The following is a 71069-nucleotide window of genomic DNA, read 5'->3' as shown; positions in this document are numbered from 1 at the left end:
GTCAGTTGAGGACGCCCTGTATTAGGACTAAGAGATACAAGGCTTCCTTTGTCCCCACTGCCATTCAATTGTTAAATGGTAGATAGTACTCATCTGTTGTCTGCAGATCGCTTGTTTCCTTGGTCTGTATATTTGAACTACTTTGGTTCTCCTTGCCCGCTATGTCTTGTTGTCAATTCTGCCTTGGTATGTTTTGTTTTTGTGTGAGAGTTTTACTATTCTGGCTGCAAACTCATTTTCCTGTAGGGACAATAAAGACACTTTGACAACTTAAAGGGAAATTTCTCTGATGGTTTTATGTGTATGCAATCAGTACTGATGGGTGATGTAGTCAACTGAAGCAATATAATGCTCAGTGTACAATGCTGACGGAGATATCGGTGTTTTCCTGCTCACTGACTCTTTCCCTTTGCACCTTCATGTACCAGAAAACATTACGTGCAAGTTTCGGTATCGTCATCCCTAGTGTTGTGGGATGTCATTTCCACCACTGGAAACGTAGCATAGCCGAGAGAATGAGTGTGTGTTTTTTGAACAGCGTGTTTAGAGCAGATTAGGAACCCTACAAGCCTGTATGTTTTTCCAGGGAGGGGGAAGGGAAACAGAAAAAAAAACTCAGTTTCACTGCCACTCCAAAGACACAGAAACAATCGGGAACAATTGCAGGTGTTATTCATGTGCTGTCCCTGACGCAGACAGACAGTGGTGAGGCTAAGAACTGGTGAATTTTCCGTTCAATACTGCTTAACACCTTTGAATGTCTTAATCACCCTTGGAGGTCCAGCCCCTGTACATTCACTCACCTGCTCCTCAGTGGGCACCTGTCCTGTAACCAGCAGCCAGAAGAGACCTTCAGGCAGTGGCTCCTGACCTCCTGGGGCCTTGGGAAGCAACTGCTGACACTCGGGAATGCTGTAGCCCCGGAAACGGATACCCTGTACACCACATCAGAGGGAAAGATGCAAAACGGTGTTAGGGTTAGGCAAACACAACCTATATAGTCAGGTTAAAAAGAGTTTTGTCTTAATATGGTGGGGTGACAAGTGCATTAGCAGTGATGTAAATAGATACGCGTCCTGCGTCTGACACGTTAAAATCCGAAAGGATGAAGTAAACTCGCTATCACGCCCTATTTTTTGCCTGATAATGCTACATTGTGAACAACAAATATGTGTTGAAATCATAGAAAAATGAAAGAAACCTCGCCACAGGTCACCATTTTCTAACAGTCTGCACAAATGCGCATCGAACTTGCACAGGGGAGATCCCATGTTCAATCATAATGACATATTATTTTAGCTGCAACAAGCTCGCCGCAGATTATATTTCAACAATCAAGGCTGCAAACTTGGTATTGGTAAATAAACTCACGTGGCCACTGTCACTCATGTCGATGATGACTGATGATCTAAGGCTTAATGCAGTGCATTATAATTCATTTTGGTGAGGCAGACACCATCTTTTTTTTTAGTTGAACAGTGTTTTGTTCATACGTGTTATACTCAACTCTTATTTGATAATTGATTTTGGTGCTATTATGTTTCCACAGACACCATTTTGTTTCTTTGAATTTTGTAGTATATCCCTGATGATGTAACATTGTTTTGTTAATATTTTCAGATTTGGGATTTTAATTGTTTAATTTTCAGATACATTTTCAAAACATACATGAATATAACATCAAACACGAGTTTAACACTACAATTTGTCAGATTTTAAAAAAAAAATTTTTTTTTAATTTTTTACTGCAGACAGAAATGGAAGAAATGGAAACGGATGATCCGCTGTGGCGACCCCTAACGGGAGCAGCCGAAAGTAGTAGTAGTTTTTACAGCAGACCCACTCAAATGACCACCTGTGTGTCCCCAGGGACTCACTACATTGAAAACCTATTTACATACCTGCATTAGGACAATGTAGACGGGCTGTCACAGAGCATCCTAACTCTACCAATAAATTTGCCTGGCAGGATGGCTCGTTCTGGCCAAGTGTCATCAATATTCAAAGCTATTGCTCTTTATCTTGAGTAAGGAAACAGAAATTCATGTGAATGCAATCTAGCTAAGGGCCTTTATTCTTAATCTAGATAAGGGCTTATCTAAAATTGGCACAGAAGAGTTAGGAATATAAATCATTATGCAATAAAGTCCTCATCAGTCTTATGTTTGACCTTTAGAATACACACCTCATCAGGATCCAACACAGATGTCTCGTACACCAGACCCTTCATTCCCCTCATACCGCCATAAACCTGGATACGAAAATGAGCGAAAACACATGCACAAATTACATTCCCAATAAAAATAATTTTCATTCACAAAGTTGTATTTTTATATATTATAATAAAAGTGGCATATTGTAGTCTATTTAAGTGTTATTGCATAAGTGAGTAATTACCCTTGGTTACAAAATATTATTGAAATTTAACAGTTGCCAGGCTTGGCTATCAATAGCCATTTACTTTTCCAATGACAGAAAATACACTCATTTGTGATAACTTAAGAGCACCTGTATGATTACACTCAAGAATAACTGCTGAAAAGAGTTACAGCTGTTCATTGCGGAATCACTGTTTCAAAGTAAATCATGAAGTAGACCTACTGACCCACATGACTCATCTAAAATCGCCATTTTAACTAAAATGAGGTCGGGGTGAAGTGAATGATAAACAGATCAGGATGACAATGCAGCTGCAGTGGTGTGTATGTGTGTGTGTGTGTGTGTGTGTGTATATAAGAGTTGTGTTAGGTTGAAAGGGCACTGTAAGGTAAATGTTTCAGTAACTCAGCTAATAATGTCTGTCCTGGTAAAACATGGAGCAGCGTCATCTGTGACCACTATCTGAGAGGAGAAGTACCTGACACAATAAATACAGCTAGAAAGGTCCAGATGGATTAAGTGAAAGAACGGCTTTGTCTAATCTTCATCTTGGCTGTCATGGATTAGACCAATGGTTTCACTGAACAGGACTTCTCAGAATTCAGCATAAAGCAAGACTTTCCAACTTAAAACTCGACAACTCACTTAATTCATATCCTTTATTGCTGGACCACTAATTCCCAACATCCATAAATCCATCCATATTTAGTGATTACAACAGACAGGGCTAAAGAGTAACTCACCATATCAACAGTAATCTGGCCGATGTTAGTTTTGCCATACTGCTGTTTGAAGTTCTTGATCCTGTTCTGTTCTTTGGGAATAAGATCTGCCAGAACATCCCTCAGATTCTGCAAAAATAAATAAATAAATAGACCAGTGATACTTATGTTCAGGCCGCTATTGTTAAAACACAGAATCATCCATCTCATCTGATGTAGGGTCAATTTAACAGGCCTTATATTCATTACACATCTATCTTAACAGTAATTTATTTGAAGAAAAGCTAAAAAAAAAAAACCTCAGCATGTTGCATTTCTACCCAATAGCAGTATTGTCTGGATTGTTCAGATTATTAATAGTTACACAATTAAAGTCAAAACAGAAGTGCATTGAAACAACCTTGAAACAGACTGAGAACTCACTGTTGATGTGCTGGCATGTCTGGCAGCCACAAGGACATAGGTGGCGTTCTGAGTGGGGAATGAAAAAACAAAAAAACAAACATAAGGAAGAGAAAAAAAAAATCCAAAATCAAGCAGAACTGCAACTCTCTTAACTATTGCAGCTGACAAGAAAGCCCCTCAAAACTGTACTTGAGACAACCTTTCAGGGCTCACGACTCATGTTATCATTTTCTAAAAATGGCCTTCATCTAGATAAGCGGCACTGTTAGCCTTCGGCAAACTTGATTACGCAACAGTTGGGCTAGTGAGCGCCATAAGAATTCAGACAAGACACTTGTGAAGTAACACACTGATGTTTCTATGCACATCATTGCATCAACTTCAATAAATTTTGGACGACAACGGACCGCACTCCAATACCTCATTAAAAAAAAAAAAAAAAAAAAACACAGATTAAAGGGTAAGTAAACACTCATTTTAATCCTGTCTTGATCCACTCACATTTTGCCAAAATTGGAAAAAGGGGTGGAAATAAGAGTGAAGTGAGGGTGGGGGAGCTGAAGGTGACTGTATTTTAACTGTCGTTTAAGTAGGCTTCACATACAAACAGGTGTGGCAGTTCAAACTGCTATGGCAACTCCTTTATATTGTTAACTGGCTTATGAGTCAAACAGTGGCCCCCCCCTTCTACAAATTACCCAAAAAAATTCAAACTTTTTTACAAAAAGACCTATCCTGTAGTCATTTCACATTAAAATGCCAGAAATCCATTCATTATCCAAACCGCTTATCCTGCTGTCAGGGTCATGGGGATGCTGGAGCCTATTCCAGCAGTCATTGGGCGGCAGGCAGGGAGACGCCCTAAAATGCCAGAAAGATTTATGTAATTGTGTCGGTAAAAGATATAAACAACTGACTAAGTGGTGATCTGTAAAACCAACTGGAAATATGTTGCTCCCGACTAACGTGATGTTAGGGTGTCTGGTGATGTACACCCTGTCTAGCCTGACAGCACGGACCCTATGCACTGACACCTTTGCTCACATGTACCGTCTATGTGTACTGTCTGGTGTTTGAATTTTTTTGTTCTCCAAGCACCAATTAAATCAAGTTGTGACAATAACCTGGACAAGTTACTATATCATCTACGACCGTTATCTTTCTCCGAATTACTATTTCAGGAGACTCCAGGTTTACATTTTGTGGTGTTTCACTTGTTTCCCCGTGGCCATCACCTCGTTACTCCCCACGCCTCCTCACTACTCCCCCTTGCTTCAGCCCCAATTGGCGGTGTCCGCATCCTGCTCCCTATGCGGGCAAGCGTAGCGCTTGTGTCCCACATCCCCGCACTCAAAAAAATTCATACCACCTGAACTTATATATAGGCCATTTTGGCTATGGGCTCAAAATTGCATTATTACATATTTATGATTCACTAGACTTTGGAATCTGGATCGGTCGTGCATCTTTAATGTCAGTCCGATCCAATGATTGAATTATGTCAGTATCGGCACCCGATGCCAATACTGGATTAGACCCAACTCTAGTGTCATGCAGTCTTGTATTTTGTTAGCAAACAATTTTAACCACCCTAGGGAAAAACCAATACGTTTTCAGCTCAAAAATGTAAATATCAATTTATCTTTAACAGACAAGTGAAATCTATGTTGCAAGGACTTAGGACATACTGGATTTTTATTCAATAATAATTTTTACTGCTTGCAGGCTTGTGCCAATTGGCAATCGGGTCGTATATCGGCGACTGGTTTTTCCCACGCCAATATTAAGGCAACTTTAACCAACTTACTATTAGAACTAAGATGTTATAACAATAATCTCTGGAATCTGCACCCTACTGTGCATTAAGAGATGTTTCTGGTGGAGCAGCACGTCCGCCCGCTGAGCCCCATTAATCAGCACGAGTGACAAGTCAAGTCCAAGGATCTGACACCCTACATCTCTGTACTCAATACCCCCGCTCAGCAAAACTTTGCTCTGCGCTCCATAAGAGTAGTTAACATCATGGATATGATTTGGATTCTGATATCAAAGATAAGAATGATGTTAAATGGAACATGAAGCTGTGACATTGTTGCACCAAGCACATATACACAGACTTTTAAAAGTGAGCTGCTGTTTGAGCAGGAGACATTGCTATCAAATAGATTTTTTAATGTTTCTTCTTCTTCTGTCAGCTTATTCCCTGTTTCTCAGGGGTCAGCAGGTTTTAGTTTCCAACAGTACCCTGTGAGCAATGGCACACAATGCAAAATGGCTGAATTACCAATTTCAATTGCCAATAGCAATGCAATGGTAATGGATTTTTTTAATGTTTAAATATTTTAAATAAAATGTTCACACTCTTATTTATAAGAGTTTATTCACGTAACTTTAACTGTATTGCTTGCAGAGAGCTTAAAGGTTCAATTATTTCAAAGCGCCATCGGAGCTGAGCCGTGCTCAAGACGATTATTCAAAATCATTCAAATCTAACATCAATAATAATTTGAAAAATGCTAAACAAGAACAAATTTAATAAAAACTAAGAAATATACTACTACTACTACAAACCAGGTAAAACCCACAATATTCTCAAATACGAGATGTTACGTTTTTCTTTGACACTATGCCCAAGTTGTTCATGTTGCCATTTCACCGGGAACTGAATCGCCTATCGGCGATCCTGAGTAGCCACGATTGGACAATATGAAAACAGAAACGATCGCCCAACCCTACAGTGCAAACACTTCAAATGAAAGCCGCTAAAAAACAAAGAACATCTACAGATTCTGGGGCAGAGTGGCTTGTTTGATCATTTGAACTCCTCTACTGAATACATAGAGTTTAAAGATGGCCATCACAGTACTCACTTATTTTCCTCAACAACTGTCTCTTTAGACTTAGGTCAGAAACTAACATTTAATGTTTAATCTAAAAAAAAAACAACAAAAAAAAACACTAACATTTGATTAAAAAAATGCATTTTATACCTCTAAGTCATCTGGTGGTGATCCTGCCCAATATCTGCGTTTATTCCTGTGTTTTCAAAGTTTGCTAACAGTATGTTTCTGCTGCCGCTAGCTTGTTCCACTTCATACCCCAAAAATGTTGACTGGACTGAGGTGTTGATTTGGGCACGTCACTACTGTAAATTAAACAAACCCTTCTTTGAGTCAATTGCTACACAATTTCAGCCTTACGGAATGAGGCCAAGATCTACCTGAAAAACCTATTCACAGGTGGATGCTGGCATTAAAGATTGCACTTTATATCCTTCTGACATCAGCCCACTCATCTCAGTGTATGCCAAAAGGGCAAATTTAAGAGTATGGAATATGCAGTATGGGGGCATAAATGTACTCGAACAGCAATTCATTAGCAAAATTGACCATTTACGTTAAATAAAGAGAAAACCACGATTCACTAGATCTCAAGAGAGAAGATCAAAATTTTCCCGTTCCAGTACTAAACAGTGTGTTAGCCTGCTTAGGCCTCTCATCTTTTATCAGGTTTTGACCACAGGCAGGATGGTGGCTCACTAGTGCTCAGAGGAAAAACGTATACAGATATGAACTATAAAGTTGTGTAAAAAACAAACTCCAGTACAGTTACCTGATGACTGGTGGAGGCAATCAGACCCACTTACAAAAGAACAAAATGCAAAAATCCTTCCTACCCATTTTACTTTCTGAATGGCATATATACATGCGCTATTACTCAAACTTTAAGGTTTGTCTTAGTCTTAGTGTCATGAATTCTTGCTGAGATGGATTCTAATGGCAAAACTGCTTCAATATAGGCTGCACTGCCTTCACCTGGATTTGCCTAGCCTATCCTCTGTTCTCGCCTGGCAGTCAGACTTTTGATAATTGGCATAATGTCTGATCCAGACTGTTCTTTAACGAGTTCAAGAGCCACCTACTTTGACCAGAAATTACCTTTTGAGTAACAATCAAAACGACCAACCACAGGCTGTTGCCTTGGCGTAACATTTAGAAACGGTCATTTCCAAAATGGTGCTACCAGGACAACAGAGCCACATACAATGGGAGTCTGATGTCAAAATCCCTCAAATCTAGCGCAAGTTCTTCGTTTTGGTTGCTGCTCTGGTTTTGTTGCAAGAAGTTTGTTCACCAGCAGACTGAACAAAACCAATGCACCCATGTAATCCATAAGTGCACAGACACTCTTGACTGAGTGCGCGTGTCACTGACCACACCTCAAGTTGCGGAACTGAGGTCTGGTCTTGCGAGACTAAGCCTTTCTGTTGCACGAAAAAAGGCATGTTTAGAAGTGCGCAGCTTTTTTTTTTTTATACATAAAAAAGCAGTGTTTTGAAATAAATAACTGTAGTTGCAGTACATTCATAGGAGTTGTTGTTATTCCAATAATTATTTCTATCTCGTGGACAAACTGGAATTAGTTCAACCACATCATAGTGGCAAAAGGCATGGACGGGCAATTTTGACAAATAAGCGAACAAGCGGTTTTGATCTTTCAATACAGGGTCTTGCTGTATATCAAATACATTAATCAAGTAGTAACATGTTTATTTCACGCTACACAGAAAATCCACTAATAGATGTAACATACCAATGTACTAGGGGGTTCTTTAGTTTCCGTTGCATTGGGATTTTACTTAAAATGTTATGCTAATTTTGCAATTGTACAATATTGACAAGACCCCCAAGCGCTAACCACCATAACCTTGAGCATACTGCAGATCCTACCTCAACCTTTAAGTGTGCAAACATCATAATCACAAATTGTATGACTCTGCATTTAATTAGAGAACAAACAACATGTCTGTATGCAGGTCCATTACAGGTATAAATGCTGTAATGCCTTAAATAGATATTAGATATTGATACAAAATAGAAACCATTCACATTATTAATGAGGGAGTATTAGATTCATGTTTCACATAAGGCATTGAATGTTGTTTGTCTTTCAATGATATTTTAATTCTTATGAATTTAAAATATTGTCATATGACCACACTTTTGCAGTCTAAATGAATGAAAACAAGAACCTCACCTAAAATGTCTTACAAAACGAGGTTTGAAATATTTGAAGGAGTATTATTTACAAAGTTTGGGTTGTTATTATACTTTACGTTACCAAACAATCCAGTGTGATGAAGCTCAGTTTGATTCTTAAAGTGATACTGACATCAAAATCTGAAAATTCCTATTGATAGGCTATGTTCCAAGTTGGAATGTGACCACGGAGAAATTCAGTGGCCAAAACAGCACGTCTGCGGCCACTCGAGAGAGATCTGTGATTGACTGTAGATGGTGCCCAATGACAAATTGTGCCGGTGGATACGTAGACACCAGTCAATTTGCATATAGGGTGTATCTGTAGCGAGATGCTATAAAACCCACGGAGAAGCCGTTCTTTCACCCCCTCCTGCTAGCTACTTGGCTCAAGTTTGTGCTATTTTGCTGAGACTTTATTATCGATCTTGCCATGATGTATTGCTATCTATCTATATATCTATATAGCTATCTATCTGTCTATTTATCTAAATATCTATCATCTATCTGTCTAACAGTTATTTGAATCACCAAATCCTCCTCCTCGAAACTCTAATCCTCGCAGAGGATCTCCCCTCTCGCTATCCAACATTTTTTGTAAATAACAAGTGACAGCAGTACCGAGCCCCACCCACCCAGGAAGACAGTAGCCAATAGCTTTGAATTCTTAAAACCACACCTATTTTCGGTTATGATTCAAACTCCCAATGTTAAGAAATGTGTTAAGAAAGGGTATGCCAGTCTCCCTTTCAATGATATTTTTGTATATGTAAACATATATTGTGATATATATTTATATTGTGTAAAATTCCCTGTGATTATCATGATAAAAGTATTTTCCATGTTGCCCAGCAATAGTTTCACAAAATAATTTCTCAAGAACATTGACTGTTACATTTGTGTCCAACTTCTAATCCTAAATTCCCTTTTTAACCAAAGCAATAATAAACATAGAAAATTAGGGATGACTCTCAAAACAATTCCTTTTTAGTGCAATAATGCACAACTTGCAATTATGGTAATCAGATCTTTGTAAATTGATGTAAAAGTTCATAATAAAAGCTGCCCTCACCGAGAATAATTTCAAACAGTACTTATCTGGAAATATACATGTTGCTTTTTGTATTCATGACACGCTGTGGGTTTTCCTCCCTGGTAAAAACTGTAGCTACAATGATCAGCTATATTTGAGGATACACCGGCCACTAAGCCTTAGAATTCTCACCTCATCCGGGACAACACGAGGACACCTACATCAAATAAAATAGCTACAGATGAGGTAACTAGGGTTAAGAAAGTGTCTGAATTTGCTGCCAGTAATCTTGGTTGCAAGCAGAGTTGGAGCAGTAAGCAGATGAGACTGCTACTGCCAGTTTTGATATGGATACCCCTATTAGAGTTTAAGCATTGTTAGTAGGAGAGAGAGGAGCTTTAGGGGCACAGAGACAGCTGGCCCCACTCCGACTTCGGGCAACCCATGCTGCACAACTGAGGGGAGTGCACTATGGTCTTAGTGGTTCACGACAGAAACAAAGGCATGATCTCACTTCCTCGTAGTTACACATTGCCTACACTCAGCTGAGAAGGATTATGTAACAGACCAAGGCCTTTAATGTAGAGCAGCAGTAACCAGTCCTTCCATGTGTCCACCTGTCTCAGGGCAAGATTACTCCATGGAGAAACTTAGGTCCTCTTTTTGACATAAAACACAGTGTGCAAATTGAAAAAAAAAAACAAGCTTAAGAAACAACTCAGATGGAGGCTGAAATAGTGTTGAAAATATGAGTAGGACCGTGACATGCCTCAAGAGCTATATCAGAAGTGGCATTATGGAAACCAAATATTATTTAATCAAACCTAAGAAAAGGAGGAGCCTTTTCAATAGTTCTTGGTGTAACATTTTTACACCAGTTTTTTCTAGTGCTAAAGAAGACATGTTTGACTGTCTAAACAAACCACATTCAACATAAACATATGGAAAGGAATGTCAGCTAGGCATTACTCTATGAAAGTTAAATGAACCTCAATCAGATGATGATTTTTTTTACGAAGTTTCACCTTTACAAAAATCCCTCATCATAAAAACCTTGTAACAAAGACAAATGATTGTCAGACCCTGCCGTGTTATGTAATAACTACTAAAGCCATCTCACTTATAAAGCTTCTGAACAAACAGATTACAGCTGATAACAGGGACTATGTTAGCAAGACTGTGAGCATGCTTCACTCCCTTAATTACAAACCTGATAACAAGAGAAGATACGACTTGGGTTCAAGAAAGCAGTGTCAACCATTGAGTTTAATATGTTGTCAGTCATTCACCCAAAAATCCACCATAGTGGGTGGCAAAGGTTGAGTCAATAAGTTTAAGAAGTCTAGACTGGGGGGGGGTCACTGGAGTAAGACAGTAGGTTACAATATACAGTCAGAGGGGACTGGCATCTTAGTAAATCACTAATTTGTACTATTTAAACAGGGTGTTTAGAGCATAATAAGTAAACCTAAGTACCACTTACTGGGCAATTAAAATACTGGTAGTACTATGGTAATGTAAGATGACAATGAGTTGTGTTGTTCCTTATATGGTATGGATTGGGTTTTTTTTTACACGTATATACAAACCAGCTTGTTTTTAAATAACATAATGAAAATGGTACTATTCCATTTGGGAGTTATGTGATGAAACGTTAGATAACATAACGAAATGTTCACGTGAAGGTCAAACGAGTTATAGAGAAAGACAGGCAAAAAAGTTGTTTTGCCTGGAGAATAATAGTTAAAAAATGAGATATAATGGTCCTCTAATAGTCAGTCATACCTAATGACATATGTTCAAGCTATAAGAAGCAGTAACGTCCAAGTAAGATTAACACTACTGAGAGGGACACGACTAGGCTCTCGTAGTGTCAGGCCAACACAAAGAGGCGAGGTTTCCCAAATGCTAATCTTAGCTAACTCGGGCACACTCGCAAGTGATTCAACTCAGGCGTTTTAAGTACAGGTATACAGTCACGAAGAAGGGGAAAGACAAGTTACTGTGAGATCATATCGATTCACGTAGGGTTTTTTTTCCTCCTCCATAAGAGCCCTTAATCAGCGAAGTCCGACAATGTGCTTGGCAGGGCTAAAGTTGGCTAGCTACCGAAAGTGAATCGGTTCGCCGATAGGATAACGTCGCTAGCCAGTCCAAGTTAGCTTAGACGCTAACGTCCCCCCCGCTTCTACTGTAAGAGTGGTAGCGGGTACATCTGGTGTCCTCTTACCTTTGAATTGAGGAGTTTAGGCGCTAGCCGGCTGACCGTCAGAAAGGACATGGTGGCTCTGCTGACAGGGTTTTCACTAATTCTCTAAAACTGAGGTACCCAGTGTACTGCGGAGCAGGTTGAAGGTGCCCCTCCGGTAGGCAGAAGGTTGAAGAGGGAGTCGGGCCCGCAAGTAGCCAGTTAGTGGATTGGACGGTGGGTGGGCGGGTCATAGTATCGTGAAGACATGTGATTAGCTTGGAGATAAAAGAGGTGTACGCTGATTGGACAGCACTCCTTTTTTTGGCCTCTGACGACAGCTTGAGATCAGGGTATGTTCAAGAAAACTTATCTGATTTCCAGCGTGACCTTAAACACCGACGGGAATCCTCAGATGGGAGCCGGACACCTCTTGACAATAATAATAATAATAATAATAATAATAATAATAATCGACAATAATAACCGACAAGAACGCTGTTCTACAACAGTGTTTAGTTGTCTGTACCGACGCAGAGCAGACGGATATGGCAACTGCGTTGTCAATCTATTCATTGTTCAGGTAGCAGGTAAAGGACACACTTTATCTATCAGGCTACTTAAAAGTTTAGAATGGCCTCTGCAAACGTTTTTGTTTTGTTGCGCCCGTGCCTACGCAACCATTTAATCCACTTGTCCACCAGTCACTTTTGAGTCTGCCTGACCCTTCCGCTCCATGGGCCTGGACATATTGTAGCGAATTCGGGGGGGGGGGGACAACGCAACCACAGGAACTGCCGCGGCCGGGAAGCGAACCCGTATCGCCCGCACCGCAGGAGACATCGCTAACCGCTAGACTAAAGGGTCAAACCCGCCAGCCAGCGGCCAGCGTGTCTACTTATCCATGCGCGTTACACTATATACGCCTACCTTTGAATGTGATGTACCAGGCTACCATATTACTCCCGACCACATTTTATATTGAGATGAATATACTGTATTATCCACTCCAAGTCGTATTTTCGGTTTGGATTTACGGGATATTTGTAGCACTATTTATTCACACATCTCACGTAAAATCTCTTGGGGTACCCGATCCAAATACACAAAATACCACGAATAACTTGAACTTACTGCTGATGCGCTGACATTTTGGGGTTTGTTTTGGTTTGTGTAACCGGTTATTTTCTTGCTCGGTGCGGGATTCGAGACGAGGTGTACTGCACCACAAGGCGACATCACTAACCGCTCGGCTAAAGGGTCAACGGGTCTTATTAGTAGTTTACATTTGTTTTTTCCCGCTTGTTAAGAATGCTGCAGAGATTTTATTGTTCATTTGCAGTTGTTTAAGTGAAATGTTACCTGACAGAACTGATTCATATTGTAACGTGCATGGATAAGTAGACACGCTGGCCGCTGGCCAGCGGATCTTACCCTTTAGTCGAGCGGTTAGCGATGTCCCCTGCGGTGCGGGCGACACGGGTTCGCGTCCCGGCCGCGGCGGTTCCTGTGGTTGCGTTGTCCCCCCGAATTCGCTACAATATCAAACTTCCTTTGTTCTACAGCAATGATATAGATGCATTAATATCCATAATGGTACTGGTTATCGGGGTGATGCCAGGATTAGATGTTAGACCCACGTACAGTAGCTACTATGAAAAAGTATTAGCCCCCTTCCTGAGTTCCTCTATTTTTGCACACTTGTTTCAGATCTTTATACAAAAGGTAATAAATAAGATGAAGAGATCCTGACTAAACACAAAATGCAGTTGTTCAATAATTTAATTTACTTAAGGAAAAAAGTTATCCAACACCAACTGACCCTGTGTGGAAAAAGTAAGTCTCCCCCCAGTTACTCAATCAACCAATTAATCCAATTTAATTGATCATTGGATTCAATTAGAGCAGAAACGCCCAGGCTTGATTACTGCCAGTCCTGTTGAATCAAAACATGACCTACCTGGCCTTACCATCAATGTGAAGTGTACTGCAAGGTCTCAACAAGCAGCACACGATGCTGCCATCAAAATAAATTCCAGAAGAGATGAGAAAAAAAAGTTGTTGAGATATATCAGTCTGGAAAGGGTTACAAAGTCATTTCGAAGACTCTAGGACTCCAGCGAACCACAGTGAGAGCCGGGCTCCAGCGAACCACAGCGAGAGCCGTTGTCTTCACATAGAGAAAACTTGGAACAGTGGTGAATCTTCCTAGTGGCCGGCCTACCAAAATTCAATCCAAGGGCGCAGCGACAACTCATCCAGGAAGTCACAAAAAAACCCAGGACAACATCTAAAGAACTGCAGGCCTCTATATTCTCAGCTCATCGTTCATGATTCGACGATAAGAAAGAGACGAGGCAAAAATTGAATTCACGGGAGAGTTGCAAGGTGCAAACCACTGCTAACTAAGAGATACATTACTGCTCGTCTCACATTTACAAAAAAGCACATTGATGACTGCCAAACCTTTTTGGATAATGTTCTGTGGACAGACCAGTCAAAAGGGAAACTTTTTGGAAGACGTGGCTCCTGTTATGTCTGGTGTAAAGCAAATGCAGCATTTCACAATAACAGCAAGGCTGTTGCAAGGCTGTGTGGACTGCACGGTGTGTGATGAGCTCATCGACTCATTGTGGGACATTAATGAACTCACAGAAGTTGTCAGCTCATGGGTATCATACTGCGAGGACATTGTTATCCCTGAGAAGGTAGTCAAGATTGTCCCTAATAGTAAACCCATCCATCCATTATCTTAACCGCTTATCCTGCTCTCAGGGTCATAGGGATGCTGGGGCCTATTCCAGCAGTCATTGAGCGGCAGGCAGGGAGACACTCTGGACAGACTGCCAGGCTGTCACAGGGCTCGCGCTCTCTCTCTCTCTCTCTCTCTCTCTCTCTCTCTCTCTCTCTCTCTCTCTCTCTCTCTCTCTCTCTCTCTCTCTCTCTCTCTCTCACACACACACACACACACACACATTGCTAGGGACAATTTAGTACGGCCAATTCACCTGACTTACATGTCTTTGGACTGTGGGAGGAAACAGGAGCCCCCGGAGGAAACCCACGCAGACATGGGGAGAATATGCAAACTCCACACAGAGGACGACCTGTGATGACCCACCAAGGTTGGACTACCCTGGAGCTCGAACCCTGGACCTTCTTGCTGTGAGGCGACCGCGCTAACCACTGTGCTGCCGTGCCACCATAGTAAACCCTGGGTGACCAAAAACTTTAAAGTGCCATTTAACCAGAAGAAACGATGCATTCAAGCAAGGTAACCTTTCTGAGTTGACTGTTCTACAAAAGGAAATTAAACAGGAAATTAAGAGGGCTAAATTGGGATACAAACAAAAGGTTGGGTACAAACTGAGCAAAAACAATTTAGGCTCAGCCGGGGACAGTGTCAGGACAATGGCTGGTTTAAATAACAAAGCAAAGAAAAGGGGGGCTTTAGATGGCTTTTCGTGATTTTAGTAATGAAACTGCTGTTTTAAAACACAACCTACTGAGCTCTAGTCGACCTGTCTCTTTCTTTTCTATACAGAGAGTGGTGAATGCTTTTAAACACTGTAAAGTTCGAACAAGTCCTGGCCCTGATAACATTAGTAGCCGTCTGCTGTCCCGCTGTGCTGTTCAAATATATTTTTAATATGTCAATCTGTCATCAAAAGGTCCCCAATCTATGGAAACAATCTACAGTAGTTCCCATTGCAAAAAAGAGCCACCCTAAGACCTCGAATGACTATAGGCCTGTAGCTTTAACCTCTCTTCTTATGAAGTCATTTGAAAAACTGATTAAAAAGGAACTTCTGGACAGGACGGAGCGTCTTCTCGACCCGTTACAGTTTGCATATCAAACCAACAGGGGGGTTCAGGACGCAACCATAACTCTGCTTAACTTCATTCATAGTCACTCAGAGGGTTGTAAGAACCATGCCAGACTGTTGTTCATAGACTTCTCGTCAGCCTTCAATACTATACAGCCTCACCTGCTTGTGCAGAAGCTTGTGGAACGTTTTGGGTTGGACACCAACATTGTTGGATGGATTGTGGACTTCCTCACCAACAGATCTCAGAGAGTGAGAGTGAATGGACACTTTTCTGGCTTGACTTCTACATCAACCGGCTCCCCTCAGGGCTGCGTCCTCTCGCCTCCCCTATACATCCTGTACACTAATGACTGCCGCAGTGAGTTCAAAAATCATCACATTGTAAAATTTGCAGACGACACGGTGATAGTGAGCCCGCTGAAGGAGAATGAAATGTCCCATGGTTCTGTCATAGATTATTTCTCCAAGTGGTGTCAGGAAGCCTTTTTGGAATTAAATGTGATTAAGACCAAGGACATGTGTATTGACTCTAGACATAATCCCTCCAACCCGGTCAACGCTAAGATTAATGGTCAGGAGGTGGAAATTGTTGAGTCATACAAGTACTTGGGCACTATAATTGATAACAAGCTGAACTTTGACTGTAATACAATTTGCTATGCAAAAAAGCCAGCAGCACCTTTTTTGTTTGAGGAAGCTGGCTAAGTTCAGTGTCGGCAGGTCCCTGATGACTTTGTTCTACAGATCTTTTATTGAGTCGGTTATTACTTTTTCTTTTATCGGTCAGTATGCCTCTCTCAATCTTAAAGAGAAAAATCCACTAACAGAGGGGATCAAGGTCTGCAGTAGTATCACAGGTACCCAACAGAAAAGTCTGTCTGATTTATATAACAAGCGGATGTTAAGGAAAGCAGAATCCATCCTGTCTGACAGCACCCACCCCTGCACCTACATTGCTTTTCATTGGCTTTGTTCTCCTCACTACACATTTATTTGATGCTTTTTCAGTGGCTTTTTGTGTGTTTCAATGTTGCCCCTGCTACACAACAATTGCCCCTCTGGGGACAAATAAAACCTACTTGACTTGATATCAACAGTCAAACATGGTGGTGGTCGTGTGATGGTGTGGGGATGCTTCGCTGCCTCAGGGCCCGGAAGACTTGCCATCATTGAAGGAACTATGAATTCTGCTCTCTACCAGAATGTTCTGAAGGAGAATGTCTGGTCATCAGTCTGCGATCTGAAGCAGAAGCGTAATTGGGTTATGCAGCAGGACAATGATCCAAAACACAAGAGTAAGACCACCTCAGAATGATTCAAAAGAAACTAAATTAGGGGTTTGGAGTGGCCCAGTCAAAGTCCTGACTTGAACTCCATTGAGATGCTGTGGCAGGAACATAAAGGAGCGGTTCATGCTCGAAAACCCTCCAATGTCTCTGAATTACAGCAATTCAGCAAAGAAGAATGGGCCAAAATTCCTCCACAGCAATGTGAAAGACTGATCTCCAGTCATAGGAAGCATTTGGTTGCAGTTATTGCTGCTAAAGGTGGCACATCCGGTTATTAAGTTCAGTGAGGCGATTACTTTTTCACATGGGTGATATGGGTGTTGAATAGCTTTTTTTCCTTCAATAAATTAAATGATCATTTCAAAACTGTTTTGTGATTAATCTGGTTCTCCTTGTCCTATATTACATTTTGTACGAAGATCTGAAATCATTCAGTGTGACAAATGTGCAAAAATAGGGGAATTCAGGAAGGGGGGAAATACTTTTTCACGGCGTTGTAGGTTTTGTAAAATCTCCCCTCTATCAGAACAGCCACAGATAATATCCAAATTATCGAGGCCATGGGACCAAGTCCCCTAACATCACCTACTTATCTCTGTATAAAGACCTTCTATAGCGGAGAAATGGCTATAACTTAATTTTATCCTTGATAACGCCAAAATCGGGTGGAACGGTGGCTCAATGACTGCTGGGACAGGCTCCAGGATCCCCGTGATCCTGAGAGCAGGATAAGCGGTTCAGATAATGGACGGATGGATATCGCCAAACTCTGTCTTATATGATCTGTATCAGTTCTTCCACTACTCCGATCCTTTGCAAAATAATTGTTCATGTTCTCTGCAGTCCTTCATAGCACCTGATACACATAGCACGAGGTAAAATTTGCATGAAGTTAGACACTATCAGTAAAAATGGATGCTACAGACTATTTTTCTTTTCATAGGATATCATGCACATAGTTATGTACAGGAAACCATCGCCTGATAACTATGCAAATGGGATACTCAGAAAAAGTTAAATAAAACAAAACACAATTTGCTGTAAAACAGGATGTTGGTCCTTTATTGTCAAGGATTGTTGGGGGGGAAAAAACCGAACGGCTTGTTGTCTAGTCACAAGGGCATTCAATTTCAAAACAACTGCATGCAGCTAGCCAGTATGAAGCAAGGTTTCATTAATAGTTTAGTCTGACTTTGCCGACTGGAACACAGAGGCCCACTGTCGTTTCAAAGAAATCATATTTTGCGATCCACAAAAAAAAAAAAAAAAAAACACAAACATTCAATGAAACAGAAAAATACAACCCAATATGAAGAGACCACCGTAGACTGTGGTTCATCTTTAGCTATTTTAGTTTGTTCTAACATCAATATTTCACATGAATGTGAATGCGTGGTGTGAGAATATTCAATTCATTAATTATCTCGAATCATACTAATACAAGTAATACTAGTAAAACCAGTGGTAAAGGCCCGGGTGATGTATTTGCCGCATTTAGGATGATCCGTATGCTTGATTTAATAGCATTTTGGGCAGATTTTGCACTACTTAACCAAGTCGGGCTAAAATAACATCTGCAAATCAGAGGAAAGCATTATAAAGTACTCCACATCATGCAGCCAATAAGACATGCATGTTTTTGGATTATTTGTAAACTTTTTGCTTGAATCAGTTGCCTGCTTTCACACATTATTTCTTGTGACTTGTGTAAACAAACAGGGTCATAAACACTTCCCTGTACAAACAATTGTGTGGAAGGATGAATGTAGTTTTTCCAGAATTTCTAGGCGGTAGTCTGATGTGTTTGGTCCCCACTCCTTTGCTCTTGAGGCTGGTAGTCTGACCCAACATTATGCAGAAGATGCTATACAGTCCTAAGAGTTTCCCTTCTAGAAGAAGGGGATCTCTCGGCTCAGTCCTCCTCTTCCTCTGGCTCCTCCACGGGAGCTGTGAGGAGGCTGTGCCTCAGGCAGGTGTGGAGGTAGTTTACCAGAGTCCGCTGGAAGTGCTGGATGCTACGGGGCTCTCTGAAGGTGTGGCCCTCATCTGGATACAACTGCAAGGAGTAGTTGGCTTCCACCTTCACCAGACGGCTTAGGAGCTCAGCGCTGTGCTGGAAATGAACTCTTGCTTTGCATCCGTAGAGAAAGACACAGTCACAGACACACACACACACACACACACACACGCAAACACACAAAGTTTACATTAAAACATGATATCGAGACAAATGCTCATTCTATATCAAATATATCACCCATTATCAATTTTATAAACTCAATTTTGCAAATAAATCAAATTTTCTACTTGGGTTTTTTAAATATTTTTCAAATTGTGCAATCCTTGGAAAGTGCTGAATCTAAAGATACCTTTCTTTTTGTTCTACAATGAGTATTTCTGGAGTTTTAAGTGAACATACAAACAGATACTCTTGCTTTATATACAGTGCATCCGGAAAGTATTCACACCCCTTCACTTTCCCCACATTTTGTTATGTTACAGCCTTATTCCAAAATAGATTAAATTCCTTTTTTTCTCATCAATCTACACACAATACCCCATAAAGACAAAGTGAAAAAGGTTTTGTAGAAATTTTTGCAAATTTATTAAAAATAAAAAACTGAAATATTGCATGTACATAAGTATTCACACCCTTTGCTATGACACTCAAAATTGAGCTCAGGTTCATCCTGTTTCCACTGATCATCCTTGAGATGTTTCTACATCTTGATTGGAGTCCACCTGTAGTAAATTCAATTGATTGGACATGATTTGGAAAGGCACACACCTGTCTATATAAGGTCCCACTGTTGAAAGTGCATGTCAGAGCAGAAACCAAGTCATGAAGTCAAAGGAATTGTCTGTGGACCCCCGAGACAGGATTGTATCGAGGTACAGATCTGAGGAAGAGTAAAAAAAAATTTCTACAGCTTTGAAGGTCCCGAAGAGCACAGTGGTCTCCATCATTCGTAAATGGAAGAAGTTTGGATCCACCAGGACTCTTCTTAGAGCTGGCCGCCCAGCCAAACTGAGCAATCGGGGGAGAAGGGCCTTGGTCAGGGAGGTGACCAAGAACCCGATGGTCGCTCTGACAGAGCTCCAGCGTTCCTCTGTGGAGATGGGAGAACCTTCCAGAAGGACAACCCTCTCTGCAGCACTCCACCAATCAGGTCTTTATGGTAGAGTGGCCAGACGGGAGCCTCTGCTCAGTAAAAGGCACATGACAGCCCGCTTGGAGTTTGCCAGAAAGCACCTAAAGGGCTCTCAGACCATGAGAAACAAGATTCTCTGGTCTGATGAAACCAAGATTGAACTCTTTGGCCTGAATGCCAAACGTCATGTCTGGAGGAAACCAGGCACCTCTCATCACCTTGCTAATACCATCCCTACAGTGAAGCATGGTGGTGGCAGCATCATGATGTGGGGATGTTTTTCAGCGGCAGGAAATGGGAGACTAGTCAGGATCGAGGGAAAGATGAATGGAGCAAAGTACAGAGAGATCCTTGATGAAAACCTGCTCCAGAGCGCTCAGGACCTCAGACTGGGGCGAAGGTTTACCTTTCAACACGACAACGACCCTAAGCACACAGCCAAGACAACGAAGGAGTGGCTTCGGGACAAGTATGTGAATGTCCTTGAGTGGCCCGGCCAGAGCCCAGACTTGAACCCCATTGAACATCTCTGGAAAGACCTGAAAATAGCTGTGCAGCGACGCTCCCCATCTAACCTTACAGAGCTCGAGAGGATCTGCAGAGAAGAATGGGAGAAATACCCCAAATATAGGTGTGCCAAGCTTGTAGCTTCATACCCAAGAAGACTTGAGGCTGTAATCGCTGCCAAGGGTGCCCCAACCAAGAACTGAGTAAAGGGTGTGAATACTTAAGTACATGCAATATTTCAGTTTTTTATTTTCAATAAATTTGCAAAAATTTCTACAAAACCTTTTTCGCTTTGTCATTATGGGGTATTGTGTGAAGACTGATGAGAAAAAAAAGGAATTTAATTAATTTTGGAATAAGGCTGTAACATAACAAAATGTGGGGAAAGTGAAGGGGCGTGAATACTTTCCGGATGCACTGTATATAGACATCACCCATTATCAATTTATATCAAAGCAGATATAAAAGTGAACTCACCATCTGCTGTTCCATGTACTATTAGGAAGTTTTCATCTTTCAGTTTGTTTACCTCCTCCAACAAAGATGCAGTCTGAAAAGAACGACACAGCAGGGATGGATGGAGGTTGTTTAAAATATCTGCATGTTACTAGGATCAGATCTGTATCAGTCAATAGAAATGCTCTTAAATGTTAAGCTGTTCTCCAGCTTAAAAAGTCACTATAGCTAGGAGCCTTCGCTTAGCAGCCTTACGGAGTAAGTGTGCTCCTCCTTTGCTGGAAGGCCCAGGTAGCGCTCTGAAAAGGCAGCACCTGAAAGAAGTAGAATGACTTCTACTTTTAATATGTTCAGTTTTAAGGCCCTACTGTATAAACACTGAGTGTGTTTAACTCACTATAAAGTCTGAAGTCAGTTATGGGCGCCACAGCAGCTGTACATTGAAATAACTTATCTGTCGCAGCTAACAGCTTGAGAGTCAAATAACCACCAAATCCCTGTAGGTGCACACATGGAAATCACTTAACAAACGCAGTATGCGCAATAGGTGTGCATGGCTTGGCAAAAACCACTATGTCTACCCCAGTAGAATTAAAAAAGCATCATAACCTTTCCATAGAGGGCCATCCGACGATCATCAATGTAAGGCAGTTGCATCAACCACCTGTGAATACATGCCATAACAAGGCCAGCAGTTTATGAACAACAGAATTAATCTACCATTATATTAATGACATGGTCTAATGTTATTGCATAACAGCACTGACTCCACAACTCCTAAATAATCTTTGACTCTGATTGATCCAAGCTTGCGCGGATCCACAGTGGTGGTCTTCTGTCCACGACCAGGTCCACTCCTGCCGTCCACCCAGGCCAAGGCCACGTTATGTGAGCTGGAGAGGACCTGAGGCCAGCCGAGTGCAAATTCCTCTGTGACTGACTGAATGCCAGGAACTCCATCTCTGTATGGTAAGAGAAGCAAGATGAGCGAACACAGTAGCAGGTGTGAAACCTGAGAGCACAGAGAGAAAAAAGGGACCACAGGTCCTTGAAGATGTGATGTAGAATCACCATTGGCTGTGTTATATGCCTTCCTTGGTCATCTCCATGAAGTGTCTATCTTATCAGTAGTATATATTTCAGGAAAAAAAACAAACAACCGGATTCTTCTGATCGGTTAAGCTGCCCTGGGGATTTTATATTCTTTGCTCATGCATATTCTACTACGTGACCACTGTAGCCGGTCACATGCGTCGACTCCACTTACACAATGATAAGGAGAGGGTGCAGGTTGGCCTCATAACCCTGAGGCAGCGATAGCTTCAGGTGTAGATCTAAGGACAGTAAACGGAGGCAGTAGCAGGTCAGCTGTCAGTGAAGATTTCAGGAGTACTACACACAGTCATCAATATTATCTGCCGACAATACCTTGTGGGCACTGAAACCCTGGTAAATGAGCTCCCACGAGGGCTATACTGTATGTTATTATTTTAACATAATTAGTTAATTCATAACCAAGCACACAGACACAGAATCGCGCGCGCACATACACACACACACACACACACACACACACACACACACACACACACACACACACAATCTGAATAAATTATTTTTGCTGATCCCTGAGGGAGGGCATGTCTGAATAATAACACTCCCTCGCCACCAAATTGAAAAGACTGCGTCTTTGATTAGCACCCTGCTAATTTGTACCCACATGTTTGAGACATCTGTAACTAGCTCTCCTTCGTTGGTGTTAGATCCAGTATACCGAGCTGTTGTCTACAAACCGAGATTGCTTGGAAACGATATTGATTTTAATCTAAGAATGCTTTGTGACTTGAGGTGTAGCCAGTACTCTGACAGAATGCTCTTTTGTTCAGTAGGCAGGCTGTTCAGATAAATGCAATGAATGCAAAAAGAAATAAGAATAGCTTGGGGGGGGGGTTGTATTTTCTCAGTTGTACCGTGATTGTCTGCTGACAGCGTCCTAAATAGAGTCTCTGGAAGTCTCTTCTCCTGCAGGGCCTCAGCAAGAGGGGCGTTGTCTTCCAGGACTATGTATCCTGCAGGACATATTACGCCAGTGTGTGTGAGATGATATATCTCACATCTACATGCACAGTGTCTGATAACTGAGAAAATTGGTTGAAAAATAGATAAGACACAGGCATCTTTCTTCCAGGGCGACAGGGTGGATGCAGTAGCCTGATACCATTTGGTTGCAGAGTTATGGGAGCCCAAGCCCCGTGCTCTCTTGAGTAAATGACTCGTCTAACTTGGAGCCGAAGACAGAGGGCAGTGTTCACAAGCAAACTTTCAACTCATGAAATGAATCATCTGATGTGGGGTCTGCATAGAATGGCTCCAATTTTGCTTGAACATGTCACCCTCTACAGGCTGACGTAGAAAATGTGGCTGTGTGTGTGTGTGTGTGTGTTGTGATGGTGGTGGGATGTTGATTGTACCACTGGATCGACAAGCAGGCGTAACACTCACTGGAGGGATCCTTTGAACTGTGAATTGTCACTTTGGGGATTCCAGGGCCTGGAAAAATTATAACAAGGACCAAATCATAACGCCAACGGCATGCAGTTTTCGTATTTCTGTGCTTATATGTATGCGTATGTATGTGTGCGTGCACACATGTGCATGTGTCACCTAGGCAGTAAAGAGTGAAATGGGTCTGATTGGGGCTGAACTTGGCTCGGAAAATGCTGCATCCATCAATGAGATTACAGGAGAGACACTGGCGCTGAAGGACTCCGTCCACATCCACACTGAACGATAAAAGGAGAGCTTTGTTATTGACTGTAGCTTAACATGAAAGTAAACTATCATAACTGATTAACCGCCTACATGAGAAGGGAGTGAAGTCAGAGGTAAACTGTTTAGACAGTTGACTTTGCAGAAACAAATGGGGTTCAGTAAGGTTGGAGATAACAGCAGTTTTGCAGATAGCACTGTTGCACCCGGTCCATAATCTCTCCCACACCAAGGGTAATACCTCCGATGTCTGGGACTAATCGCCAGACGTCAGTCAGCCACCTTACTTTCTCTACAATGTTAGGCAATTGACTTGAGTCCAAAGCCACGTACAAAAAAAAAAAGAAATAAAAAGCAAAATGGAAAAAAACAAAACCCTGAGGGGGGATGAATGAGGAGACGAGCACATTTATCACGGGTGGTGGGAAAAACCTTTCCTCTCAGCATCTCATGCTTGAGTAGCACAGAAGCCTCCTATCCTCTGGGTTGGCGCCTTCCCTCATAGGCAAATATCTCAACTGGGCTGTGTGCCCAAACCATATTCTAAAGGATGTAAAGACTATCTGCCGCACAATGGCACTCTACCTCACACCATATTCATCTCTCATCGTTTTGACGATGCCAGCAAATCAGTCATTCTTCTTTGTGACAACTGTTGAGATGTTTTCATGTCCAACAGCCAATTTATGGTCTTTGGAATAAATGTGGATTGAACGAAAAAGTTTTTTTTTCTTCTCAAAAATGGATTTAAATTCGGACCTTCGCCAAATACAAAATACAGCTCTACAAGTGACCATCCCACAGGTGACCATTACATTTTGTATCCCACTACACAAAATTATTTGCAATTTAATGTACAGCTATAAAGTTAGTAGTAGCTTGTATTGTATCTATTACTTTGTGAAAATGAGTCTATACTTAACATGGAAACAAAAGAATTGAATTACACAATAAACAATGGGCCAAATGATGTTTGTTGCAGGGATGCATGCTCACCTATAGAGATGTCTGCTTTGCTTGGATTCTTCTGTGCTCAGGAAATAGCTGATGAAGAGAAAAAGGCACGGAGATAGAGCTAGAATATTCAAAACTACCCCAGTAATGTACATTTTCTTCAGTACTTAAGCATTTCATGTCAATCATAAATACTTTACAAAGAGGCGCTAGTCACACATTTTTTTTAAATTTTTTTGACAAAATAGAAATCAGTCTACAAGTTTACTTGTAGGGATCAACAGAATCAAAGAATATGACTGGCGGGTTATTGCTAATTCTTTCTGTGACTGTACTTAAATATAGATTGGAATTAGAAGATTTTCAGGTAGTGTGACTCGCTCTGAGGTCAAATGCCATGCCAGGACAGGGGCTTTGGCGTTGCAAACATCTGGAATTGACTTCCCATGATGCTCAGTGATTATCCACACAGCCATACCTCAATCTGTCCTAGCGTGGAGGGCTTTCGCCCAAAGCAGGATGAAGACAAGAGTTAAACAACGGTCTGCTTCGATTAACGTTAACTAATCCTATGAGCATTTCAACGACGGTGCGTTGCCTTGAGTCAAACAAGAGACAACACCGTTTACATCGTTGTTTTCCCACCGAGAGCAGTAAGAGGTCGGTAAAAAGTTTTTCTTTTCTCATATTAATGGACGTTTTTAGATATACCTTTTTCTAAACTACTAAAGGATCTAAGGTTGCTCTTCAGCAGCTGTCACTCCTGGAATTTATCCATAGGGTGCCATAGGCAATTCTACACAGCGCTAAACAACATGAAGTTCACACACATCTTGCCAGCTTCCTCGTCGAGGGCGCAGAGGAAGGTGACGTCCCAGTTCCCAGACGTCAAGAACCGAGGAGGGACAGAGGGGATGGCAGGCTGTGTTGCAAAGAAGCAGAGAAGAGAGGGAATATAGGAAGAGGGAGACACGTGGAGTAGAAATGCATCTGAGAGGACTGAGAGATAGAAGGAAACTCTAGACAGACGAATGTGAATAAATACAACATAGACAGCGATGGCTAGAGAGCCTACACAGAAGCAAGAGAGAGAGAGAGAGCTAGAGGGAGAGGGTACAGAAACAAGGGCGGTTTAAAGGAACATTTCTCCTTCGTGAGTGGTAGCGCGCAGATTTAGTTGACAGTTAATTAAACAGAGTCTAGCGGTTTTGAAGTCGAGCGTCTCTATAAAAGGCGGGAGGGGCACGGGAAACAAGAGCTCAATAAATGTTAACCAGAATGTGGTGTGGGAAAAGGGTTGTGGGCAAAGCAGAGCTGTTGCCGTTATGATTTGTGATCCAACACTGTTTAGTTTTTTTTCTTTCTAATGTGCCATTGCTGTGCTGAAACGTTAACAAGCGAATTTGTCATAAACCGCTCAAGGGTGGCGCGAGGGGGTAAAGGTCAACCGCTGTCAAACTGACCTGGGCTGAGAGACTGGCTATGTGGTGGTATTCTCCGCGTGCGCCCTGCTTCGCCGGAAGTATCATGTAAAAGACCGTCCCATCAGCTGAAAACAATGGCATCTCCTGTTGAGTCAAACAGATGCAGCGACGTTGAATCAGTTCATCTGGACACAATGTTTATTGGGGGAAAAGTGACCTCTTCGGTCTCAACTGACTGCAGGTATCCCCACCCTTACAAACGATACAGTGGCATAATGACTGACACAAACGATCGGTTTCATATGCAAATTGCTGTGACGTTTCAATGGCCATGTGTACTATTCACAGAGGATTTGAGAATGGTTGTAATCACAGCGTTGTAACATGGCAACAGATGTACTCTTAGTCCCCCGGTTCAGGGAAAGTCGTTCCCTCCTCACATAGATGGCCTCTTTGACTTCCCATTCAAACCGATGTTCCTCCCTATCAAGGATGTGCACATCCTCATCCTTGAAAGAGTGGCCACTGGCCTGTAGATGGTGTAGACTGGAGTCCTGGCCTGAGGTGTTAGCCCTTCTGTATTGTGCCATCTTCTTGGCCAGTGTCTGTTTAGTTTCCCCAATGTACAAGTCATGGCAATCCTCCCGGCACTTAATAGCATACACTATATTGCTTTGTTTGTGCCGGGGGCCCGATCCATGGGGTGGACCAATTTCTGGTGCAGCGTGTTTTGGTGTTTGAAAGCAACCGAGATGCCGTGTTTGGAAAATACTCATCTCAACTTTTCTGACACGCTTAGGCAGCTGTTGTCCTTCTCCTCTCTTCAATTGGCTGGTGCACTGTTTGGGCGTCTTCCTGGCTTTGACAAATGCCCAGTTAGGATAACCACACTTAACCGGGGCCTCTTTAATATGGGGACATCATCAGCCCGGTGATACAGCATCCTGATGACTCCTAGTTTGTACCCCAGTGAATGATGAGAGTCAAATCTTAAGTACTGATCAGAATGTGGTGGTTTACGGTAAACATCAACAATTAAATGTCCCCCATCACTAATTGCAATCTAACAGTCTAAGGAAGGCTAACCTGTCATTCTTCACATCCTCCCTAGCTGGTGAACTTGGTGTGGTTGTCCACAGAGTTAATATGGTCATTGAAATGTGGTACGTCCTGAGATTTAACTTTAACCCAGGTGTGGTCCACAAATGGCCCTGGACAGGACATCAGAGCCCTCTTTTCCAATTCCTCCATACACAAGTTGGCCACTACAGTTGAAACTGGGGAACCCATAGCACACCCGTGCTTCTGCCTATATAGTACTAACCCCTGAGTTTTCAGTCATGCCGCTGTATTGTTTATAAGGGTGGGGATACCTGCAGTCAGTTGAGACTGAAGCGGTCACTTAGATGAGTGATGAAACATGTCTGTGAATGTTCTCATTCATCCAGGACATGGTTATCCAAAGGAATTGAATCGAGTGCAACTGGACTTGGTATATATCCGCGAAGACGTTTCGCCTCTCATCCAAGAGGCTTCATCAGTTCACGAAGCCTCTTGGATGAGAGGCGAAACGTCTTCACGGATATATACCAAGTCCAGTTGCACTCGATTCAATTCCTTTAGATGAGTGATGAAACGTTTCTCTCAATAAAAGTGTCCAGATGAACTGATTTGACTTTCTGTTATTTTCTTACCTGTATTATTGAGCATGCATAAAGACAGTAATCTAGTATCCTGCCTAGAGAGTTGGCAACTACTTCTTTAAGCCAAATGTGCAATACAAATGTTTGTGTAATACGTCTTGATGCATGTTGAGTAATCCAGGTAAGAAAATCAAAGAAGGTTGAATCAGTTCATCTGGGTACAACGTTTACTGACAGATACGTTTCATCGCTCAACTAAGTGACTTCTTTAGTCTAAACTCACTGCAGGTATCCCCACCCCTTATAAACAACACAGTTGCATAACAACCGAAGCCAACAACCAGTTTCATATTCACTGGTTAATGTGACCATTAACCAGAGTTTCAATGGCCATGTGTATTATTCACAGAGGATTTGGGAATGTTTGCAATCACAGCATTGTAAGATGGCAACAGATTTACACCCCCCCCCCCCCCCACCGGTTCTGGGATGGTTGTTCCCTTTAACATAGATGGCCTCTTTGACTCCCTGTTCAAGCCAGCATTCCTCCCTATCAAATTAAATCTCAGGAAGTACCACATTTCACCAACTACACCAACTCTGTGGACAAACACATCAAGTTCACCAGGGAGGATGTGAAAAATGACAGGTTAGCCTTCTTACACTGTGAGATTGCAATTGGTGATGGGGGACATTTGATTGTTGATGCTCACTGTACACCAACACATACTGATCAGTACTCAAGGTTTGACTCTCATCATCCACTGGAGCACAAACTAGGAGTCATCAGGACGCCGTACCACCAAGCTGACAACGTCCCCACTGACACAGCAGCTGGGGAAGGGGAGGAATCCCACATTAAACAGGCCTTGGTTAAGTGTGGTTATCCTAACTGGGCGTTTGTAAAAGCCAGGGAGACGCTCAAACAGTGCACCCGCCAATCAAAGAGAGGAAAAGGACAACAGCTGTCTAAGCGTAAACCAGTGGTGATTCCGTATGTGTCAGGAGTGTTGGAAAAGCCGAGGTGCGGTGCTTTCAAACCCCAAAACACGCTGCACCAGAAGTTGGTCCACCCCAAGGATCGGGCCCCCTGGCATAAACAGAGCAATATAGTGTACGCTGTTAACTGCCAGGAGGACTGCCGTGACTTACACATTGGGGAAACTAAACAGACGCTGGCCAAGAGAATGGCACAACACAAGAAAACTAACACATCAGGCCAGGACTCGCAGTCTACACCCATCTACAGGCCAGTGGCCCCTCTTTCAAGCATGAGGACGTGCACATCCTTGATAGGGAGGAATGCTGGTTTGAACGGGGAGTCAAAGAGGCCATCTATGTGAAAAGGGAACGACCATCCCTGAACGGGGGGGCTCATAGTACATCTGTCACCATCTTACAATGCTGTGATTGCAACCATTCCCAAATCCTCTGTGAATAGTACACATGGCCACTGAAACTCTAGTTTATGGTCACACCCATATTTGCATATGAGACTGGTTGTTGGTTTCGGTCATAGCGTTTATAAGAGTGGGGATACCTGCAGTCATTTAGACTGAAGAGGTTGCTTAGTGGAGTGATGAACCGTATCTGTCAATAAAGGTTGTTACCAGATGAACTGATTCAACCTTCTTTGGTTTGTCCTATACAAAAGTACAATTTGTAAATACATATTCAACTGCTGTATACTGGTTATTGCTGTTTTTGTTGGGGTTATAAAATAGGTATATAATACAGTATGTAGTTGTGAGGTGGAAGTTAGGTGAATATACTGGGCATGCTTCTGGTACATAAGAGAATATAGTGTACTATAGTGTGAGTATATAGCATTGTATATGGACTTGATGGGTTGTGGAGTTGTGGTATGGTATACGGTATTATAGTGCATGGGCAATATAGTAGTATATAAGCAATATGGTATAATATTCAACCACAACAAAACTGTATTGTGGTGACATACCTGTTGTGCATACATGCTTGCCTCCAATGTCCTGTTTTTGTTCATTTATTTCTTGTTTTCTTTTTCTTCCCCCCCCCCTTTTTTTGTGTGAGTGATGTCTGCAAGTGCTAGAAGCTGCTGTGTACCAGAGTCAAATTACTCGTGTGCATTGGCACACTTGGTCAATAAAGTGGATTGTGATTGTGATTGTGATTCTGAAATGGAAACGATGAATAGCACTTACCTGCCGCTGGTTCTGCATCAGGTCCATGGTCATTTTGTGTTTCTGGGGATGTAAAATCATAAATAACACAGAAAAATGTACTGTTCACACCCCCTATAAGTCACTTTGGGCCACTTCTTTTTTTAAATGTGTTATATCAATAAAGTTTGTTATGGTAATCCTTTATCAAAAACACCATTAATAGATAATCTGCGGAGGGGGGGGGGCACTACAATGGGACAAAGAAGAAGCGCTGCAGCAAAAATGACCTTAAATATTAATCTGGCCAGGAGAGATAAGGGAGCTTAAGGAAATCAAGTCGAACTCCCCGGACGATGTCAAAGAAGAAAAAAAAAATCCTTTTCAAGCTGTGTAGGGCTGCGGGGACCCACTGGATTAGTGATGTAGAACACATTATGACCTCTCACCTCTGAGCATGCTCCGGTGGTGGCCTCACAAACGCACAGCGCCGATTGGTTCTGCGCACGATTCAGCCAACGAACCGCGAGGCGGGTGCTGCTGATCCATGTCACCATGGAGATGTAGCTGTCTCTGGAGGGATAATGCATCGGAGAACATGAGCAGAGGAGCGGGAAGAGAAACAGAGGAGGGGAGCGGAGAAAACCTGCGTGCAATCGTGTAAAACATTCCTGACAGCTTGTATCTAAAACTGGCATGGTTTCATCTGTTTTGGAATTCACAGAAGGAGGTACTACCTGGCCTTGATGGAGTCGGGAGGAATCATCTCCAGAGTGTGAGCTGGACCGTATAGGTTGACTACAAACAAACTGACTGAGGGGATGCTTGACCCAGCCTAGGGAGACAAGAAAAGACGGTAGCCTCATGCAATATACCCAGCGTCTAAGTTTTCATTTGTCTTTTTTTTTTTTCACGGTTGTCACCTTGGGGTAGGGCAAGAATGTGTTGGAGGGGTAGAGGTTGCCTAAGAACTGAGGTATCTCCATCAGCGGCGTGGCAGAGTTGTTAAGTGTGAGATATGCGAGACGGGCCCCGTCGACGGACCACCAATGGGCAGTGTACGTCAAAAGCACTTCTTCTGTGAAAAAAAAAAGAAAAGGCCCAGAATTCATGCAAACTGGAAAAAAAAATCTTTAACTAAGGCAACACTGATTTGATAAATCTGGTAATCGCGTTGATTATACAACAGTTAAACTTAGCAACTATGACTCCAACTGACGCATCCTACCCTCGTAAGTCCAGTCGGAGAGCCCATTGACGACCTGCTGTTCCTGGCCGGTGGACGTAAGACGCAGGGATTTGCTGGTCACACCTGGCTGGTAGTAGATATCGCCTTCAAACACATATGCCTAGCGTAGCAGCAGCAAAGGGACAACGCGACTCTGTTATCAAAGACGGTACAATAATGTGCTTCGGGTGTTGGCTGCCAGAGCCAAGAATAGGATCCTATCCAAGAATGTATGAATCATCAGTCTGCAGAGTCAGCTGAGAGCCAATACATCTTAACTTGCCAATTAATGTGCCGCGGATGAGCGAAGACATGGCGGCAAAAAAAAACAAAACAAAAAAACAAATCATAGCTCAGAGAAACAGGATAAATTACATTTTAACTGCAATAAAGCCCCAATATGGTATCACGCTCTTATAGATAATCTCAGTGCTAGGGATTATCTCAAAACCCCAGAAGAAGCCACCACCGTTCATGCAAGCGTCGTAGAAAAAAAAAAATGTTGAAAAGATGTACTGTTCGTGGATCCACAGTTTGTAATGCCGTGGAATCAAATGGCTGTAATGGCTCAATGTCCCATGCACGCTGTGGGGCATGGCGGATGTGCAACACCTGGCAGGGAGCAGGAGGGTAACTGTGTGAGTGAGTGCCAGGCTTACCAGCTGGTCCCCCTGAGGCCCCCAGGCTGCGTACTGTAGCTTTTCGTTCTGCTTCCCCGCAGGGTGAAGCTGCAGCAGATCTCTGGAACACACACACAGACCCGGATTTAAGCCTTCCATTAGGGACGACTGTCCCAGTTAAAACCGCTAGTGGTACGGCGGCAGGACCTCTGATTTCCATCTACGCCTCGGTCTTCGAGTTTTGTTTAGGAGAGATGTTTTTTTTTTTTTTTTTTTGGAGAAAAAAGGAGCAGATGCGGAGTGGTATGAAACGAAAACGGAGAATGGGGTTGGCTCATGCAGGGGTGCGTCTTTTCGCCTTACATGTTATTACAGGGAAAGAAATGATGCATGGTCTTCACATTCATTTTTTTTAATCTTTAGATTTAACTTCAGCGGGACAGGCAAACATTCTCAGGCGTATTCGCTTCGATCGATAGTGTAGGTCCTCCTGAAGTCCCTTTCGGAGGCTCTGAACATCCTTGGGGACAGAAGTCCAGATTTAATTCACAGCTTCAATGGAAATTCTCACTGATAATGATTCTGGATATGAATCTCAGGCAGTGGCAAGTAGATCACAAACCGCGGGGACTGGCTATGGCACTCGGAAACGAAGATTTCAAAAGAGGGGAATGAATGTCTGACAGAAACATGAGGATTCGGATTCAATGAGGTACACTTGGCCGGTCGGTCCGCTGGCCCGCTTGCATTGGCAACGCTCATGCCCAGTGCAGCCCATGCATTAACATTCATGATGCTACCTACCCATTAGCCACACTGTAGATGGCATAGGAGGCTGTGAAGGACTGAGAGAACACCTGAAAGAGGTAGAGCAAATGATGCGCACAAGTGTGCCACACACTTCATACATTTTAATTCGCATACGCTTTCATGCACGCACAGTCACGCAGCTTCCCCCCCCCCCTCCAAACACACACACACACACACACACACAAAGCAGCATATAAATACCTGCAGGCACACAGAAAGAAGGAAAAACATACAGAACTCAGTTAATTCGATAAACTGCAAAGGAAATAAATATATAAGGAAGGACAGAGATCGAACCGTGGCCAATCTTAAATCAGGTCACTGAAGCAGGCCCAGCCGTTTCATCCGTATTAGATCACTGGTATGAAGCTCTGTGATCAGATCTGATTAAACTGGGACCTTGGCTACAAGGTTCGCCGCAGACTCAATCAAACAATCAAGCTGAGGCCAAAAACATCACACGGTAGTACGTCTCCATTTAATATGAGAGAAGAAGATATTCCTAGCAAGAGGCCTAATTAAAGCCAATATCCTTCCTGGTGCTGGAGATCCATTCTGGCAACTCTATGGTAACCCTGACAGGAGCATCAGCAGCTTGCTGAATAGTAATAAGTGTTGAAGAAGACCAGGGACTAGGATCAATGTGTGTGTGTGTGTGTGGGGGGGGGGCAGGTTAAACATCATTGATCACAACAGTACCTAATGAATTCAAGGTAATATATTGATTGCAACCATTATCTTTTTTTTTTTCTCCCCCAACTAAAGACGGAGAGGCAGGCTAGTTGCACACTTGCCTCAAAACACCACAGCTCTCCCCGGAAAGCCAATCCCCAAAGAAATTAAATGTCACATCTTCTATACGGCATACTTAACAGTGAAATTGGATTGCTCTCCGGGTTGTTTGTCCCTGGCTAGAAAATGCAGGGATAGAGAGAAGCAGAGGCAAAGCTGCAGGGATCTAAAAAAAAAAAAGGAAGAAGGAAATAAACAGTGTGCAATTCTAAACAAAGCTGAAACCTGTTTGCGGTATGGGAGCGCGCTTTTACATAGCAGGACGGCGGTTGACAGGATGAGAAAACTTGGCGAGAGGGGGAGACGGTGTCTTAAGTAGCCACAGCCCTGTGACTTTATGAGACGGGAGAGGTCAGGGGGACTTGTGTCGAGGTCGAGAACCAGAGCTGACAGACAGGTATTGAAGTGATCACAGGGCCGGCAGGCACAGCGGAGTTGCAGCATGATGAGGCCATGGCGGCGAGCTGTGTCGGCGGCGCCCCCCCCCCCGTCTCATTAACCGTTTATGATGTGTCAACACAGCCGAAGCGTTTGCTTGTAATTCTACATTATGAAGGTTGTGGAAGAAACTGCAGGTTATCGTGCGTGTGCCTGATAAACAGACGAGAGAGAGAGAGAGAGAGAGAGAGAGAGAGAGAGAGAGACAGAGACAGAGACAGAGAGCCTGTCTGGAAGAGGCAGAGTGAATTCTAATGTGCCTGCCAAATACGTCTCATAAATCCTCCAGATCGTTCTGCTCATATCCCCCCATTACTGCCCACCCCCTCCCCAATCCTTGCTGCCAAATGTGTGTGTGGGGGTGGGGTGGGGGGGGGGTGAAGGGGGGCGGCCGGGGAGGGGGGCACAGATTAAACACTCAGAAGACTGGGTGTTCACGTTGGATGCGGCGACAATGGAGCCGTACAGCGATTACAAGAGCCGTTGTGTGAGGGTAGGTATTGGTAGCCATTGTGAACAGCGGGACGCGCTATGAGGGCGATAACAGCGTCCTAGCCTCTTCCATTGTTACTGCCTCACAAGCATTTCTCAACAGTTGCGGTGCGTTGCTGCCTTTGATACCACCAGCACCCAATTGTCGCCTGCTGCAGAGTGCAGAGCCCGTCCCCCCCCCCCCACCCGGCGAGTAATTGGTTCCTAAATTACTCTGTTTTGATCGCCACCTAACTCTCTCATTACCGCTCCTTATCAACACCTCCCCGTCGCCCATTTGTACAACACCTTGCCTTTCTTCTTTGTCTGTATCGCTCCCCTTGTGTCCTCGGGCAGCCGCGAACGCACAAATAAGCCTGTCTGATTCGTGCGGGGGTTGGTGAGGAGACACTGGGCTTTTTCTCTGACAAGAATTCGAGTCGAGTCAGACGTACTTGCACAGCCCTCAGTCACACAGTTCAGTCTCAGGGGACGTTACCGTCACAATTACATCCGTACATTACACAGGGTGTAACTGTGTAATGCAATTGATTTTAATTCCATTGAAATTCGATTTTAATTCGTTCCTATGTGGCCGCCCTGTCTCTACCCCATGTTTGTCTGTGAGGGCATATCAAAACCCCGTTTCTCTTAAATGAAGGCAAACCGAAACACAATCCGGAGAAACCTTCCAACTTAACACGAGGCCCATTTATCAATTTCCCTGCGATGCAGCCCTCCGCTCTTAGCATCGCCTTTTAATCTCTCATACCTGATGTGAGGGATTTCGGTTGGACAGGGTATCTAAAGGCGAATGGCGTATATCACAACCTCCCTCTCGCCTCTACTGTAAGTGGGTTTCTTCCCTGCTCTCTCTCTCTCTCTCTCTCTCTCTCTCTCTCTCTCTCTCTCTCTCTCTCTCTCTCTCTCTCTCTCTCTCTCTCTCTCTCTCTCTCTCTCTCTCTCGCTCCCATTCCCAGCTCTATGGTGTGCCTCCTCCGAATAAGGAAGCTGGCGCTGGCTTGAAACTGCCTCAGTCAGCATAAACCCCCTAGAGATAGATGGGAGAAAGAAGTGAGGGAGAGTGAGGAGGAATGAAAGAGAGGAGAGGAGGCGGGAAAGGCGCAAAAGAGGGAGGGGAGAACAGAGGAATGCACGCTGCACACAGCCGACCAACCACGCATGGAGGGCAGCCCATGTTGCCATGCACATGCACACGCACACATGCACACGCACACACACACACAGGTGGCGTAGTAGCAGTCTTTGATTTCTACTCGTGTGCATACATAATCCTGCTCACAATAAGCATACAAGTGAAGACAAACATCTCCTGCTGACACTGAAGGAAATACGCTAAATGACATGTCACACAACTGCCCAAACCAGCCCCCCTGGTTGGGACAAAGATAAGAAAGCGTTCCCTGCCCATGTAACATAAAATAACAACCACTAAATAATTCAGCTGGGCCGAACGTGCTGTGATGGTGATGAATGCTCCGACAAAGCAACGGGGCTCATCCTCCCGCACCTGCTTTTTAACTGGCGGAGCATGAAACACAGCAGTTAGAGCAAAAGCAGAACCTTAAGAGTTGCAGAGACAGACCCAGAGACAGACCCAGAGACAGACCCAGAGACAGACCTAGAGACAGACCCAGAGACAGACCTAGAGACAGACCTAGAGACAGACCTAGAGACAGACCCAGAGACAGACCTAGACACAGACTCAGACACAGACCTAGAGACAGACCCAGACACAGACCTAGAGACAGACCTAGAGACAGACCCAGAGACAGACCAAGAGACAGACCTAGACACAGACTCAGACACAGACCTAGAGACAGACCCAGAGACAGACCCAGAGACAGACCTAGAGACAGACCCAGAGACAGACCTAGAGACAGACCCAGAGAGAGACCTAGAGACAGACCTAGAGACAGACCCAGAGACAGACCTAGAGACAGACCCAGAGACAGACCTAGAGACAGACCCAGAGACAGACCCAGAGACAGACCTAGAGACAGACCCAGAGACAGACCTAGAGACAGACCCAGAGAGAGACCAAGAGATAGACCTAGACACAGACCCAGAGACAGACCTAGAGACAGACCCAGAGACAGACCTAGAGACAGACCTAGAGACAGACCCAGAGACAGAACTAGAGACAGACCTAGAGACAGACCTAGAGACAGACCCAGAGACAGACCTAGAGACAGAAACAGAGACAGACCCAGAGACAGACCTAGAGACAGACCCAGAGACAGACCCAGAGACAGACCGGGAGACAGACCTAGAGACAGACCTAGAGACAGACCCAGAGACAGACCTAGAGACAGACCCAGAGACAGACCCAGAGACAGACCGGGAGACAGACCCAGAGACAGACCCAGAGACAGACCCAGAGACAGACCTAGAGACAGACCCAGAGACAGACCTAGAGACAGACCCAGAGACAGACCCAGAGACAGACCTAGAGACAGACCCAGAGACAGAACTAGAGACAGACCTAGAGACAGACCTAGAGACAGAAACAGAGACAGACCGGGAGACAGACCCAGAGACACTGAGAAGAAAAGAGAGACACAACAAGAAAGAAGGAAAGTAAAACCAAATAAAAAAAAAAACAAAGTGAAATAGTGGTGGCGGGAGATTTATTAAAATGTGTGGAAGAAATGTGCTTCGTTTTTGTTTTCCGAATTCTGTCGCCGCCCCCCCCCCCCCACTACACCTTTCTCGCCCGCCTTTCGGACAAATAACCTGTTGTTTGTAAAGCGTGTAGGTATTTACAACAGGAGAGGGCCAGCGGGGTGAGAGGAAAGGCCATTCGGGGATAAACTGAAACGTACGCGCTGCTGGCTCTCTGCCTGCATCACGGATGCAGGCACTGCCCCCTTGTTTCGCACCACCCGCGATTGTGCGTCTGATTCCCGTAACCCTCTATTCCCCACCGAAGCAAGTAGGGCGATTTCATCACTGCAGCTCCGAGTTTCACCGCTCCCTCTCAACCCGCCCCCTTCTCCCCTTTACACCCCCACCCCCCCACCAAACAGATCGCTCTCCCTTAGCCTTTCCTCCAGCTTCCACACCTTCCCCTCGAAATATTCCCTTCCCCGTGTGTTTTCCCAGTCCTCTTGGCTGTCTGCATTACAGAGCTTAACACTGCTGCAGTAGCAGAACCCCCCCCCATCACCCCCCTCCTCCTCCTCCTAATTTGGCTCACCCTCTTTTCCTCTGTTGCTTCATTGGGGCAATTCTAACTGGTTAATATGCAAGTGCTAACATTGCTTCACAGTAACCAGTGGCAGGGGGTTCACCAAGTTGCAAGCTGTAACAGTCGGGCGTTAGGTAATCAGGCGGATCAGCTTTGATGTCGAGGAAGGAATTATGGTGCACTGTGTTATCTGACGCCGAGTTTTTCTCGCATGTTCAGAGATGGGCTTATTCACAGCCGACTTGTTTACATCGTTCAAGTGCGACGCGTTCGAGCAAAACTTACCGGCTGGATGTTGTACGCCAAGAGGATGAACCTCTTGTCTGCAGACACGTAGAATTTAGTGGCGGTCAGGTCCTTCGGAAAAACAGAGATGAAGACAACAGCGTGCCCTCAGCCAACACATTTTGGGTCTTTTAACAGCATTTGGCAAATATAACGCATGGTTGTAAAAGGGGGAGCCTTCCTCCTTTACTGCTGGTTTATTTTCATGCACACAACAGCAACAAAAAAAAAACAAAAAAACACAACATTTTATTTCGGGGTTTAGCGAGAGCATTAGATACGATGCCTCAAATCACAACTCAGGGGGAGCCAAAAAAGAACAACATCCTCTCAACCTGACAACACAACCCCGGCTAAGCTCCTAGGCAATGACCCATATAAGTCTGTCAGTGTCGCACACAGGCGGCGTACAGAATTATGCAGTTGCTTGGAAAGTCTCTTTGAAGCGAAACGTTGAGGGCCCCAACAGAGCGCTCTGATAAGAGAGACAAGAGGCTTAAACCCTCACTCGGCTATGGCGTGCCTCGCTCTCTATTTGTCTTAAATAAACAAGCAGAGCCATGCTTTCGCCCCGTCTAAGAGCGGGCTCTCTACTGACCGGTTCATTTGTCCAGCAGACGGCGTATATATGGAGTCAATCAATACTGAAATCTGTCCTTTCTACTCAAGAGGCCCCGTGGCCGCAACTCACCAGGGAGCTGTTGTCCAGCACGGTAGCTGTGAGGTTGCTGCGAAGGCTGTACGACAGGACGTGCCCCTCTCTGGTGCGCAGAACCACCTCATTTTCTGAGAAGGAAAGAGACGAGTCAGGGAACCGTATTTCCTGCGTTGTTATGAGATACTGCATAAACCCACAGAGGCCAAGATGGTTAGACCGCCAAACCGGGTGGCTGGTTTCTAGGTAAGATAATTAAAATGGTTTTGAGCTTACACAGGCGCTTTCGCGGCCAAGGGTAATCTCAGTCAGCAGTGTGAAAGCACGCTCTTACCATCCAGCCACGCCACGGAGGGGTCGTGAACTTTGAATTCCTCTCTTTCCAGATCCTCCATGGTGAGACAGGAATGGGGTAACAGGTGGGATTCATCTTTCAGATGGCGTGAGAGAAATAGGAGATAGGCAAAGGTTAAAGGTGATCATTGCGGTCACTCATCGGAGCATATAGAGCCTCTCGGTTCATGATGAAATATCCTACTTTTTTTTGGGGGGGGGGGCGATCTCCCCCCTTTTTCTCCCCAGTTGTACCCGGCCAATTACCCACTCTTCCGAGCCATCCCGGTCGCTGCTCCACCCCTTCTGCCGAGTCGGGGAGGGCTGCAGATTTACCACATGCGGAGTCGCCGGGCCGCTTCTTTTCACCTGACAGTGAGGAGTTTCACCAGGGGGACGTAGCGCGCGGGAGGATCACGCTATTCCCCCCCAGTTCCCCCTCGCCCCCAAGCAGGCGCCCCGACTGACCAGAGGAGGCGCTAGTGCAGCGACCAGGACATATACCCACATCCGGCTTCCCACCCGCAGACACGGCCAATTGTATCTGTAGGGATGCCCAACCAAGCCGGAGGTAACACGGGGATTCGAACCGAAGATCCCCGTGTTGGTAGGCAACGGAGTAGACCGCTACACTACCCAGACGCCCAGAAAGTCAGTGTGGAGGAGTTTATTGTTTGGTGTGGCCGACGCCTGTGCCTCACTTATGCAGATGCTCTTGTAATTCGGTAGTTTGTTGCCCGCCTCTGCTATCCCACTGGTCTACTTTCCCCCGTTTATCCATATGTATGCTTTCCTTCGCTCCACATCCTTTCTTATGTCCTACCCTTCCTCTTGACTTTCCTCCTTTTTTTTCCATTGCGGCATCTTCTTTTTGTCCACATTCTCTTACCGGGTGTGAGGAGGATGACCGAGAGAATGACCAGCGACATCACGGCCAGGATAACCACCACGGCAATCCCTATGCCCTTCCAGTTACGAGGGGGACCATCTGAACTACCCAGGTCCTGGCAAATGAAAAGAGGGTACAGTCACACAAGTGAGTGCATGCATGCACACACGCACACACCCACGCACACACGCACACACACACACACACACACACACAGGGTGATGAGTGCGAGCACAGTCGGGGGAGAGAACATTAGAACATTAGTGCTGCCTCATTTCCATGGTTTCACAGAAGGGAATTTTCTCTCTCACAGCCGTATCAGTGCAGCGAGCCTCTGGGGTGGGGTGGGGGTGGAGACCACTTTTCATTATGACAGAACCCCAACTAAATAACACCGACTTCCCTTGAAACCAGCACACGGAAAGTTTGCGACTTCAGACATTAGACGTTAATTGCAGGCGGCGATTTTCCTGTCATATTATAATTTCTCCCCAGAGTTTCCCCTGTTACGCCTTTAATGGGCCGTGCAAAAAGCACCGAGGAGGAGAGGGGAGGCCGGGATTATCTTAAAACGTGTAGAAACGGGCGCCTGGGTGGCGTGGCGGTCTATTCCATTGCCCACCAACACGGGGATCGCCGGTTCAAATCCCCCGTGTTACTTCCGGCTTGGTCGGGCGTCCCTACAGACACAATTGGCCGTGTCTGCGGGTGGGGAGCCGGATGTGGGTATGTGACCTGGTCGCTGCACTAGCGCCTCCTCCGGTCGGTCAGGGTGCCTGTTCGGGAGGGGGGGGGGATAGCGTGATCCTCCCACGCGCTACGTCCCCCTGGCGAAACTCCTCACTGTCAGGGGAAAAGAAGCAGCCGGCAACTCCACATGTATGGGAGGAGGCCCGTGGTAGTCTGCAGCCCTCCCCGGATCGGCAGAGTACCTCGGAGCAATAGGATGTGCCGGACGACTTTGGAAGAAGCTATTGATGACAGCACATAAATCAGCGAAGTGAGCCACTAACTAATCGAATACCTAGGCTACAACTTATCAGGAAGGAGAGAAAGCTAAAATTAAGGCTCTCGCTTAGAGGGGAACTGATGGATTCACAATTCGGCACCATCAATCACAATTAAACACAATTGTGTTCTGCTCTCCAGCTGCTCCTTAATGAGCGGCTGGCATCACGGGGGCCCTGATGCCCGCTGGAGTGTGAGCGCTCAATCACAGAGCGGCCATAAAGCGGCGGTTATCCCCGTCGCCTCCGTTCAGGCCTCGGAGCGGGGAGGGGAACAGGAAAGGGGGCAACTACGCTGCACACTGGTCAACAGATTGCAGCTCCGGGATGCTTCCTTGGGTGACGCCAGCTGTCCCCGGGACCGTGCCATCGGCCGTTGCTGCCTTAACTCATGTGCACACACAGACACACAGACAGACACACACACAACCGTGCACTTTCATTCCTTACCTTCGCTGTAGCTTTATTCATCACTGACCTTTAATGCTCGGATCTTTTTATCGATCTAAGAACTTATTTTGATGCCTCCTCACCTGTTAGTTTAAGGCCGTGTTGTTGACAATAGGAGCGGAAGAAAGACAACTGCTCTGTGGCCATTACGTCTTGACTGGTTGCCAACGTGGGACGTCAGCCAAGGTCTCATCTTTAATAGATCTCCTTGGCTTGCAGCTTCAAAACATGTTCAAATTAAAGCCACTACCAGCCGTACCAGCGCACATCTTTGAGAGTGATGTTTCAACTCCCGGCGCGGGCAAGAGCCGGGCAGGCGATTAATGTGCAAGGCTCTCTGTATCTACTGTCTGTCTTTGTAGCACTGGGTTTGATCTAATGCTCCGGCCCTCTCTTCTGGAATAGAGCACCATCTTCCATCTGATTACATTATGTAAAATACTCCGAGGTGGCCAGGGGAGTGCTGCGAATTATACGACTAACTTACTGTTTCTCTTTTCGGGACGTATCAAATGCTCTACGACCTCTGTGTGAGTAAAGCTGAACGCTTCTTTTCTTCCCTCCCGGTCTGGTAACATGTTTAGAGAGAGAGAGAAAGCTGCGAGGGGCATTAACCGAGCAACTTTTATGTGCTTTAATTAATTAATTGGATTAAAAGTAACCTTATTCAAGCGTAAAATATAATTAAAAACCATATTTTATGCAGCAAACTTACATTATGTTGCTTATAATCAACATATTCGATAAGTCAAGACTGTGGACCCATACCAATATATGAATATAAATCACATTGCAAGATCCCTTGCAATTCCCAATGGAGACCTTATCAGGCAGGGAGACTTAAAATGGGATTTCTCCACTTGGCTGACACCACTACTGACAGTGTTTTCATTTGCAAGTCGCTCTGTAATTACCGAGTGTGTGCAACACGAGCGCGGAAATATCCCTCCTGACGGAAAGTAGAGCTCCTGTCGTTCCCTTGAGCCCAGACATTACGCTACACTGCGAATCCAGGTTGTGGTCCGAGAGAGGGAGAGCCCCACACTGAGGTGAACGAGGACTTTTGTCACACTTGCAAATGAGGCACAGATATGGAGAACAAGATCCCTTGTAAGAATCCAGGGAAATCTGCCACTACTGGCTGGCTTCTGGTCCCGCTGCACGTGGGGGATCTAGCACAGCTCAAACTGCTGGCACAGGTGGACAGATGAAGAATTGGACCATGTGACGGAGCTGGCTTGTCTCGGTCAGTAAACCGATGGTGGAGGGAATATTTCTCATAATAGTTTTTTTTGGGTTTTTTTGGGTTTTTTTGGGTTTTTTTTTTTTTTGCTGAGCCAAATCAGAAACAGAGTCACACAAATCTTCTCCTGTGAGCCATGTTTGCAAATAACCTCGCTTGATCCCGTAGGGGATGGAAAAGAGGCCATAATGAGGCGGCAATCAGACACAAAGGGAAACAAGAATGGAAACCTCTGTCTGTTGTCTTTGCAGAGAACTCTTGAAGGAATCCCCTTGAGAGCGATTTTGGCAAACAGGCAGTTGCATTTGATTAGAGAAAAGAGAGCTACCACCTTTGCCAAAGGAGCATGGGGGAATTTCACTCAACCAAATGAGAGGATCAATACAAGGTCCAGAGGGAAACAATTAATAGTAGGAGTGCAGTGCGTAAAGGCGACTTTTCTGCATTGTTCTGCACCACCATGTGGAATAACGAGACCTGTCCTGACCCGTTTACCATTTCAACTCAGAAGTTAGATGAAGACCAACGGGCCTGAAACTGTTTTCCAAATTCAACATGACCTGATTTCAGCTAATTGGATGCTTTTGGTTTTGGGTTGTATTCCGAGAGTATTAGTATGCCAGGGAGGAAACTGCACCACATGCAATTACTCAATCTGCGCACTGTGCAGCGCATCTAGGTTGTGGAGATTCCAGATTGTGCTAAGAATTCATAAATTAGACTCGGGAGACCTCCTTTACTCCATCTTGTGTTCGAGGCGAGGAGAATCCCACAATTAATCGCTCAGAGTGGAATAAGAGAACCGATATAGCCACTGCTCAGGGATGCTGATGCCTGATCAGCATACCTTTAGTCCTCCCTTAAGCATCAACAAATTGTATTTACTGCACACAACAATAGCAGATGAATCAGTAAGACAACCACCCACACAAGGGCACGGCGCTCCCTATTGGCAGATACAAATAGCCTTCAATAAAAAAGAAAAAAAAATAGAAGCCCTTATTTTAATGATTCATTCCAATTGCTCTCGAGGGGGGGGCTGTAAATTAGCAAGTAACCTGCGTATGTATTGCCTTGTCAATATTGTTCCGCGCCTCACTTAAACGGCACATTTTAACTCGCAGCTTAGTGTGAACGAAGGCAAACAATCAACTAAAATGAAACGAGATACTACGGCTCGGTATTGATCCCCGTCTGGCTCGTCTCCCATCACGTTGGAAAGAATTACGGCGCTCTCCATCACTGTGACACAATTTCTGCCTTTCTTTCTGTAAAGACACCATTTAGGATTCTGCGGCCATATTTTTAGCCCTCGGGGTTAACGCTGGACAATGCAGCACAAGCTTTAGTCAAATGAAAAGCCCACAGCTTCAGTTCTCTCTGCTGCAAGGCCACCCTACAGTCTCATTCTTACTGAGCTCGCCGTCGTGCATTAATAAATTACTGTACAGAAGCGTATGTATGGAATCCGCCTCCGTACCACCAGGATCTCACACTGGCGAATTTTACCGGTCTTGAGAAAAAGGCATTGTCAGTGACACATGTGTGAACTCCATTGGCAACATGACACAGAGATGAATTACGAAAAGATTAAAAATGCCGTCTTGCAGAAGACCAACACTGATTCTATGTAAACTATCAGTGTAATGATATCCGCAAGACACGATATGATACCCTGACATCAGCAAAGCGGTATTTGAAATGAAATTGGAAATTATCATCTTCTTCCTTAATGCTTGGGATTTAATGAACACCAATGATAATATGTTACATTGACGTAATATAATTGTGAGACTTCACTCTGAGATTGTGTTATATCTAGAATTTGGTCTCACAGTATACATTTACAATACTCCCCCCTCTCCCTCAAAAAAAAAAAAAAAAAAAAGTTGAGTAAGATAACAAGATGAAATAACAGGAGGTGACTCCCAACCCTCCTTCGTTCACTGCATCAACTCATCCAACAAGAGAGACGTTGCAATTAGCCGAACGATCCCAGACAACAGCAAAAAAAAAAAAACCACTTATTGAAAACGAGCAAATATGATTTGCATATTTAATGAACTGATTGTGTAAAGGCTATTGACTGGAGACTGGGGCAATGCGACATTTGCAGGTTTCAATTGTCTTATTTCAATATGCCCGATGTTTCATGGCATTTAAACTACGACAAATACTCTCAAGTCTTTTCGACACCCATATGACCGAATCTCTGTCTCAAGGAAGGTGATGTTTTGATTTCCACTGACTTGGCATGACTTAAAAGAGGCGATGAAGTGAAAATAGAGGGCATGACCACCACACTAATCCCCGGGCAATGAATGTGTCATGTGTGTGAGATGACGGAAGCAATGCGTAGAAATCAGACCTGTACCACAGACTAAAAACTTTCCCTGCAAGAATGCAAGCCAAAGGAAAGTTCAAGACCATGATGGTTTCTTTACCCACTGTGCAGCCTCATATTCTCTATAGATGAAACACTGTGGTTGTAATAATAACAAGTCCACACACACACACACAGAAAAAAAATCAACATAAATCTTCCATCATTAAATTGACCACTGATAATCGTGTGGCATCATGCTATCACAATAAACCACCAGCAGCGTTCAGTTTCTACAAACTGGGATGAGGCAATAAAAAAGAGATGCTATATATCTCGATTTGAGAGGACCAAGAGATTTCTGTGGAGGGGGGGGGGTTCTACAGTAAACCGTTTTCCAACAGAATTAAATATTGTGGCATATGTTAATCTCAAGGATCTCTTGAATAATAATGCAAAGGTAAAACTGTGTTAGGTCAGCATCGATGAGGAGCTTGCCTGTGACAACAGCAAGCAGGGCAACCATCCATCATTCAGCGCAGACTAGTTTTGAGCCGCTTTGTTGCCCTGCACGGCTCAGCATCACACTGATGGGGACACACATACACACATACAGCATGGCCAATTCCTGATGTGTCTGTACCTTCTTGGAAGAGAAAACAAAAGAAGAAGAAGAAGACATCTTCAATAATGCAGATGATCTCAGACGGAATTAAAATGACTGGGATGGAAATAAAGACCAAGAGTGAAAGGGCTTGGAGCGTCGAGTTTAGTAAATCAGACAAACACTGCAGTGCTCGAAGTCACTCCTGCCCAGGGAAGACACTGATTGAGAAGTCTGAGGGGACCACAGTAGGCTCAATTTCAAGATCATCGTGGGCTTGGGTGAGAAAATCCCCGTCGCACAGAGAAGGGATGAGGAATCACACAGTATACTCACACATTCACACCTGCTCTGTGTAACGGGGGCAGTCCTATGGGTTACATCTGCCAACCCCACCTGCGTGGATTTCCAAATAAATCCCCACTGGTAATCAACAGAAACATCAAATAGAGGTAAGACGTTAAGGGGGACGATACGTACCAGGTCCGTTGTCATGTTCTGCTGAGTTGTGGCAATCATTGTGACGTGTGACAAGCTCTGCTGGGTGTGAAGTATGATAAACCATCCAGCTGCTGCCCTCCAGTCTGTGCTCGCTCTGAATGCTCCGCTTTTCCCCAAGTTTTTCCTTCGTGGGCTCTCTCGCCCCCCCTCTCTCTCTCTCTCGCTCTCTCTCTCTCTCTCTCTCTCCCTCTCTCTCTCTCTCTCTCTCTCCCTCTCCCCCCCTCTCTCTCTCGCTCTTGCTCTCTCCCCCCTCTCTCTCGCTCTCCCCCCCTCTCGCTCTCCGCTCTCTCTCCCCCCTATCTCTCGCCCCCCCTCTCTCGCTCTCTTTCTCTCGCTCCCCCCCCCTCTCTCGCTCTCCGCTCTCTCTCTCCCCCCCTCTCTCGCTCTCTCTCTCTCTCCCCCCCTCTCCCTCTCTCTCGCTCTCTCCCCTTTCTAAAGGGAGAGCGTCCATATGCGATTCTCTGACTCGTTCATTCATCCGCCTGTCTCCAGATCAATAGCTTAGACTACTATTGATTTGCTTAGAAATGGATCAAGACACGGCGTGAGATACCAGGCGACCCCCGCTGGTTCAGCATTCCAAACTGCCCAGATCAAGTCAAATGCAGCAAAAGAAATTACACCCTCTCTAGTTCACAGATAGCGTCCGATAATATCTAATAGTATAATCATTAAGGTACAAAGGCTGATATAAAGTGTATTCCAAGCGTTTAATCGTGTCACACACGTATACCGTAATCAGTTCACTATCATATAATGAATGTGGTAAACTATAACGGACCTACAATAAGCTGTGTTCTCGTGTATTGATTGGTATGTTGCACAGTATCGAATCTCCGACAACAACAAAAGCAGCGGCGTTATGTGGTCACATGGATTTACTGGTCGGCCGCGGCTCGGAGGTACAGCAGTGTCGTCCGGTAACGGCGGGATCGCCGGTTCGATCCTCGGCTACTTCCTGGCAAAAAAAAAAAATCGAGGTGTCCTTGAGCAAGAACCCCCCCCCCCCCCGCCGCCTAAACGCTCCCGGTGCGTTTGCCCGTTGGGACCGACCGGATTATTCATGACCCCTGTGCAGTTCCGCTTCCTTCCGGCGGGGGCGCGCTGCAACGACACAGCGCGGCTCGCAGACGGCCCTCGCTCATTGGTCCGCGAGAAAATTTGAAACGCATCACGAGCGCCCGAATGCGACGACGGCGGCCGTGGGAGCGGACGGGACTAACGGTTATGTGTTGCTCGTTACAGCGGCGTGTCCCGACCCCTAGTTTGTACTCGCCCGCAACACGGTACGTAGTCTCCGCTAATAGCGGATGTTTTGCCCTTAAGGGAATCTGCGTTTTATAATTTGAACGGGACTAGCGCTGCTAACAGCGCGGCCGTGTGTTGCCGGCGGAACGCGGGTGAATTAATAGAGTTTGTTTGGTTGTTTGTTTGTGAGCTCTTCCGGCGGTGTTGCGTATCGTTTCGTTAGCCACGCTTTTCGTTCAAGTCCTCTACAGAGGACGTCGGCGGTAGGTTCGCCCTCGCCGATTTGTCAGCCGCATTTAGTTGATTTATATACCTTGGCTGTAAAGCGGCAATCCGCTCTGAATCACATTGCGCTCTTAAGCAAGTTTCCCAGCTCGCTTCGCCCGGCGTGTTGACTCGTCTGCCCCGTCTGGCCTGAGAAGACAATGGCGACGGCTGTGCTGAACCTGCCCGGGATCTTTGAAAACTTGAGGTCACAAATCGACGCTCTCAATGAAAGCGTCGAACCCCGTGAGTATCTCGTTGAATCCGGCTTTATGATCCGTCTTGCACACAGGTTCCCAGTATTGGTTGATCCATCTTGCACACAGGTTCCCAGTATTGGTTGATCCATCTTGCACACAGGTTCCCAGTAGTTGTTGATCCATCTTGCACACAGGTTCCCAGTAGTGGTTGATCCATCTTGCACACAGGTTCCCAGTAGTGGTTGATCCATCTTGCACACAGGTTCCCAGTAGTGGTTGATCCATCTTGCACACAGGTTCCCAGAATAGGTTGATCCATCTTGCACACAGGTTCCCAGTATTGGCTGATCCATCTTGCACGCAGGTTCCCAGTATTGGTTGATCCATCTTGCACACAGGTTCCCAGTATTGGTTGATCCATCTTGCACGCAGGTTCCCAGTATTGGTTGATCCATCTTGCACACAGGTTCCCAGTATTGGTTGATCCATCTTGCACACAGGTTCCCAGTATTGGTTGCTACCGTCTTTTTTTTCTTTTTTTAATGCGCATCCTCTTTTCCAGAGTTCATACAGATGGCACATAACTTTGACGACTGCCGTCGAAAATGGCTCAGAGTCGAGCACGAGCTGAGTTCTTGCAGGGAGAACCTCACCAAAACGGAGACTGAGAGGGGCGCGTTGGAGGTCAAACTCAAGCACGCCCGCAATCAGGTAGACGTGGAGATCAAGCGTCGCCAGAAGGCTGAGGCCGACTGTGAGAAGTTGGTATGTCGGTTAAAATTGCTGACTCTCGCTTAAATATCTTGATGTGCCGCCAGCCCTGTTGTTTACAATGTACTTCTCACTTTCCTCTCTATTGCACAGGACCATCAGATCCAGTTGATCCGGGAGCTCCTGATCAATGAGGGTTCTAGTAATAGCATTCGTCTTAACGAGGAGCAGCGCTCAGCTCTGGCCTTCCTCAATACGCATTGTCAGGCACCTCCAAATTTAAATACCAGCCGAAGGTAGGTAACCCAACCATTGCTTCTGTAGAAATATGTGTGCAAATGTTCGTTTGTCGTTGCGCTAAACAGGCCCTGGAAGAATTCTTGCTTTTAAAGCTGATGTGGTAGCCAGTGATGCAGAGAAATTGCAAAAAAAAATCAGTGAGACGAGGATCTTTCAAAATAAGACTTTTATTGACGTATCAACAAAGTCTGAGTCAGGTCTGCAGAGTGACTGAAAATCAGACAAAAGCCTCCCTGTCTTTATGCCATTTACAAATCTAGTGAACAATCTACTTGCGTCAGTCAATGTCCTGCTTTTAATCAGGGACCTTGTTGATCAGGACATGTTGGCGGAGCAGTAGCCTCTCTGTCAATGCAAGGATGACGTTAGGATGTCTTCAGTCATCGCCCTTTGACAGTCTAATGGTTGTCTTGATATGCTGCTACTACTGTTTTCTGCATAATAATGGTTACACTTGCATGATGGAATGTCACTTGTACTTTTGGGCATAAACAAGTTTATCTTCTACTAATGTTCTGTCCTGGTTATATGGCCTTGTGCTACTTGCCACACTTGCTTGTCACTCTAGTCACATGAAATGACAGATACCCACATGTGCCCTTACGTACTACCATACTGACTTGTCAGGCCATATCCAATGTAACCACCTTGGTTTTACTCACCCAATATCTGAAAAAGTCCTGAGAGAGTAACCAAATCCATGTTTTCTGGTACTGCACAGGCTGGCGACCATAGATGAGTCTGCTTCCATCTTGTCAGACATTAGCTATGACAAAACAGACGACTCTCTCGTAAGTTGTTCTGTGTTTATCCTTATCTTGAATTCAGAATGGTTTTTTAAGAACATAAATGCCTTTTTAGTTCAATTGCTTTTTTTAAAGAGTGGGGTGATCTTCATCTGTCATAGGATTGGGACTCATCAGTTGTGAGAACGGTGCGACTCAAGAAACGAGAAAAAAGGGTTTGTATCCTAACTGCAATTTTGTTTTCCTAAGTCTGGATTCCTGTTTCCTGGATGGTTAAGATGTTTGATCCTTTGATTTCAGCGCTCCTCAAGGAATTTTGTTGATGGTCCTCCGGTTGCCTCCAAAAAGTCTCGATCCACAGGGAGAACTTCAGAGAGGGTGAGTATTGTCCCCAAGTTTATCATTTCACTACTGTGTCTATGTACTTTTGTTGTATACAGCTAGCTTTATTGATTGTCTTTATTTTTTGGTAAAAGGGAAATGAGTCCATTGTGGCCAAGACCATAGTGACTGTGCCTGAGAATGGAGGACCTGTTGAAGCGGTTTCTACTATTGAGAGTTTTCCCTACTGGACCCGGAGCAAGAGAAAGACCAGTGAGATTTCTGCTGCAATATTAAACATCTTACCTCAGTTTGTTGTTGCACTGTCTTAGCTGCGGAGGTTGAATGGCTTAATACTGTCGTAATATTAAGTTGTTATTCTGGGTTTTATTTTTGGGGGACAATTAAGTCTTCCCAATCTTTTGTCCACACATAACATGCAACATGGATTTTACAAGATTATATTGAGATTGCATTGGTATTTGTAGGTTATACTCCTAAGCCTCTATTCATCTGTGTCTCCTACTCAGCTGTCTTGGAGTGGGACTCTGAATCTGTCACGTCTGCAGATGTCTTCAAACAGCCTAGCAAACCAGAGAGAGAAATGAAAATTGCACCCAGCACTCCACAAGGCAACGGGGGAGTCCGTACTCATGACTTTGTCTCAAAAACTGTAAGGATGCAACTTGTATTGACCCTAACCCTAATTTGTGAGGGAGGGAGATTGGGAAAACAGTAAAGTAAAAGCCCCCCCCCCCCCCCCCCAAAAAAATGGCATGTTGCTTTTATTGTCTTGTGGGTAAAAAAATTTGGGGCGGGGGCACAGTGGTTAATGCGGTTGCCTCACAGCAAGAAGGTCCTGGGTTCGAGCCCCGGGGTAGTCCAACCTTTGGGGATCATCCCGGGTCATCCTCTGTGTGGAGTTTACATGTTCTCCCCATGTCTGCGTGGGTTTTCTCGGGGTGCTCCGGTCCCACAGTCCAAAGACATGTATTCAGGTGAATCGGACGTATTAAATTGTCCCTACTATATTTGAATGTGTGTGTGTGTGGGCCCTGTGATGGCCTGGCGGCCTGTCCAGAGTGTCTCCCCGCCTGATATGGAATGCACAGCTGTAGAGTACACCCCTTATTTGTCAAATTACCTCTGGTGAGAATGCTGTTTGATGAAGAATGGTAGCACCTTTCTGTAATCAGTGTTTATTGTGCAACCCTGTTTTTGTGATTAAACAAAGCTCCCTTTAAAAAGTGTGCCTGTGTTTTAAGTGTTAACAAGCACTGGAGCAACCTAAATATTATACAAACAGGTGAAATGCCACCAGTCGCACAATACTGAGTTGATGAAAGTCTTCCATTTGGAAACAAGCTGGTATATTCTTGAGATTTTGCTGACTGTTATGTTTCTGTCTAAATACCCAGTTAGTTTGACAAAGTACCATACTGTTTGCATCACAGGTAATCAAGCCAGAGTCTTGTGTACCCTGTGGCAAAAGGATCAAGTTTGGGAAGGTTTCGCTCAAGTGTCGTGACTGCAGAGTTGTCGCACACCCTGACTGCTGTGAGCGTTGCCCCCTGCCATGTATCCCCAACTTTGGGGGCACACCTGTCAAAATTGGGGAGGTATGTGAAAGCGCATTCCCTTTTAATTTTTACTGGTAATATTTTGGCATGGATCATTTCTCTCTTTTTTCTTTTTTTCAGTATTGTACATTTCTCATTTGTTTGTATCCAGGGCACACTTTCAGACTATGTCTCAGACACATCTCCCATGATTCCGCCTCTGGTTGTCCACTGTATCAATGAGATTGAGCAAAGAGGGCTGCATGAGGTGAGTGGTTGTATATCCTGGCTCAACATTAAGTGTCATCTTTTCTGACTGTCTCTTAACCATGGACAATTCAGCAGCCTTGTAACAGTCTCTGCCCTATTGAGGTTTGAAAAATATGAAATTTAAAAAGGCTGGTTACTTATATGTTTTCATGCAATATTAAGGCAATAGAATATGATTAGAAACTGATGCTGCATTAAGTGGATTGTTTCAGTGCGGTACTGCTGCATTGTTATTTTTCCATTCCTCTCACTGGTTTCTGAAATTCGTTTCTGAAAATTGTTTTCCTGTCTACAACTAAATGCCGCTGCCTTGGCCACTTGTTTCTTCTAGACAAAATTCTTGAGACAAGTGGAAATAAACAATCAATAATCGACTTTTTAACTGCCTGCTTTCTCTTAGACTGGACTGTATCGGCTATCTGGGGCTGAGCGTACAGTGAGAGAGCTGAAGGAGAAGTTCCTGCGCAGTAAGACCATCCCTCTGCTCAGCAAGGTGGAGGACATCCATGCTATCACTGGCCTCCTCAAGGACTTCCTGAGGAACTTAAAAGAGCCATTGCTCACCTTCTGTCTCAACAAAGTCTTCATGGAAGCTGCAGGTGGGTGTGAACAAACACGGCAGCCTAACTGTTTATACTGTGTCTGCTTTCCGGATGTATCCCTCTGCTGCTGACCTTTTGAGTATTTGTGGATAGATACATCAGATGGCCATTTAAGTGATAGTTATATCGTCAAGGCAAGGACTAGTTAGCCAAATCACAAGAGCACATGAAGTATTATTGCAAACAAACTCACTGAATATTGGTTTTAATGTCTTGATGCAGGCTCAATAATCCAGTAATCAAAGAAGGTTGAATCAGTTCACCTGGATACATTGTTTATTGGCAGTTATGTTTCATCACTCAACTAAGTGACATCTTTAGTCTAAACTGACTGCAGGTATCTCCACCCTTATAAACAATACAGTACCATACAGTTGCATAACGACCGAAACCAACCAGTTTCATATGCAAATATGGGTGTGACCATTAACTAGAGCTTCAAAGAACATGTGTACAAGGCTGTGCACATCCTTGGTAGGAAGGAAAAATGGTTTGAATGGGGAGTCAAAGAGGCCATCTATGTTAGGAGGGAATGACCATCCCTGAACCGAGGGCGGTGGGGGTGGGCGCTAAGAGTACAGCTGTCGCTATCTTACAATGCTGAGATTGCAAACATTCCCAAGTCCTCTGAATTGTACAGAAGAAAGTGTAGCCACCCTTCTTCTCCTTCAGTTGTCCTTCATCTGCCCGTCGGGTTGCAGAAAGGGCAGCTATGTCAATCCATGTTTCTGACCACATGCGGTGATCCCCCTGGATGCGGTAATGCAGTCAGGAGCCCCTTCCCCAGGTGGGTTGAGCATAGTGGATCCTAAAGAGGGCTGGTCAGTCATGGATGGAGCTACTGAAGGGCTCTTTCCACCTCGTTCCAAGAGCCCAGCGACTGAATTTAGCACCCGCCGCCTGATTTGCCAGCTCATGATTAGGGGCTTCCAGATCTCACAATCCCGCCCAGGTTGTCACTTGCTGGTCACCATAGGACTTAATCCGGAATGTTAGGGTGTATTCCCTTTATTGAGGATGCCTGTACATCACATGGGGAGACTGGTGCACAGACAGCCACCACACACTGTCATTGACAGATCTGGGTCAGGATCCAATGGCATGGAGTCCAAGACGACTGGGGGCCCATTTCTTTTTCTTTTTTTTTACCCCCCTCCGCCTGTTCCACCGTTGAAGTCTTGGTTGGATTGCTCTTTGTCAGGGACCTCCCCCTTGACCTTACCACCATGGGTGACCCTACCAGGAGCATAGCTCCAGATTGCATTGCTCTTGGGATCTCAGGACCATGCAAGCTTCTCCACTACAACAAGGTGACAATCCAAGGAGGAGCCGTGACTTGTACATCGGGGAAACAAAATGGACGCTGGCCAAGAGGATGGCACAACATAGAGGTGCTAACGCATCAGGCCAGGCCTACGCATTCTACACCCATTTTACAGGCCAGTGGCCACTCTTTCAAGCATGAGGATGTGCACATCCTTGATAGTGAGGAACGCTGGTTTGAACAAGGAGTCCAAGAGGCCATCTATGTAAAGAGAGAACGACCATTTCTGAACCGGGGGGGGGGGGGTGCTAAGAGTACATCTGTCGCAATCTTACAATGCTGTGATTGCAACTATTCCCCAATCCTCTGAATAGTACACATTGCCATTGATACTCTAGTTAATGTTCACGGCAATTTGTATATGAAACCGATCGCCTTTGGTCGTTGTTATGTCACTGTATTGTTTATAAGGGGTGGGGATATCTGCAATCAGTTGAGACTGAAGAGGTCACTTAGATGAGTGATGAAACATTTTTCTCAATAAACGTGTTCAGATGAACTGATTCAACTTTATTTCTTTGAAATTTCATGAAGGACAAAAGCAATTCATTTTTCAGCTTACTGGTCATTTGGTATTTGCCTATTTTAATCGTACATATAGTTTCAGGCTCTTGTGACCTGTACTGAATCCACACATCATGGCTCTAACTCTTTACTGACAAATTCTTTTTCTGTTATTTTCCTCAGAGGTTCCAGATGATGACAATAGCGTGGCTCTCATGTATCAAACCATCAGTGACCTGCCAAAGGCCAATAGGGACACACTGGCTTTCTTAGCCATTCATCTTCAGAGGTTAGTAGCCATTCTATGTGAAATATGAATGAGTTTTAGATGTGCTTCAAGTTTCCAACAGTGTTGCACATTTCCAGATACTTAAATTTATTTATACTGTACTGACTTCTTACATTTTCTTGTTTGTTTTTCATATTAACACGGTGCTCTATTCTGTCAGGTGTTTGGGTTTTATGTTTGTTTTTTTGTCCCAAAAATGCAGAATTTCTTCTTCTTCCCTTTTTATTCGGAGTTGCTTCAAGCAAGCAAAAAAAAATAATTTGTTTAAGAGGTCTTGCAAAATCTGGCGTCTGGGTAGCATAGCGGTCTATTCCGTTGTCTACCAACACGGGGATCGTCATCGGTTCGAATCCCCGTGTTACCTCCGGCTTGGTCAGGCATCCCTACAGACAAAATTGGCCGTGTCTGCAGGCTGAAGCTGTATGTGGGTATGTGTTCTAGTCACTGTACTAGCACCTTCTCTGGTCGGTTGGGGCGCCTGTTCGGGGAGGAGAGGGAACTGGGGGGAATAGCGTGATCTTCCCACGCACTACGTCCCCCTGGTGAAACTCCTCATTGTCAGGTGAAAAGAAGTGGCTGGCGACTCCACATGTATCAGAGGAGACTTGGTAGTCTGCAGCCCTCCCCGTATTGGCAGAGGGGATGGAGCAGCGACCCGGACAGCTCGGAAGACTGGGGTAATTGGCCAAGTACAATCAGGGAGAAAAAGGGGGGGGAAAAGAAGTCTTGCAAAATCAAAGAAGGTTGAATCAGTTCATCTGGATACAACGTTTATTGACAGATACGTTTCATCACTCAGTTGAGTGATGAAGTTGTGATTGAAGATGTCTCTTAGTTGAATGATTAAACAAACGTATCCAGATGAACTGATTCAACCTTTGCCTTTCTTAGCTGGATTAGTGAGCATGCGTCAAGACATGTCTTGCGAAATTTCGCAGTAAGTTTTGGACATTATAGGAGGCTTAGGTCATTGGTTTCACCAGCTGAAAAATTCAATTCGGATTGAATCAAATTTAATGATATATTTTAGAGTTGCACAGAGTGAGGACACAAAGATGGACATCGGCAACCTTGCTCGAGTGTTTGGGCCGACTATCGTTGGTCATGCAGTCTCTAACCCGGAACCCATGACAATCCTGCAGGACACCAAACGACAGCCGAAGGTAAGGCTGTTCAGTTAATAGTGTTTAAATGTACTGCTTATCAAGATTTTGGTTTCTAAACCTAATTGTGGAATTCACCCGTCAAGTGAACATTAAATTTAAGTTTATTCAGTATGTGCATTTGCATTTTAAACTAGTCAGGATATTGCTAAAAGAAATGAAAATTTAGAAAACATATTGAACTCATCAGTACAGCATCTTGGGAAACAATTGGGGATATTGAGATTTCAGTCACCATTGTGTTGCACCAGCCCAGGTTAAAAGAAGGAGCTACCATTGCTATAGCAGATAAAGCACCAGAAAACACTTGATCTAACATTATAGAATGTTTACAACACCGTACCCTTTATTCTTGTATAAATTAATGATAATCTCTTCCTTTCTTAAGTGTGACTCTGGGAGTTTCACTACCAGCTTAGCTCCATTGGAAGGAAGCAATGCCCTTTCTATGAATCGAAATGCCCTTTCTGTGAATTGAAATGCCCTTTCTATGAATTTTTCTTTAATACTTAATTTTCCAAAGGTTGTAGAGCGTCTACTGGCGCTGCCTGTAGAATACTGGAACCAGTTCGTGATGGTGGATCACGACCAGCGGAACACAGATCACATGATCATTGAGAACACCAACTGCTATTCCACCCCTGATATGAAAAGTAAGGTCACAAAAATTAGCTGATATCTACAAATTGGTTTGTTCGTTTATGCCTGTTTTTGATAATGAGGTTTTATCCGATTTAGCAAAACTACATCTGTGGGTGGGGTGTTTTAAGACTGATTGTAATTCTGACTGTGGTCATTGTTGCAGTAAGCATACTGGGGCCTCTCACCACTCCAGAGCACCAGCTAAGCAAAACTCCCTCCTCCAGCTCTCTATCTCAACGCGTGAGGTCCACTCTGACGCCTAGGTAAGCCCAGAAGTCTACTTTACATTGTTTGCTTTGAGGTGTTCACCTGATGATTACCATGGATAGTAGGAGTGCCGCCTGTTGCTGCTGATTAAAATGATTTAAGACATCGGTTGCTTTTAACCGAAATATCATGTTGATCATGTTCGAGCATAAATCCTTCACAGGTGGACTGCTACATGAATTTCGGCGGTCTGATTTAAGTTTGCTCTCCATTGCAGATTCGGGAGCAAGAGCAAATCAGCTGTGGGGTCTTCTCGCCAAGGACATTTCTTTGCATCTCCACTGCTGAAGTAATCCAAAACAGGCTTGGAGCACTTTGAGATCCTTTATTCACACACCTAGCAATAGATTTTTATCTTTGTATCAAACAAAATATGATGGGGCTTTTATAATGACTAGAAACTCCTAATTTAGTCTTCCTGTCTGTAGGCATACGTTTAATATTTTATTGTGGTAAAGCTCTGAAGTTTTTAAGTGTTTGTAATATTTTTTTTTTTGTATCGCACAGTGTTTCAAGAGCTAAGGCATTTCCTTTAGTTTCTCAGTTGTTGGAGTTCTCCCAATTAATACGACACAAATGTACTCTTGAGAAATTTGAGCATAGTTTAAAAATGTATGCAAAACTTAAGGGTGACTTGGCAACAACATTGGTTTTATTTCATTTAAGTTTTTCAACTCATGTATCACTCAGAAGTTGAAGAATTAAATGGAGCATTTCATTCTAGATCTAGGTACATGCAAGATTGTAGGTACCATCATCAGTTTAAATGTTTTGATTTTGTTTGTATGCAATTTCGCTTATAACAATGGGACTCACCTTTTGAATTTCTATTGTCTCAATCCTTTTCACTGTCCTGTAAGAGTTTTTGATTTCAAACGCTTGTGTTCTTGTTCTTTTGATTTGTCTTGGTGCTAAATTGCAATATCTGTATTGTTCAATTTGTTTGGCAATAAGACCTCAAGGCGTTCTGCCCTTATCAGATTATCTAGGTAGTGTCTAAGTATAAGATGTTATTTGCTACTGTCTCCCCCCCCCCCCCCCCCCCCAATCTGGCCAATTATTCCACTCTTCCAAGCTGTCCCGATCTCTGCTCCACCCCTTCTGCCGAGCCGGGGAGGGCTGCAGACTACCACATGCCTCCTCTGATACATGTGGAGTGCCAGCCACTTTTCACCTGACAGTAAGGAGTTTCACCAGGGAGATGTAGCTTGTGGGAGGATCACGCCATTCCCCCCAGTTCCCCCCCCGAACAGGCACCCCGACCGACCAGAGGAGGCGCTAGTGCAGCACCCAGGGCACATACCCACATCCGGCTTCTCACCCGCAGACACGGTCAATTGTGTCTGTAGGGATGCCCAATCAAGCCAGAGGTAACACGGGGATTCGAACCGGTGATCCCTGTGCTGGTAGGCAACGGAATAAACCGCTACACTGCCCGGACGCCCCCTTGCTACTCTGTATTGAGTGGTGAGGTGTAATTTCACTTGAATTTTTTTTAGGTGAATGTACCATTCTCTGCACTCCCATGTTTTTGAAGCATCTGTATTCACTGGTAAAATCAACACCGACCTGAAGTTGGACAGACTGTTTTCCTTCATGAAGGACCGTTTTCTGTGTTGTGTAGTGTTTCTGTAATGGGAGATTGAATCTGCAGTAGATTTCTGCACAGGGCAATTACTTTTCAGATTAGCCAGTTCAAAAATTGTGGCATTTTGTGATATAGATATTGGAACATTTTGTATACGCTTTGTATATTTTGTACACTTCCCAGAAGAATCATAAAATTTGTAAAATACATTTTTGATGTTTTACACAAATATTACGGACACCTTGTTCATTGGGCATGTAAGGCTTTGTTTTCATTTCCCACTATATTGTCTCGACATTGCAAGCCATTAATATCTCTGAACACAGTATTGTGAGATTCTTGGAAGAAAAGTCACAAGCTCCTTCGACCACCCCTTGTGGTTTATTTCAGTGGTTTCCAACCTCGGGGGTCACAGCCATGATAATTTCAGAGCTGCAAGTTATGGGATACAAAAAACATTTCTTATATGGAACCAACCCATCATGTCAGTAACCACAAATGCTTTTTCTCCCATGAAGTACTTTTCTTCCTTACAGAAGTATGAATGGGGAGATAACAATCATACGGAGCCTTGTAATAGTGATTCACCAGTATCAGCATGCGTGTCTGTCAGGAGGTAGCTGGTAGCAGTCACTGCGTTAATAGGGTCTCCTGCCAAATTGGGTTGAAAGTTTTACATTTATTCCCCTAACTCCGAGTCGTTTGCTATTAATCCTCTCTAAATCCACTTTTAGATTAAAATTACTAAAATTTACTCATTTTAGTAACTCAGCTTGTAGGTTTAAGTAATGAGTGTTATAAAACAGATGGCTCAAACCAAGCAATCTGATTGGTTGTTAGCCGTGGTATAACTATACAATGGTTGATGACCTCCAATTCCTTTACATAATTCAGTATCACTCTGCGTTACACAGTAACCACCTTGCCCTACGTGCAGGCAGCCAGGAGGGCCTATTTCTTTGTAAGAACACGTTGATAAAGTCTTTCATATGGCCATATTTGGTAACTTTTGTGAAAGCAATGGCTCATGACAGGCTGTGATATGTTGCGATTATATCAAAATATATCAGCCTGTCAAGAGCTATTTAAATATAGAGCTTTAAATATATTTTCAAACTTTTTTTATACCAAGACAACAAAAACTACACTTGGAATTGGTTATAATGGGCTTGATTTGTTTTATAGAAAAATGCAATTATATACCACCAACTAAAATAACTCAATTTATACTATGAAACAGTTCAAAAGCATTTAACACATTGGCAGGTTTTTTTTTAACATTTAAACAAGTGTATACAGACATCTGTACAAGGAAAATATTTGTAGAGCAGTAAACCTGATCCGGGTTTACAGCTTTACAGACGTGTTCTGATCTGTGATATCTTGGTGCTGAAATAGTCCTATTCAGAAGAAAATCTGAGAAGTGAACATTTAACATCAAAACCTAGGAAACGGCCAAAGAAGAGGAGTGTTCTTAATGTAGTCTCTGAAGGCTGGATCTGATCCCCATTTCCTCATGGCCTGTTTCTCAAGGATGGGGATTCCACTGACATTGCGTAGCAGGAACCACACAAAGAGAGGCGACACCACGCTTATATACTGGGGACCCTGCATCACAGATGAGGCTGACAACCATAGACCTGACCACTGCAAGATCTCTCCAAAGTAGTTAGGGTGTCGGCTGTAGGCCCATAGTCCGCTCTGGATGAATTTGCCCTGAAGGGGAAAACAGGCTGAATTTCGATTATAATATTTACATATCCACATAAGTGTCATGTAATGCTCTGACACCTTACAGCACACTGCCATCAGTCACCCTTGTTTAGGATAGCACATCATGAGGGAGATAACTTACTATATTATCTGGGTCACGTCTGAAGAGCCACTTCTGTTGGTCAGCAATAGCCTCAGTGGCAAAGCCAAGGCCCCATATACTCCAGCCAATATAGTCCCTCATGCCCAGAGGGGTATCTCGCTTCTCACTGTTTAGCATGAGTGTAGGCAGGAGGGTCATAAATACCCACACAGCTGAGAGAAACAGGAAGAGGAAGACTGTCAAACTGCCTTTTCCTAACACTTAAGTAAGCATGCACTTTTCACAATGTTTGTTACTGATATGGGCGGTAGTTAGAATCCCAACTATAAATAAATGCAATCAGATAAATAAATACAATATAAATAAATGTAGTATAAATATAAATAAATACAATCAGAAACTAGCCAATGATTTATACGGGACATCCTTCCCTTCCAAATAGTTAGTCAAGGCCTGTAGTGGCTGTGCAAAGAAGACTGCCATGTACCTTGGATACTCCAATAAACAAAGAAAGTCCCTGGGCTGTCTCTGACATTGTTAAACCTGCGATCGTGGCCGTCCTTCAGGATCCGCATGAAGAGGAATGTCCCTAGCCTGCAGAAAGGACATGGTTACTGCCACTGGTTCACATTAACCATGGCATTATTCATTAACCCACTTTAATGCCTCACATCCATTGGTTCTACAACACTGACTTAACCAAGGACTCTATGTCTTAGCAAGCACATAACTGTGGAACTAAGACTTCATTTCTAATGCAGCCAGCAGATGCATATTAACAGGTTATGCGCCCTTTCTTTGACATCATGCTATATTAGACTGCAGAGATTTTTATTTTTATTTTGCAACAATGAACGGGGCCTTTTCGGCAATGCTTACCTGAGTGCCCAGGCTGTCACCAGCCAAGTCTGCACATTCTGTCGAACATGGCCTGCCCCTCCCCATAACCGGCTCAGGTGGGCTAGTAGTATAAATGTACCAGATCCTAAAAAAACGAGACAAACTTAACCAGAAGACTTTGGATGTCTCTGCAGAGCATGAACATGGTGCGTTGCCCGCCATTATCATAATTGTTGCAGAGTAAGGCGTGTTCAATAAATATTTTACCCAGGAAACTGCAGACAATTGGTTCCAAAGTTCAAGGTATAATATTCAAGGGGACAGATCACAGGAGAGAAGAGGACGCGTAAAAGAAATTCTTCCAGTTCATTCATTTGTTAGACCTAGGAGAAATCCGTCGTTGGCGTCTGCTGGTAAGTTGAACAGTTTTACATGGAATTGTAATGAATGACTGAATGAACTTACTGTGATGTGGCCTGACTGTGCTTGGGCCCATGCCATTTGACAGACACTATCGTGACAACGGGAACCGACTGTTCCATTTTTCATGTTAGAACCTTCCAAAGTGGACACAAAGTAACGGCAACTAATGGTTTACGCTAAAAGCTTCGGTTTGATTGATTAACAAGTAAAATGAGAATATCAAATTTCACAGCCCAAATCACAATTCAAAAAGTATCCACAGCTACCAAAATTACACGAATGATCTCTAAAACTGTACGAACTGGTTGCTGTTCCAACACTGAGTCTTTGGATACCGCTGGTGAACGTTTTTACCATTGCAAGCGGTTTGGAAGAAGGCATTCACGACCAGACTGCCATCGGTTCTCAGTGTGACCGGCGTCACGGCGGTGAGCCGATTTCACGGCTCCTTAACCCGAGGGAGGAGGAGCTCTCCGCGCTTTCACAACAACGCCCTTTAGTCCAGTGGTTCTCAACCTTTTTGGGGTCCTGGACCCCCTGCGTATTTTTGATCTACCCTGAGGACCCCTCCACCTGATCTTGGAGGAGGGGGGTTGCAATTTGATAGAAACAGTAGAAACTGCATTTTAAATTGCATTATAGCATTTATTCACTCTTTGGGGCAAAAATAAGAGCTTTCAGTTGTAACTTAGATATAGTTAACAAAACAGAATTCTTATTCAGTAACTTTCAGATATATGTAACAACAGAATATGTATTCAGTAACTTTCAGATATATGTAACAACAGAATTTTTATGCAGTAACTTTTAACAACGCAAACGGGAGCGAGATCTCTTATTAAAATACAATAAATTACACGTGTGAAACAGATGTAATTAGAGAAAAAAGTCCTGTTACCCTTCATAGTTTAGGTAAATAAAGGTCTCAGTCACATTTGAGTAAAATAATCCTATTTCTATAAATGTCATAGGATCTTTTTTTTAAAGATATTTTATTTTCACGGACCCCTTGCAATTACACCACGGACCACTAGGGGTCCGCGGACCCCCGGTTGAGAAACACTGGTTTAGATCACGTGTTTTGTAACAGCGACACCACCTTATCACCGACGTCTCCTTCTCATCACCAATCGGGAGGGGGGGGGGGGAGTACCGACATGGAGCCCCAGTGAGCTTTCGTCACCTACGGGCTGCTATTACAAAAACGCGCGTTTCCGCCTCTCTGTCGAGACGCATCGATACGCGGATGCGCCGTGTAGGGTCACATTTGGTATCCCGTGCTAAATATGTACCCCTTGTATAATAGCGGGCATTTCGATTACGCTTGAGGAGATGGAAAATAGCGACACGCAATGTGGACGAAAAACTCCCGCGGCTCCTCTTCTCCCTCTCAAAGGAACAGAGAGAGAGAGAGAGGAAAATCCCGAGCGCTGTATAGATTTAAGAAACGCAAAACACGTTGTTGTGACCGCCGTCTAATTCCCGGTACGCGTCGCACCGAAACCGAGCTCGTCTCGGAACGAGAGCGCGTTTCACATGAACACTGAACGCGGGGACGCAAACCCCGGTCCGACGGCTGTCGTACAAGTCGCCTGGTGGCTCCACAACTCTCACCACCGGAGTACCGGCTGACATGATAACTTATTACCTGTCAAATCATAAAACCTCTCGGTTCTAAAAGCTGCTGCGACGGCCCAGCCTGCCCACTGGATCGCTAAGTCGGCGACGGCACATTTGACGAGAGCGCTCCCCATCATCGCGTCCTGCAGCTCCCGGAGCAGCAAACTGGTTCCGTCGTTTCTCACGGGACAAGCGCTCATTCCCAAACACACTCATAAAACAAGCCTCCGGTCAAAGTTCACCCGCTGCCATGGTGATAGTGGGCGTGGCTTATCTCTTGGGACGTCGGGGCGCTGTAGTCCAGCATTTCCAAACCCAGTTAGTCCTCCAGCAGCCCTGTCATAGAACTTAATTGGGTTTTATTTTTTACTTTAATAATTTGCAAGAAGGAGGAGAACAAACATAAAAGACACGAACATAGCTGTACAGTAACAGTAAGAAGCAAGTCACAATGTTACACACACAAAAAGAGTGTGGCTGGCTAACCTCATGCAGGCCTAGCTATGCAGAGTTATGATGAAGATCTGCTGGGCGGGGAAGTCACTGAGGACTGGGCAGGGAGACACTTATTGTCAAAGACGAACCAATTGGTAAGCTTGCAGACAAGTCTGTCCAAGGCGAGGCCAAACCCAGACCAAGTCTTTAGGAGGGGGAATCCGCGTCAAGTCTGAGACTGAAGTTTATTGAAGTCCAAAAGTCCAGTTCAAGGCGAGTGGGGCCAAAACTTATGTAAAGACTGACAATACAACAGTGCAAGTCTATTAAAACGACATGAGCGACTGTAATGATAATTATAATGTTATCTATAAAACACTTTTCTAGCAATAAACACGAAGTGCTTTCCAGGGTGAAGAAATTCCAAACATAGGCAACATCAGAGAACAATTGCAAGAGATAAATAATGAAACATGCATATACACACACCTACATACAAATAAACATAATATACACATACATACATACACTACCGTTCAAAAGTTTGGGATCACCCAAACAATTTTGTGTTTTCCATGAAAAGTCACACTTATTCACCACCATATGTTGTGAAATGAATAGAAAATAGAGTCAAGACATTGACAAGGTTAGAAATAATGATTTGTATTTGAAATAAGATTTTTTTTACATCAAACTTTGCTTTCGTCAAAGAATCCTCCATTTGCAGCAATTACAGCATTGCAGACCTTTGGCATTCTAGCTGTTAATTTGTTGAGGTAATCTGGAGAAATTGCACCCCACGCTTCCAGAAGCAGCTCCCACAAGTTGGATTGGTTGGATGGGCACTTCTTTGAGCAGATTGAGTTTCTGGAGCATCACATTTGTGGGGTCAATTAAACGCTCAAAATGGCCAGAAAAAGAGAACTTTCATCTGAAACTCGACAGTCTATTCTTGTTCTTAGAAATGAAGGCTATTCCATGCGAGAAATTGCTAAGAAATTGAAGATTTCCTACACCGCTGTGTACTACTCCCTTCAGAGGACAGCACAAACAGGCTCTAACCAGAGTAGAAAAAGAAGTGGGAGGCCGCGTTGCACAACTGAGCAAGAAGATAAGTACATTAGAGTCTCTAGTTTGAGAAACAGACGCCTCACAGGTCCCCAACTGGCATCTTCATTAAATAGTACCTGTTAGAGCCTGTTTGTGCTGTCCTCTGAAGGGAGTAGTACACACCGGTGTAGGAAATCTTCAATTTCTTAGCAATTTCTCGCATGGAATAGCCTTCATTTCTAAGAACAAGAATAGACTGTCGAGTTTCAGATGAAAGTTCTCTTTTTCTGGCCATTTTGAGCGTTTAATTGACCCCACAAATGTGATGCTCCAGAAACTCAATCTGCTCAAAGAAGTGCCCATCCAACCAATCCAACTTGTGGGAGCTGCTTCTGGAAGCGTGGGGTGCAATTTCTCCAGATTACCTCAACAAATTAACAGCTAGAATGCCAAAGGTCTGCAATGCTGTAATTGCTGCAAATGGAGGATTCTTTGACGAAAGCAAAGTTTGATGTAAAAAAAATCTTATTTCAAATAAAAATCATTATTTCTAACCTTGTCAATGTCTTGACTCTATTTTCTATTCATTTCACAACATATGGTGGTGAATAAGTGTGACTTTTCATGGAAAACACGAAATTGTTTGGGTGATCCCAAACTTTTGAACGGTAGTGTACATAGTCTACCATCATGGTAAAAGTCAAAATGTCACCACGCTGTTATATTTATTTAGGCTTTTTTCCCCCTCCACCAAGAAAGGAATATTTCAATTTCAAATTTCCCAATGTTTTGAATAATAACAACAATAATAAAGAAATGAATTAGTATAGATTGCATCTATTAATCTCCTCAGGGGAAGACTGATATTTAATACAAACATTAAATAAATTCATTCTTGTACTCGACCACTCTTGAAAAATGATCAAGAGTTCGTGCTGTCCGAGACCGAGTCATTATGCTGTGAAGTTCGAGACGAGACCAAGATGTTCAAAATTCAGACTTCAGACCGGACTCATGACTAAGTCCACTACAACCCGACCAATAACACTAAATTTAACCACTGCGGTACGGTGGTGCAGTGGTTAGTGCTGTTGCCTCACAGCAAGAAGGCCCTGGGTTCAAACCCCGGGGTCGTCCAACTTCGGGGGTCGTCCCAGGTCTTCCTCTTTGTGGAGTTTGCATGTTCTCCCCGTGTCTATGGTGGGTTTTCTCCGGTTTCCCCACCATCAAAAAGACATGCCTGTCTGTGCCCCTGACCGAGACATGGCAAGACGAACTGCAGTTGATCCCCGGGTGCTGCACGGCGGCTGCCCACTGCTCCTAACTACACAGCTAGGATGGCTTAAATGCAGAGAAAGTATTGTCCCACGGGGATCAATAAAGTACCTCAAAAATCAAAAATCTGTAATTGCCCACAGGGCTGCCCATAAGGTGTGTGTGTGTGTGTGTGTGTGTGTGTGTGTGTGTGTGTGTGTGTGTGTGTGTGTGCGTGTGTGGCCCTCGTTGCTGAGTAAGTCTCTCTCAGTTTACATGTATGTGTTTAGCAGGGGGGAGAGAGAGCATGCACATGCATTGATAGGAGTAAAGCAGATTTAGCGGGCGGGCGGGGTGTCTCTGGACCTTTGCAGCGGCCCAGCCCGAGTGCACATAATTACAATGGAGTACTTTTTCAAAGTTTATCAAATACGTTAATAAAATCAATACTTTGGAGCGTGCAACTGCCAATGTGTTTGTCATGCAAGTTCTACGGAAGTTCATATCAACATGATCCGTATGACGAAAGTATCTTGCTCTTCTCAATCCCCCCCCCCATCCCAGGAATACAGACAACGCGAACAAGAAGAGACAAAAACATGGCAGAAGGCAGCAGTCCAAAAGGCAACACTGGAGTGTTTGCTAAAAAAGTACAAAGGCAACTGAGCAGAGGAAAGGAAAAGGTATGATTACTTTCTGCAACTTCCTCTGTCTGAAAGTGTGGGAACAGGACACATTGTAGCGATTTGTTGATTTGTTCGCCCCCCCCCACCCCCCCGTGCTTGTTCTTACAGGTGTTGCAGAGGCTGGGAAAGACGGTGGAGACGAGAGACGACCAGTTTGACCACTGTCTAAACAGATTCAATGACCAACAGGTAATCACTCTTAATGAATATTAACAGGCCTTCATGTGAGAAGTTTTACTGCGTGTGAGTAAGTAAGGGGCCAGTTTACACACGGCTGTACTCTGCAAACCTGTCACCATAAATGTCATAAATCAACGATACACGCTTGTGTCTATTTGCAGACAGATGGGAACCGAATATACAAGGACCTGAAGGTCTACCTCAGTGCAGTAAGAGGTAAAACGGACTCTGTCGATGTAGAAAAAATATGTAGATCATGGCTCATATTAATAAAGCCACATGGCAAAGAGACAAATCGTGATAGTGACTAAATGACTCACGTGCCAATGATTCTGGCTCTGTTCGATTTTTTTTAACAGAAATGCGTGAAGCTTCAAGACGCCTCTCCCAGTCTCTTTTTGATTCTTATGACACAGAGTGGACTGGAGAGGAGGACTTGGGAGCCATTGTTGAGGTGAGCTGTGATTAAAAATGATAGAAACCACACCACCCGTATTACCAGTGAGGCATTACAAGCACCCCGGCCACCCAATATCCTAACCGGGGTCCATTTCCCAGCCCCACCTTTTGGCCCTTAACCTAACTATTGTTCATATTCCACCCCCACTATTGCCTTTCAACACACACACACACACACACTCGTTTCACTATCCTTATGAGGACCCCTCATTGACTACATTCATTTCCTAGCCCTTAACCTTAACCTTAACCACGCAAACTACATGCCTAACCCTAACCCTAACCTTACCCTAACCTTACCCTAACCCTAATTCTAACCTTAACCCTAAAACCAAGTCCTAACCCTAAAATTGACCCATTTACTTTTGTTGACCTCTTAAATGCCCACACAAGGTAGGTGGTTTCTGGTTTTTCTATCCTAATGAGGACATTTGGTCCACATTAGGATAATTAAACATGTACACACACACACACACATGATCCAACCTACCATCTTATGGCTTTGTCTTTGTGTTATCCTCTTCTTGCAGAACGTTTGTATACCCACTTTTGTTTGAGAAAAGCAGTACTGCAATGACTCATTACTACATCTCGCTCCGTGTATAACTGAATGCTTACTACGAGTAGGCCGCCCTGCCATTGGGCTCTCCCTCCCCGCCTCTCTCTTTCCTTTGCAATGATGTTGTGATGTTTCTCTCAATCAGGGTGAGGACCTGCTATGGAATGACTTTGAGGTGAAGCTGGTGGACCAGGCAATACACACCATGGAGTCCTACATGGCCCAGTTCCCGGATGTCAGGGTAAAACAGGGGCAAACACCTGCAGGAATGAATGCAGTGACCTACAGATGTCCAGAAACATATACACGGATGCAGATACAGACACAGCCATAGTGATACTACCCTTTAATTTTCTTCCATTAACAATCTGCAGGAGAAAATTTCCAAAAGAGGAAGGAAATTGGTTGACTACGATTCTTCCCGTCATCACCTGGAGGCGCTGCAGACTGCTAAGAAGAGGGACGACGTCAAAATATTAAAGGTCACGAAGGGAAAATACTTTCCCCCCCCCCATGTTGTCTTTTAAAAGGGATTTGAGGAAATACTTTAGAATTACTACCAATGGGGGTGTCCGGGTGACGTGGCTATCTATTTTGATGCCTACCAACATGGGGATCGCTGGTTTGAATCCCCCTGTTACCCCCAGCTCGGTCGGGCGTCCCTATGGGCACAATTGGCCGTGTCTGTGGGTGGGAAGTCGGATGTGGGTGATGTGGGTGTGTGTCCTGGTCGCTGCACTAGCACCTCCTCTGGTCAGTCGGGGTGCCTGTTCGGGGGGGAGGAGGAACTGGGGGGTATAGCGTGATCCTCCCACGTGCTACGTCCCCCTGGCGAAACTCCTCACTGTCAGGTGAAAAGAAGCAGCTGGCGAATCCACATGTATTGGAGGAGGCGTGTGGTAGTCCGCAGCCCTCCCTGGCTCGGCAGAGGAGGTGGAGCAGTGACCGGGATGGCTTGGAGAGTGGGGTAATTGGCCGGATACAACTGGGGAGAAAAAGGAGGGGGGGGGGCGGGAAGAATTGCTACCAATGCTGGTTTTCACCCTGCAGGCAGAGGAAGAACTAAACGCTACCAGAAAGGTCTACGAAGGGATCAACGATGAACTAAAGCAAGAGCTACCCACTTTCCTCGATAGGTAAGAGAGGTCAGAGGTCAACAGAAACCTGATAGTGAGTTGTTTATTACTTGGGATAACAGTGGACTCACTGAGACCCTTTTAAAAGTTTGTTTTGGTGGGGGTTTTTTTGTTTCATTATTCAGCAGGGCAGTAGAGATAGGAAACATGGCCTACGTGGTCCACGTCTAACTGAGCGAGCCGCCAGTCCATGGACTCACTGAGACCTTGCGAGACAGATTACTTTGTAAATAAATCTTCTCTCACATTTCTCTTGCAGCCGTATTGGATGCTACGTGGGAGTCTTCTCGGCTGTTGCAACTTTACGGGAAATCTTTTATAAGGAGCTGAACACGGTACATTATGCAGTGGCTTGGGGGTCAGCAATGATGTCCTGGTATGATCCCAGCCCTTCTATGTGGAGTGGGAATGCTATCCCAGCGTTCATCTGGATTTCCTTTGTGTATTCTGGTTTTCCGGGGACATACATATTAGTTGAAGTGTACTTTCTAAATTGGCTTTAGGTATAAATGGGGGGGGGGGCTTACAATACCCCACAATGCTTGCTGGGATAGGCTCCAGCTCCAGCTTCCCTGCGACACTTGAATCAGATAAAGAGAGGGTATAGACAATGAATGTTTAGCAACTCAATTCAGTTGTCACACAATGTGCGTTGTTAAACTGCTCTGTTAAAACGAACACTTTCTTTTTAGCTCAACCATGATTTGCACAACGTGATGAAGGAGCTACAGGCTCAGCATCCAGACAAGGTGTTTGTTGTGAGGGGACTGCAACGGTGAGTTTATCTCCTTCACAAGTTTGGCAGCCCGTTCAGGTTTCACCTGCGTTGCAGATTTCAATGAGAAATTATATTAAACTTGCAAACTATTCCAGGTATGGCTCACTGAAAAGACGATCTCTGATATCCCCTAAGTCATGGAAGTCCAGCTTCTCTGAATTTCATATGAACTATAGCCCCAGACTTGCCCATCAAAAGTTCAGTTTCAAGTCCCCCGATAAGTCTCGCAACAATAACACCCTGTCCAGGGAGAACAGTAAACTTGCGGTCTACCCACAATCCCCCCCTCCGGATGGCTCATCTTCAGAGCTCAGGGAGCTGGATGAAGAATCCAACCACAGTGATGGCGATAGCTCTTCTGCAGAGGTCAAGTCTGGGTCTGACAGGGAAGACTCTAAAATAGAGACCGCTGGTGTTGAGTCCAGCGGAGATGCGAATCGAGGGGAAGAAAATGATGAAGGAGGGGTGGCTGAGCCAAAACTACCTTCGGGCCAACATTCAATCACCTCTGACAACAAAGGGGAAGGAGAGAAACCTCCACTGAGTGAGAGCAGCTCAGAACCTAACAACTCATACGATTCAGGGAGCCTGGAGCTCCAGCTCTCTGCAGTAGAAAGCAGCCGACTGTACATAGAGGAAAGCATAGACAGCCAGGTGGCTCCTCAGATCCCACAAACCAATGGGCTAGAGGATGGAGCAGTTTCTGGCCTTGGGGCTGACTCCAAACCTCTTCAATCGCCCCACAAGGTCAGTTGTTTGGCTCATATCTAAGACACAGCAATGCATCTCTTTTATATCCCTTTACCACTGCTTTGCATAATGGTTCTCCTGTTTTGTTTCCTCTTTTTTTATTTGGATTTGTCTGCCATCTAGGATGCTCCTATTGAAAACCAAGCATCTCTGGATGCAAAGAGCACAATGGTGTGATGCAGTAAACTGTGAGTTCAGTTTTGCTTTTTTTATTTTTACACATACACTTATTCATGACCCGTCTCAAACCGTTATCCTCCTGACCTCTGTTTTCGACCAACAGTTTCTTCAGATCGTCATTGTCCCTTGTTTATTGTGACAGGATTGGATCAGATCTTGAGGAAGCTGAAGGCTTCAGCAACACAAGTTAAAAAGATACAGAGAGACAACAGCATTGGAATGTTAATGATGTGAGAACTTGGCTGGTGAAAGACATCAATACTGCATAGCTGTTGTTGTTGTTTTTTTAGTTATTTATCAATTAGTAAAATCAGCTGTACATATATCTTTGGGAAAGACTTGATCTTCTTATTTGTATATTAACACCATATTTCATATATGTCAACACGTTTGCAATTTCAACAACAAATCAATATATGATTGTGGTATAATTGTGAGTTTTTGTTAGCATTGCAGCCACAGTTTTCTAATGTGAGCTCATAGGACTGGCTAATCTTTATGTATCCAGTGCTGAAAAATAAATGCATATGTAGCCTACACAACAATGAGGAGTTTCAACAGGATGGCCCTTGTATCATGTACGATTGTATCAATAGCAGTTATACATAATTTTCTATTCCAGAATATATTTCATGCTCGTTTAGGTTTTGGGTTGACCGGAAGACAGAATGTAACTGAATTCTGGCTGATTTTCAAACCTTTATTTTTGTCGAAGGTTTGTGGCCTGTAATTATTTTAGCCTAATCCCGGTTAATCTTGTAGTTTTTTTTTTTAAACCAAATTTGAGGTTTTGCGGCGTCCGGGTAGCGTCGTGGTCTATTCCGTTGTCTTCCTAACACGGAGATCGCCCGTTCGAATCCCCTTGTTAGGAAGCCGGATATGGGTATGTGGTCCTGGTCGCTGCCCTAGCGCCTCCTCTGGTCGGTCGGGCGCCTGTTGGAGGGGAGGGCTGAGGGAATAGCGTGATCCTCTCACACGTTACGTCTCCCTGGCGAAACTCCTCACTGTCAGGTGAAACTCCTCACTGTCAGGAGAAACTCCTCACTGTCAGGTGAAACTCCTCACTGTCAGGAGAAACTCCTCACTGTCAGGTGAAAAGAAGCGGCTGGTGACT

General features: G+C 44.3%; 5 protein-coding genes across 5 annotated transcripts in view; 2 read left to right on the top strand and 3 right to left on the bottom strand.

Moving 5' to 3' along the window:
- Nucleotides 1-11965, bottom strand: part of cs (citrate synthase) — a 17491-nt gene extending 5526 nt beyond the window's left edge. Inside the window, exons 1-5 of the mRNA XM_056272789.1 lie at nucleotides 11809-11965; nucleotides 3525-3572; nucleotides 3123-3230; nucleotides 2186-2251; nucleotides 804-935 (exon numbers count right to left, since the gene is read on the bottom strand). Of these exons, the coding sequence (XP_056128764.1) occupies nucleotides 804-935; nucleotides 2186-2251; nucleotides 3123-3230; nucleotides 3525-3572; nucleotides 11809-11859 (405 nt within the window). The 5' untranslated portion in view covers nucleotides 11860-11965. The remainder of the gene's footprint in view (nucleotides 1-803; nucleotides 936-2185; nucleotides 2252-3122; nucleotides 3231-3524; nucleotides 3573-11808) is intronic.
- Nucleotides 11966-18797: 6832 nt separating this feature from the next.
- LOC130107062 (inactive dipeptidyl peptidase 10) lies at nucleotides 18798-45809 on the bottom strand. Its single transcript, XM_056273460.1, has 25 exons — nucleotides 45771-45809; nucleotides 39664-39778; nucleotides 38776-38871; nucleotides 38478-38572; nucleotides 37787-37858; nucleotides 32584-32636; nucleotides 31819-31900; nucleotides 31160-31280; nucleotides 30855-31009; nucleotides 30669-30766; nucleotides 30381-30504; nucleotides 29974-30015; nucleotides 26187-26291; nucleotides 25554-25645; nucleotides 24766-24813; nucleotides 23665-23783; nucleotides 23503-23550; nucleotides 22971-23069; nucleotides 22268-22334; nucleotides 21768-21962; nucleotides 21610-21664; nucleotides 21398-21497; nucleotides 21256-21314; nucleotides 21022-21094; nucleotides 18798-19015 (listed from the first exon to the last, which is right to left on the bottom strand). Exons 1-25 carry the CDS (start codon nucleotides 45807-45809, stop codon nucleotides 18798-18800), a joined length of 2370 nt encoding a protein of 789 aa, XP_056129435.1.
- Nucleotides 45810-47464: 1655 nt separating this feature from the next.
- On the top strand, nucleotides 47465-56494 carry racgap1 (Rac GTPase activating protein 1). The gene is made up of 16 exons (XM_056274850.1): nucleotides 47465-47549; nucleotides 48066-48268; nucleotides 48368-48510; nucleotides 49236-49305; nucleotides 49422-49475; nucleotides 49561-49638; nucleotides 49737-49868; nucleotides 50123-50254; nucleotides 51036-51200; nucleotides 51313-51408; nucleotides 51811-52009; nucleotides 54024-54129; nucleotides 55160-55292; nucleotides 55816-55945; nucleotides 56098-56197; nucleotides 56419-56494. Exons 1-16 carry the CDS (start codon nucleotides 47465-47467, stop codon nucleotides 56492-56494), a joined length of 1902 nt encoding a protein of 633 aa, XP_056130825.1.
- A 2455-nt stretch (nucleotides 56495-58949) lies between these two features.
- On the bottom strand, nucleotides 58950-62709 carry si:ch211-210c8.6 (uncharacterized). Its single transcript, XM_056274407.1, has 5 exons — nucleotides 62517-62709; nucleotides 60485-60590; nucleotides 60093-60199; nucleotides 59645-59817; nucleotides 58950-59505 (listed from the first exon to the last, which is right to left on the bottom strand). The coding sequence occupies exons 1-5, from the start codon at nucleotides 62686-62688 to the stop codon at nucleotides 59227-59229; spliced, it is 837 nt and encodes a 278-aa protein (XP_056130382.1). The 5' UTR covers nucleotides 62689-62709; the 3' UTR covers nucleotides 58950-59226.
- Nucleotides 60660-69931, top strand: bin2a (bridging integrator 2a; the record flags this gene model as incomplete). The annotated part of the gene is made up of 12 exons (XM_056275267.1): nucleotides 60660-60858; nucleotides 65792-65910; nucleotides 66022-66102; nucleotides 66255-66309; nucleotides 66453-66547; nucleotides 67257-67352; nucleotides 67486-67593; nucleotides 68162-68247; nucleotides 68507-68582; nucleotides 68940-69022; nucleotides 69121-69772; nucleotides 69899-69931. Coding segments are annotated over exons 2-12 (1449 nt in total), but the record flags the coding sequence as incomplete, so codon positions are not given.
- Nucleotides 69932-71069: the final 1138 nt, after the last annotated feature.

Source organism: Lampris incognitus, chromosome 2 (assembly GCF_029633865.1).
Source record: "Lampris incognitus isolate fLamInc1 chromosome 2, fLamInc1.hap2, whole genome shotgun sequence".
Lineage (NCBI taxonomy): Eukaryota > Metazoa > Chordata > Actinopteri > Lampriformes > Lampridae > Lampris > Lampris incognitus.
This window is presented reverse-complemented; position numbering and strand designations above follow the sequence as displayed.

What these genes read in the sequence shown, in the direction of transcription:
- racgap1 (XM_056274850.1), top strand. Translation starts at nt 47,465, where the DNA reads ATGGCGACGGCTGTGCTGAACCTGCCCGGGATCTTTGAAAACTTGAGG. An exon ending in CAATGAAAGCGTCGAACCCC is followed by an intron (nt 47,550 to 48,065) that starts GTGAGTATCTCG and finishes CCTCTTTTCCAG; the next exon opens with AGTTCATACAGATGGCACAT. An exon ending in AGACCAGTGAGATTTCTGCT is followed by an intron (nt 49,869 to 50,122) that starts GCAATATTAAAC and finishes GCTGTCTTGGAG; the next exon opens with TGGGACTCTGAATCTGTCAC.
- LOC130107062 (XM_056273460.1), bottom strand. Translation starts at nt 45,809, where the DNA reads ATGATTGCCACAACTCAGCAGAACATGACAACGGACCTG. An exon ending in AGAACATGACAACGGACCTG is followed by an intron (nt 39,779 to 45,770) that starts GTACGTATCGTC and finishes TTCATTTGCCAG; the next exon opens with GACCTGGGTAGTTCAGATGG. An exon ending in CAGTTCAAAGGATCCCTCCA is followed by an intron (nt 23,070 to 23,502) that starts GTGAGTGTTACG and finishes TATGTCCTGCAG; the next exon opens with GATACATAGTCCTGGAAGAC.
- si:ch211-210c8.6 (XM_056274407.1), bottom strand. Translation starts at nt 62,688, where the DNA reads ATGAGCGCTTGTCCCGTGAGAAACGACGGAACCAGTTTGCTGCTCCGG. An exon ending in TGTTTATTGGAGTATCCAAG is followed by an intron (nt 59,818 to 60,092) that starts GTACATGGCAGT and finishes TGTTTCTCTCAG; the next exon opens with CTGTGTGGGTATTTATGACC. An exon ending in GACGTGACCCAGATAATATA is followed by an intron (nt 59,506 to 59,644) that starts GTAAGTTATCTC and finishes TTTCCCCTTCAG; the next exon opens with GGCAAATTCATCCAGAGCGG.